The sequence below is a fragment of the Homo sapiens genome, chromosome 9 (genome assembly GCF_000001405.40).
Source record: "Homo sapiens chromosome 9, GRCh38.p14 Primary Assembly".
In the NCBI taxonomy this organism is placed as follows: Eukaryota; Metazoa; Chordata; class Mammalia; order Primates; family Hominidae; genus Homo; species Homo sapiens.
The window spans coordinates 39,437,861-39,509,949 of NC_000009.12; the positions used below are offsets into that span (position 1 = coordinate 39,437,861).

At 38.5% G+C, this 72,089-nt stretch overlaps 2 pseudogenes across 1 annotated transcript, besides 1 other annotated feature; one reads left to right on the forward strand and one right to left on the reverse strand.

The window, feature by feature from the left end:
- Positions 1-5,954: 5,954 nt before the first annotated feature.
- Positions 5,955-26,666, reverse strand: ZNF658B (zinc finger protein 658B (pseudogene); annotated as a pseudogene). Its single transcript, NR_003528.3, has 5 exons — positions 26,559-26,666; positions 23,817-23,875; positions 19,020-19,146; positions 18,649-18,744; positions 5,955-9,592 (listed from the first exon to the last, which is right to left on the reverse strand). The product of NR_003528.3 is annotated as a zinc finger protein 658B (pseudogene) (transcript).
- Positions 26,823-26,872: an enhancer, noted in NCBI's record as "active region_28419". NCBI's record gives its function as "activates an Ori minimal core promoter by ATAC-STARR-seq in GM12878 lymphoblastoid cells {active_cell/tissue: GM12878}" and the evidence as "EXISTENCE:reporter gene assay evidence [ECO:0000049][PMID:35858748]".
- SKP1P3 (S-phase kinase associated protein 1 pseudogene 3) lies at positions 47,532-48,243 on the forward strand (annotated as a pseudogene).

Below are 72,089 nucleotides of genomic sequence, written 5' to 3' on the forward strand. Positions count from 1 at the left end.
GAGAGGTAAGCTGAGAAGTTCAGAGACTACTGCCCTCACCAGCACCTTCCACCCACAAAAACAGCAGTGTCACTTTGAGAAAAATGGGCCACTGTCTCCAGCCCCAGCTCTAGAGAAGTGGCAAAGAGATTTTTTTCCTGGGGGAGAGGTTATAAAAACAGAGAGCTCTGATGCTCTTCCCAAAGGTTCTGACTTTATTTAAAACAGAGTTGGAGGAGTTCCACTCTAAGGGAACTCTTGAAAACAATGGAGATTTTGTTGGTAAGAAATTAAGAGGAGGCTTGCAGCTCCATGATAATAAGCCAAACTATAGGCCAGCTAGTTAGGAAGACCAGGTAAAGAGCCAGTCACAAAGACCCCTCCTGGGGTCAGAACAAACTTCAAAATCTACCCCTGAAAAGGAACCCAAATTTAATTGGATTAAACATGGGGAACTTTTGGCCCAGGATACTGTCATGCACAAGAAAGAAATCAGCTGGAAATTAGTGAACATTAACAGCTGGGTATGACCAACAGAGTCAGACAGCTTAACAGAGAGAACAGGAAAAGAGACATCCTACATGAGTTCTGCTAAAACTACTGTCATCCCAAGGTGACTGTGCCAGTGCCCAAAGCTGTGCCCTCTGAGGAGTGACATTAGAGGCTTGCTACTGTTGGGGAATAGATTTCACCAAAATAGTCCATCCAAGTCACTCAATAACCAAGCAAACAACAAAACAACCAAGCCCCGTGGTCAGGGGAATTAGTATCCAGAGTTGCTAAAATGTATTATTTAAAATATCCAATTTTCAACAAAAAAATTGTAAGACATGCAAGAAAATAGAAAAGTATTACCTATAGGTAGGAAAAGAGAAGCAGGTAATATAAACTGCTTATGAGAAGGCCCAGATGTGGGATTTGGCAGACAAAGACTTCAAAGCAGTTATAAATTTTGTTCAGAGAACTAATGGTTACCAGAGACTAGGAAGTGTAGTGGGAGGGTGGGGTGAGGGTTGGGATGGTTAATGAGTACAAAAAAAAAAATAGTTAGAAAGAATAAATAAGACCTACTATTTGGTAGCACAACAGAGTGAGTACAGTCAATAATAACTTAAAATAGCATATTTTAAAATAACCCATTTCCCATTTGCCCCAAGAATACTGCACTGGCAGTGAGCTGCAACTTTCTTTTTTCCTAAATGCAAAATGGGTTAAAGAGTGTAACTGGATTGTTTGTAACTCAAAGGATAAATGCTTGAGAGGATAGATACCTCATTCTCCATGATGTGCTTATTTCACATTGCATGCCTGTATCCAAACATCTCATGCACCCCATAAATATACACACCTACTAGGTGCCCACAAAAATTAAAAATTTAAAAATGTTCAGAGAACTAAAGGTAACCAGGTTTGAAGAGGTATAGAAAGATACGATGACAATGGCTTATTAAAAAGAGGATATCAATAAAGAGAATTATAAAAAGAATCAAAAATTTTTGAGTTGAAATATACATTAACTGAATCAAAGTTTCACTTAAGTGGCTCAACAGTAGATTTGAACTGGCAGAAGAAAGAATCAGAAAACTTAAAAGATAAGTGGATAGAAAGTATGCAATCCAACAAACAGAAATGAAGAGGACCTCAGAAGAAGGTGGGACACCATTAAACACACCAATATATGCATGAAAAGACTACCAGAAGGACAAGAGAGAGCAAAAAGCAGAAAAATGTATTTAAAGATATAATATCTGAAAACGTCCCAAATTTGAGAATAAACATTAAACATCTACAAAATTCAACAAACCCCAAGTAGGATATACACAAAATGCTTCACACCAAGACACATCATAGTAAAAATGTTGAATGCTATATAGAGAAAATTTTGAAAGAAGTAAGAGAAAAACGGCTCATCGCATATAAGACAACTCCAGCAAGAGTAACACCTAAATTTTCATTGGAGGTTCTAGTAACTAACTGTTAAGTATTGCTTACTCTTGGTATAGTTAAATGAGTATTGATTGTTCTGAATGAAGTTAATTGGATATTGACAGAACTTGATACATTTTCTGGGGTTAGCTTCAAGTAGCCAATGACTGAATGCTTCTAATATTATCAAAGGACCAGTACAAAATATTCTGTATCAGTTTATCCTGTTTGTTACATTTCTTCAGATGAAGTTACTCACTTGACTGCCCATGCAGTGCAATGCTGTGGAAAGAAATATTGTATTCCATATTAACCTCAAAGTAATGGTTTGATAAACAATTGAAATGAGTAATTAAAATATTTGCTTAAAAATATGAGATCTGACAAAGGATTGGAGAGCCGAGAGCTGATCTACGAATCTCCAGTACGGTTTTTCAACTCACCGTGAGAGGACTAAGGATGGGTCTTGGTTGGATAAATGGGTATGTTTTTGTGGTGGCATTGGAGAAGGTAGAAAATAAAAGGGAATTTATATACAACTCTTCTCTACTTCACAACAATTTTGTTGTTTCCAATGCTGGATCTGGAAGTCCCTATAATGGGGCTAAAATTAAGGTCCAAGTGTCTGGTAATATTACAAAACCAGACAGTATGCCTATTACTTTGACTAATGACAAGAATTCCAAAGAGATTAATGGGGTGGATGATACTCTGTCTGCATCTCGGCAAGTTGGGACTGCCTATGCAAATGCTGTGCTGCCTATTGGGCGGAGTAGCCATTATTTCTCTGCACTTATCCAATCCATCCCCATATGTGTGCGAATGGACAAATGAAGAAGTCCTGGCATGTCTCATCTTGCTACTGTCACTATAGCCAAATGAGTTACTGACTTCAGGAGGAAAGGTTTGTTTTAAAATTAATGATAAATGAGAGAAAAGTGAATCAGGCTGAGTGAAGAGAGCCAGCAAGTGTGTCTTACAAAAGGGAAAAATCAAAGATAATTTTGATGTCCTAAGAGAGGTTTACAACAAGTGAATAACATGCTCTCTTAGCTTTGACTCAGATGTCCTCTGGGGCAAAAGACTGCCAAAACTTCTTCCACTTTAAAAAAATGAAGAAGCTGTAAAATGACCAATCTAATAAATATACTTCCACTATTGATCTATGTCCTTCTAATCAATAAACAGATTGGAGCTCAGGCAATGACTCTGTGAAACAATACTAATGTGGCTGTCTCATATGGTTCTTGTTTCACAGAGAATTCAATTAGTATAAATGTATACTAATAGAAGTATAAATCTCAATTGATGTATATCATACAATACAGATAGCTGAAGATCAGGGAGAAGAAAAATGTATAAAATATGTGGCACTTCCTGTTGGCATTACAGGATGGTTTAAATTCACGACCCCTCAGGGGTGATTACAATTCTTTCAAACCTGTATGTGCGTTTTGATCACCAATTGATTATATGCTGTTGAAAGCCAAATGATTCCATCAAACTAAGAGTGATTGTTTTGTTGTAAAAGGCTCTGACCAAAAATTATGGGGTAGAGTGGAATGCTGTAAAAGGTAAGCCCAGCAGACCTGGAATTAGTGTGAACTGCAGAGTTTGCTTATCACTGATCATTGGTCAAGGAATAAAACATACTGATTAATAGTGCTGCTTTTCATCCATGAGTCCAAGATGTTTGGGAGCAGGTTTTAACAGTGCATCAGTAGTGTTTACCGTTAACAGTGAGACTGATTTATGCCTGGTCTCATTGGAACCTTCAGAGTCCTCTGCTGTTGGGGCTTGTTGCCTAGCAAGAATATGCCTATGTGTCCAGCAGAGTATAAGAGACACCAGCAGAGAATCCATTTTGGGGTTTCTGATGTGTTTTGTGCACATGTTGAATCCTTATGTGATAGTGAAATTGTGTCCATATAACACTTGCACAAGGAAAAATGGAGTTTGTGCATGGCCCTTACCCAGACCCCTTGCTGTGAGGCAGCCTTTGGCTGTGATGTAAATACTGACTTTAATGGTATTGCTATGTTGTACCCTTTCCCTTAATAAATGGTAGATATTTAAGCACTGTCATTTTGGGCCTTGTGAGCCTTCCTTAGCAATTGACTGTTGTTTAATTGCCACTGTTAAAGTACCACATTTTTTTGTAATGTGGCAGTTCTGTAGTTTTAGGCCTTGTGGCCATTTCTCAAGGTGTCACTTGCTTCACTGCCTAGGGAGTTACCTGTCCATAACTGACAGAGAAAACGTAGCTTCTGAGGCCTTCACTTTAGCGTATCCTTTTCTGAGCCCAAACATGATCATGAAGTAGAAAAGCACAATAAGGAAAAACTAGTGAAATCTGAAAAAAAAAGTGTCTAGTTAATAATGTTATCAATGTTTCTTAGTTATAAAAACATACCATAGTAATATGCTAATAGGGAAAACTGGGTGAGGAGTATATACAAACTATCATTGTAATTTTTCTGTAAATACATTCTCAAATAATTCTTTTAAAAAAGAGTACTCCTTTTCATCTATACTTTTCTGAAAATTAAGCATGCAGAAAGGCATGCTTTTTGACCCTCAATTCCCTTGGGCACTGTGCAGTAAGCTCAAGTAGCATCATGGTATCAGAGACTAAGGAGAATAAAAAAGAAGGAAACATATTTCCATAACAGATGGCACCTTTCTGCCAGGAGCGGTAAGTACCTGAGGAAGGTAAGCAGCGCCAGGGCCAGTCCCACACCAACTCCTTCATCATTCCTTTTTCCTCATGAGCTGCCCAAAGTAGCCCCTCAGTGTCTGATGTGCCAGCCCTGGAGGTGCTGATATGGTCCTCGTCTAAAGGTGGGCTCTTCTTTCATGGCTCATCTTTGCAGTGATGCTACTCAATTAACTGTTAACAACAGTGTCAAGGAAATACCTGTCCTCTAACTAATTCTAAAGATGCCATCATTCTCCCTCACACTATCCTTGCCCACAATATAACAAGGGATGGGAATTAGAGACATTTTTCTTGGGTCAACTGATTTATTGTCCTCATGCTTAACCTATCAGATCAAACTTGCAGAAAGCAAGATGCTCAGGGCTGGGGAAAATTGTTACTGGTCTAGGTTTTAAAAATGATTTTGTCTACTTTCTTTTCTGTGCTCATCAAACCGTAGGCTAAAATAATGGCACATTAACTAAATGCTTTCTTGGCTAAGATTATGCCACATTATATTGTTTTACCAAAAGTGAGTCTGCTTTCTCGTACCAGGACTGTACTTCTGGGACAAAGTAGTCCTTTTCATTCCAATTCCAAAACCTGCTGTCTTAGTTTGGTAGAAATACCAAACTGGTATTTCTGGTTTGTGATGCAGTGTGAGGAGGCATCATGATGTTGGAGGAAAATATTCCAAACAGGATGCTGAGGCTATATGCATACAATGGAGGAGAGGAGACCAGTTGCTTTATAATCATCCTGTGCAAAATGAGTAAGTGGAGTGGGATAAAATTAAAATAAAGGCAAACAAAAAGTATATAAGAATCACCCTGTCCTCCCTGGCGCCCCCCTCCAAACACACAAACACACAAGGTGACTGGGGAAATCTCAGCTATCTCCAAGGTCCTAGAAGAATAGGCAAGACTAGTTTTAGGACAAGACTAATTAATATCCAGACATAGCAGGCAGGCCAAAATCTAACAGCATTGAGGGAAGCCAACAGAGGACACAGTCACTCAGAAAAGGAAGTGGACATGCCCAGTGCAGGTTTGGCTGTTAGCACCCACTAGAACTCACCAGTGAGTTACAACGTTTATATACAGACTAAAAGATCTTCCACAGAGCTCAAACTATTCACATTTATTCATATTCTCCACAGAATTCAAATTATTCCATTTTTAACTTCACATTCTACAGTGAGTTTTTCTATAGGTAAATATTTTCTTATATATGTTCTATAAAATTTTTGATATTACAAAACAGAAGCTTGGTACATCAGTTCTAGGTGAATATTTTATCTCCAATTCTAAAACTGACATATTTCCTCAGAAAAAAATACCTAGGAAAAATGTCATTTATTCAAAATATGAAATTTTATTATAATTGATGTTTAATGCAATTCACTTTACGAAGGTTTTTGTGGTTTTCCCTAAAATTTCTGTTTTAATGAAGGCTCCTGATCATCCTGGATGTCAACAAGTTTTCTTCTTCATGTGACGTCTCTGATGCACAATAAACTGATTAGTTTTTCTAAAACTGATTATATTCATAGGGTTTCATCTCACTCTAACATAAAGTTTAAGCTAAACTACGTCCATTTAACTAATAAGCCAAATTTGTAAGAGCTTAACAGACTATAAACTTAACTCTTGCTTTAAAGCAACAAAAACAAAACCCTGATGAAGACCTGGAAGTGAATTGTTCGTTTTTCAGACTCTAGCTTCCTTGACCTTGTGCTTTATGGTTTTGAACACACAGGACCCAAGTTTGCTGCAGAAATAACCTCCAAATCCATATTATGAACCAGGAAGACTGTGAGGGTTTTTCTTTTTTTTTTTTAAGGGCCAAGAGTAAATGTAATATATATCATTAGCACCATATCCCATGGTCAGCCCCACCTGAATAAACGGCATATTGGGATTTTTCCACAAACTATGAGCCTAATGAAAAAGGAAATGGATAAGGGAAACAAGTTCCCAGCCTATGTCACATGAGTTTCTGCACTACGTGTTATGTGGTAAGGTATGCATTCCCTCAGGACTTCCCAAATCCATTACATGCTAGGGTTTTCTCTCTGGTATGCATTCTGGTGTGATGTACCCTAAGAGCTGCCTTACGGACAAAAGTTTTCCCACATTCATCACATTCATAGGGTTTCTCCCCTGTGTGAATTCTCTGGTGTACTCTGAGAGTTGAATTTTGGGCAAAAGCTTTCCCGCATTCATTACACTCATAGGGTTTCTCCCCTGTGTGAATTCTCTGGTGTGCACTAAGGTGTGATTTCTGGGAGAACGTTTTCCCACAATCATTACATTCATAGGATTTCTCCCCTGTGTGAATTCTTTGATGTACTCTGAGGGTTGAATTATGGGCAAATGGCTTCCCACATACATTACATTCATAGGGTTTCTCCCCCGTATGAACTCTCTGATGTGCACTAACATATGACTTCTCAGAGAAGGTTTTCCCACATTCACTGCATTCATAGGGCTTCTCCCCTGAGCGAGTTCTAAGATGTGCTCTGAGATGTGATGTCTTGGAGAAAGTCTTCCCACAGTCATTACATTCATAGGGTTTCTCCCCTGTGTGAATTCTGTGATGTGCCCTGAGGGCTGAATTATCAGCAAACGTTTTCCCACATTCATTACACTCATAGGGTTTTTCCCCAGTATGAATTCTCTGATGTGCACAGAGGTGTGTTCTTTGGGAGAAAGTTTTCCCACATTCGTTACATTCATAGGGTTTCTCCCCTGTGTGAATTCTTTGATGCACTATGAGGGCTGCCTTATAGACAAAAGTTTTCCCACATACGTTACATTCATACGGTTTTTCCCCTGTGTGAATTCTCTCATGTCCACTGAGGTATGATTTCTGGGAGAAAGTTTTCCCACACTTGCTACATTCATAGGGTTTCTCCCCTGTGTGAATTCTCCGATGTGTACTGAGGCGTGTCTTCTGGAAAAAAGTTTTTCCACATTCACTACATTCATAGAGTTTCTCCCCTGTGTGGATATTCTGATGTGCTCTAAGGGCTGAATTATGGGCAAATGTTTTCTCACATTCATTACATTTATAGGGTTTCTCCCCCGTGTGAATTCTCTGATGTATTTTGAGGGCTGAATTATGGGCAAAAGTTTTCTCACAGTCACTACATTCATAGGGTTTTCTACCTGTGTGAATTCTCTGATGTGCTCTCAGGGCTGAATTGTAGGTGAAAGATCTCCCACATTCATTACATTCATAGGGTTTCTCCCTTGTGTGAATTCTTTGATGTGCCTTGAGAACAGAAATATGGGCAAAAGACCTTCCACATTCATTACATTCATAAGGTTTCTCCCCCGTGTGAATTCTATGATGTGCTCTGAGGGCTGAATTATGGGCAAAAGTTTTCTCACAGTCACTGCATTCATAGGGCTTCTCACCTGTGTGAATTCTTTGATGTGCTCTCAGGGCTGAGTTATAGGTAAAAGATTTCCCACAGTCATTACATTCATAGGGTTTCTCCCCTGTGTGAACTCTCTGATGTACACTGAGGTGTGTCTTGTGAGAGAAAGTTTTCTCACATTCAACACATTCATAGGGTTTTTCACCTGTGTGAATTCTCTGATGTGCTCTGAGATGTGATGTCTTGGAGAAAGTTTTCCCACATTCAATACATTCATAGGGTTTCTCCCCCATGAGAATTCTCTGATGTCCTTTGAGATGTGATGTCTTCCCATATTCACTGCCACCACAGAGTTCCATCTCTGCATCTGTTTTCTGGTGTCCTATGAGGGGTGACTTGTAAGATCTCCCACAGCCATTGTTATCACAAGGTTTCTCTTTTGTGTGAATTCTCAGATGTTTACTGAGGTTTGAATTCTGACAGAAAGCTTTCCCACATTCATTACATTCATAAAGTTTGAATCCCACATAAGTTCCAGGATGCTGAATAGGATGTGAACTTGAACAAAAGGATTTTGCACATTCCTCATATTGGTAAGTTTTCTCTCCTGAGTGGGGCCTCTCATGCTGAATGAGGTGTGCTTTCCAGTAAAAGGATTTTCTGCATTTCCCATGTTCATCAGAAAGGTAGAATTTCTGATGTGCTGTAAAGTCTGTGTGAATTCTCTGATGTGCTGTAAAGTCTAATTTCTGGTAGAGGGCATCTGTACATTCATTATGTTCACCAAATTTATCTCCAGCTTGTGTTTTCTGATGTACTATATGGGCTGAGCTCTGGCTAAAATTTTCTTCACATTTATTGCTTTCAAAAGCACTCCATCCTGTAATAGTTCTCTGAGATTGAGTGAGGGGTGACTTCCTACTGAAATTAATCCCCCTTTCATTACACTCATAGTGTGTCATAGCCATGTGAACTTTATTGTATTCAACAGCGGTGGTTTTGTCACAGGATGTCCCATATTCATTAAGATCAGAGCATTTCCCCCTTTTGTCAGTTCTCATGTGGTTAAATAAAGTGGTTTTATCAAAGTTTTTTTCTAAATTCATCATCCTTACAGGACTTTTCTCCTGTTAGAAAACTCTGAGGTGTAATACAAATTGTCTTATCATATAAACCTTGTCCAGATCCATCACATTCAAAAGATTCCTCCAAAGTTTGAAATTTCCAATGCTGACCTTTCTTATAACTGAAAGCTTTAGCATTTTCACCATGTTCATAAGATTTCTCTTCAGCATGAGCTTTCTCATGCTTAATATCAAGCTGCAGTTTCTCACACACATTCATGTATTCAGTCTTCTTTCTTGAATATTTTCTTTCACTTATAATTAATTGAGAAGCAACTGGCAAATTCATTCTGTGTGAGTCACATTTACAGGATATTTTTTCTGAAAGCTCTGGAGCTATTTCCAGATTAAATAGTTTTTCTAAAACTTTCTGTCCTTCTTTACTCAATGTTTTGTCAGCATCACTGATGAATATTTCTTGCCACAGAGGTTTTTCTTGTTTTTCCCGGATCCCTTTGATGTGATCAACTTTAAAATATCCTAAAATGAGAAAAATTGAAAATATAGTATAAATCTTACATTTCTCATGGAGAAGAACTTATACTCATATTTTGGTTTTGGTTTTGGTTTTTGAAATAGGGTATTGCTCTGTCACCCAGGCTGGAGTGCAGTGGCATGATCATAGCTCACTGCAGCCTTGAACTCCTAGGCTCAAGTGATCCTCCCACTTCAGCCTCCCTACTAGATGGGACTACAGGGATATGCCACCATGTCCTGTTAATTTTTTTTATATTTAGTGGAGAGAGGGTCTTGCTACATTGCCCAGGCTGATCTTAAACTCCTGAGCTCAAGCGATCCTCCTGCCTTGACCTCCCAAAGTGCTGGGATTACAGGCATGAGCCACTGTGCCCGGCCCCTGTTTTGTTATGTATTTTATTCTATTGTTTCTGGTCATGTTTCCAAATATTAAATACTTCATGCACACAGACAGATTCTCTCCTCATCCATGCTGTTTATAAAACAGGTATTATTTCCGGGGCCAGTCAAGGTGGAGTAGTAACCCCTTTCTTCCCACATCTTCCCTCTTACAATTAAAAATCCCTAGAGAAAAAACAAAACAACAAAAAAAGATTAACAAATATACAAATATACGAATACTACAAAATGGAAAGAAAGTGGACTTCAGGACTTAAGAAATGACACAGTATGGAATTCCAAGGCTATTCTATATCCTAGACTGGGTGCTGAAGAAACCTACAATCCTGCACTGACAGGCACAGACAAAAAGAGCACAAAGAAAAGCCTGCTTCTTCCAGCCAGAGGTCTGAGAAAATGGTGGTCTAACAGAACAGGAAACACTTTTGATGTTTTCTCATGCTCAGGCCAAACCAAAATGATACAATCCTGTGGTTCCATGGAGGCTGAGCAGGGAGCTAATGTTCCCTGCCGTAGATACACAGGATCTGCATGCTCTTATATGTTTTCTTCCATGAGCCATGAAGAATCCTGAGAAAGTTCCATTCTTAGGATATGCTGGGAGACGGTCACAGCAGCCACTACCAAAATTCTGCCTAGAACCAAATTATTATCTAATTTATGGAACAAATGTCTTAATCTGCAAGGGCAAGAATATAATAAGTTGTTTTAGGGCACTGACAGGAACTCATAGCAGCTATGGGAAGGAAACAAGAAAAAAAGAAGCACAGAAGTAAGAGGAGAGGCAGGAATACACAGTAGACCCAATACTCAAGCAGAAGAGATAAGATAAAGTAGCACTTGCAATAACCATGGCTTCAAACCTGAAGACACAATGCATTCAACAGCTGAATTCACATTCTTCTGAAATGCACATGGAACAATCATCAAAACAGACTATATTCTAGACTGTAAGACAAACCTTCAGAAATATAGAAGAAATAAATTATACAGAGGATGATCTTGGGCCACAGAGAAATTATACCAGAAATCAGTAAACACAAATTTATCTGGAGAAATACAAAAGAACTGTAAGTTATACATTCCTAATTAACCCATGGGTGAAAGAATTCTCAAATGAGATATTTTGAAGTGAATGTAAACAAAACAACTTAGAATACAGAAATTTGTGGATGCAGCTAAGGCAGTACACATAGATAAATTTGGGGCTTAAATTTTTTTGGCCAGATGCGGTGGCTCACGCCTGTAATCCCATCACTTTGAGAGGCTGAGGTGTGTGGATCACAAGGTCAGGAGTTTGAGACCAGCCTGACCAACATGGTGAAACCCCTTCTCTACTAAAAATACAAAAGTTAGCCGAGTGTGGTGGTGCACACCTGTAATCCCAGCTACTCAGGAGGCTGGGGCAGGAGAATTGCTTGAACTCGGGATGTGGAGGTGCAGTGAGCCACGGTACTCCAGCCTGGGTGACAGAGTGAGACTCTGTCTTTAAAAAAATTATATTTGAAAAGAAAGATCTCCAGTCAGATGCTTGTTTCCCCCTTAGGAAACTAGATAAAGACAGGACATTAAGTTGAAAGAAAGTAGAAGGATGACAAAAAAGTCAAACCAAAAGCTTAATTTTTTAAAAAGTTTTTTTAATGATAAAAACCATCAGAGAGAAAAAAAGAGAAGACACAAATTACCAATACCAAAAATTCAAGAGAGGACTAACTACTAACAGACATTCAAGAGATAATAAAACAACATTAACAATAACTCTGTCTTAGTTCGGGCTACTACAACAAATTACCATAGACTAAATGGCTTAAAGAATAAACATTTATTTTTCCCAGTGCAGGAGACTGGAAGTCTGAGATTAGGGTGCCAACATGACTGTGTTCTTGTGAAGACCTCTTCTGGTTTACAGACCACTCACTTCTTGTTATATCCTTACATGGTGAAAAGTGAAGTAGCTAGCTCTGACACCGTTTTGTAACAGCATTCTAGTCTCTCTCTCTTTTTTTTTTTTAACTATAAAAGCAAACTAACTTTATTTGGACAATCTAAGTGGAAAGAAGAGGCAGGTGAATGTGTATTGTAACCACAGGGAATATATTCTATGTCAAATGTTAAAACATAATGGCAGAATAATCTAAAAGACATTTTTTTCTAAAGGAGCTGTCGGTGAAAAGGATATTTACGACAACATATTAACTTACTTCATTATGATGGAGGATATGTTAACTGAATGTCTAATTTACTCAAATTTTAACTATGTTTGCATATGTAAATAAGGCTTAAGAATGTAATGAAATCTTCCTCTATATATGTGTATGTGTGTGTGTGTGTGTGTGTGTGTGTGCAATTCCAAAGAACAACTTCTGGACCAAATAGTTTTAACTAGTAAATTTTACCAAATATCCAAGGAAGAAATAATACCAATCCTACACAATGTCTTCTAGAAAATAAAAGATGGAATATTTCCCAAATCATTTTATAAGGCCTGCCTCATCCTCATAGCAAGATTAGGCAAATACTATTCAAGAAAAGAAACTTTCAGACCAATATCTCCCATAACATAAATGCAAAAATGTCCCAAAAAGTACACCGAAATATATAAACATAGATAATGTATCAGTGAAATTTACCTCAAAAATGCCAAACAGTTACTACACTGCAATACTATAAAAACTATAGTTTTTATGCTGCATTTCAGGTCAATGTAATCTCCTATCATTAGTCTGAAGAACTAAAATCACACACTACATCAATGCCAAAAATTTTAACAAAATTCAAAATCCATTTGTTAATTTAATAAAAGTAATCTATAAAAAGCCTATCACTAACATTATACTCAAGAGAGACTGAATGTCTTCCCTCTAAGATCAGGAAAAAGACAAAGATGCCCACTACCAGTAGCTTTACACAAGATTGCACTGGAAGGACCAGCCAGTGCAAAAAGGTAAGAATAAAAACACAAAGATACAGAGTAAATTTACACAGAAAATTTAAAATCAAAAAAGTTCCTTGAACTAATAAGTGTTTTTAGCAAGGGCAGAATCTAAGGCCAATATACAAATCTATGCCTACAAACATACAATGATGAATTGGAATTTTAAATCACAGAAACAATATTACAGCACCAAAACAAAATTAAAAACAAAAATTAAAAAAGCCTCGTTATCTGTGTTCTAAAAACTAAAAGACATTGATGAAAGAAATCAAAGAAACAGTAAATAAATCAGTAGGGATATTTTGTGTATGGACTGGAAGACTGTACATTGTTAAGATGTCAATTCTCCTAAGTTCTGCAGATTCAATGCCACTCCAGTTTAAATGCCAACATGTTTCCTTTGTAAAGATTATGAACCTCATTTAAAAATTTATACACAAGATGAAAACTGGAGAAGTACTTGACTTCAAAACTTAATAAGCTAGAGTAATCAAGTTAATGTGGTATTGGCATAAGGAAAGACATGTAGATGAATGAAAAGGAATATAAACTACAAAAATAGACCCCCAAATGTACAGCCATCTGTTTTCTAAGAAAGGTGGAAATGCTGTTCAGTGGAGAAGTAACAGTCTTTTCAAAAAGTGATGCTGGAATAACTGGACTCCCTGTTCCAAAAACATTTAACTTGACACATAACTCATACTTTCTATAGAATTTAACACAAAATGGATTATCAACTAAGTGTAAAAACTGAAGCTGTAAAATTTCTAGAAGAAAATAGGATTCCTAAATCTGTTACTTTGAGTTTCAAGGTTTCTAGATAGAACAACAAAAGCAGGTTCTGTAAAAGAAAACAAGTAAGTTGGACTTTATCAAAATTAATATTCAGTTTTAGTGAGCCTCCTCTAAAGTTATACTAGCGGGAGTGAGGTGCAGCATCACTGCCTGCTACGTGGGGAAGGAAGTCCAGTTCCCCACTGATCTGACGCCCTGGGGGTGGAAGAGGAGGCTTCTACTTTTTTTTTTTTTTTCCTTCCTTTTGAGACAGTTTCTCTCGTCGCCCAGGCTGGAATGGAGTGGCGCAATCTTGGCTCACTGCAACCTCTGCCTCCCGAGTTCAAGCGATTCTCCTGCCTCAGCCTCCTGAGTAGCTGGGATTACAGGCACCTGCCACCACGCCTGGCTAATTTTTGTACTTTTAGTAGAGACGGGGTTTTGCAACGTTGGTCAGGCTGGTCTCGAACTCCTGACCTCAGGTGATCCACCCGCCTCGGCCTCCCAAAATGCTAGGATTACAGGTGTGAGCCACCGTGCCTAGCTGAGGCTTCTACATTAACCCTGGGCATGGGTGAAAGATCAGGAGCCCCACAAGGACTCTGATAACACTAACCACCTTGTATTTTGTCAGGTGCCAAGACCCCTAGTGCATCTTCATTCTTCTTTCCACCCTTCAGTAGTGTGATCTCAGCTCACCATAACCTCCACCTCCCAGATTCAAGCAATTCTCGTGCCTCAGTCTCCCAAGCAGCTGGGATTACAGGCACGAGCCACCATGATTGGCTAATTTTTTTGTATTTTTAGTAGAGACAGGGTTTTGCCATGTTGGCTAGGCTCGTTAAACTCCTGGCCTCAAGTGGTCTGCCTGCCTCGGCCTCCCAAGGTTCTGAGATTACAAGTGTGAGCCACTGTGCCTGGCTAGATATTGCATTCTTTACAAACTGAAGGTTTGTGGCAAACCTGAGTTGGGCAAGTCTGTTGGTGCCATTTTTCCAACAGCAAGTGCTCACTTTGTGTTTGACTCAGCAGTTTTTAGCAAACAAATATTTTAATTAAGGCATGCATACTGTTTTTTAGACATGTTATTGCACATCTAAAAGACTAAAGTATAGTGTAAACATAAAACTTTTATAAGCCCTAGGAAAACAAACATTGTGTGTAACTTGCTTTATTGTGAAATTTGCTTCATTGTAGTGGTCTGGAACAGAAACTGCAATATCTCTGAGGCATGCTTCTATATACAGATATTTAGCTGCACTTAGTGGGTAGAGTAGAAAGGAATACATTTACTCCATCCTTCCCCTGGGTAATGCATTCTGTATTTTATTAAATCCTTCCCTAAGAAGAGTCATTAACCTATTCTATATGATCTTCTAGAATATTTCTACTTTTGTTTTGATAATTAGGTCTTAAGCCAACTGAATTCGACTTTTTGTTTTGTTTTGATCTATATGGATACCTCAAGATCCTTTCCTCATTGTTCTCCAGTGTCATCTATCTAAGATGTCTATCAAGTATATGTTTTTTCTTTTCTCTTTTTTTTTTTTTTTTTTTTGAGATGGGGTCTTGCTCTGTCGCCCAGGCTGGAGTGCAGTGGTGCAATCTCGGCTCAATGCAAGCTCTGCCTCCTGGGTTCACGCCATTCTCCTGCCTCAGCTTCCCAAGTAGCTGGGACTACAGGCACCTGCCATCACGCCTGGCTGATTTTTTTGTATTTTCAGTAGAGACGGGTCTCCATCTCCTGACCTTGTGATCCACCCACCTTGGCCTCCCAAAGTGCTGGGATTACAGGCATGAGCCACCACGCCTGGCCTCATGTTTTTTTCTTTAACTTTCTACTCTGTTTCACTAATTTACTAAATCATCCCACCCCCCAGCTCCATGCTACTTAGCTACACAGCACTTTACATAAAGCCTCAATATCTGGTAGAGCAGCAAATCCTCCTGTATCACTCGTTTTTATGAATGGGATTGTGTTTGGTATAGCGTTACCTCTTTACAGATGTATCCTGACTTGAATTTATTATATAGGTGTTTCCTCTCTTTTTTCTTTGATAGAGTTAGCTGAAGTTTAATTCATTTTATTTTTCTTGTAAGAAACATTCCATTTCTGTTTTCCATTTTATTTTTAATTTTACTTTTAAATTCTTCTGTTTTCACTATTGTATTTTTGATGCTGTTCTTGCTTAATTAATGAGACTACGAACTTCCTTCTGTCCACTACTTTAGCTATACCTGATGGTTTCTAACTTGCAGTTACAATTATTTCATTACAGAAATCAAATCCAAAATTGCATTACACTTTTTTGTATATTGTTTAAAAGAGATACTAAAATTTTTTCAAGTGGATTTTTTTCATTTTATTATTAATTTCTAGATTTATCAAACTAGGTTCAGAGAATACTGTTTGTGTTTATTCTAATTTGTTAGATTTATTGAGGTTTTCTCTTTAGACTAATAGTATACTCTATTTTATCATTATTCAATTAAAACATGAAAGTTTTGTTTTTTGCATTAGCATACATATACACAAATGTATGGTTCACTTTAATACAAATGTAATTTATAGCCTCTCTAGGCATATTTATTTAATGTCCACTGTACCTACTGTTTAATCAGATGAGACATTATGATGTCCTAATTCTAATGAGTTTTAAGTTCTTAGAACTCCATTATTTTATGTTTTAGAAACATTGATATTATATTATTTGGTGCACTCATTCAAATCCTTAAAGGTTTTCATTTCCCTGTGCTCTTGAATGAGAGCTTTTCCTACTTTAATGAATTTCTTGCCTGAATTCAAATCTGAATGATATAGAACATGAAACCTACATTATTTTATCTTTATTGACTCAACAACTTTACTGATTTTTTTTTTTTTTTAATTTTTTGGGACTGAGTCTCGCTCTTTTGCCCAGGCCGGAGTGCAGTGGTGCTATCTCGGCTCACTGCAAGCTCTGCCTCCTGGGTTCACACCATTCTCCTGCCTCAGCCTCCCAAGTAGCTGAGACTACAGGCGCCTGGCTAATTTTCTGTATTTTTAGTAGAGACAGGGTTTCACCGTGTTAGCCAGGATGGTCTCCATCTCCTGACCTCGTGATCCGTCTGCCTTGGCCTCCCAAAGTGCTGGGATTACAGGCATGAGCCACCACGCCTGGCCCAACTTTACTGATCTTTTATAATGATCTTTCTATGTTACTTATTTAGGGATATCCTTTTTAGACAATCAATATGATCCAATAATTTACATTTAGTGACTCAGCAACATACTTGATCTAAATTATGTCACTCTTTATGTGATGCTATTTGTTGGTATGGCTTCAAACAAAAACCTTAATTGTGCTTCACTTCTAATAAGATGATTTTACTTTTTTATTCTAAAAATGACATTGAAAACTATAACTTTTTAAGATTTCTGGAATCATTTATTTGTACAAAGCCTAATAGGCATATAAAAAGATGCCTGATATCATTAGTGACCAGGGAAATTGTTATAGACTTGTTTGTGTCCTTCCCAAATTCTTATCTTGAAGCCCTAACCCCCAGTGTAACTGTATTTGCAGACAAGGCCTTCAAGGAGGCAAAAAGGGTAAAAATGAGGTCACAGGAAAGGACCCTAATCCAGTAGTACTGATATCTTTATAAGAAGCGGAAGAAACACCAGAGTATTCTCTCTCTCCCACTGCATGTGCACAGAGGAAAGGCCACATGAACACACAGCAAGAAAGTGGCTGTCTTCAAGCCAGGAAGAGACGCTTCACCAGAAACCAACTTATTAGTACTTTCATTTTGGACTCCCAGCCTCCAGAATCATGAGAATTTCTGTTGTTTAAACTACCCAGCCTATGGTATTTTATTATGATAGCCCTAGCTGACTAATACAGAAATGTACATCAAAACCACAGTGAGATATCAGTTCACATCCACTGGGGTGGCTAGAATCAAAAAGTCAAACAATAACAAGCATTGGTGAGGATGTGGAGAAATCAGAACCCCCATATGCTGTTGTTAGGAACAGAAAAATGCTGCATTTAGAAAAACCGTCTGGTGGTTCCTCAAACAGATAAAGACACAGATACCATATGACCCAGCAGTTTCACTCCTAGGAATATACACAAGAGAAATAAAACCAATTGTCCATGCAGAAACCTGTAAATAAATGTTTATATTAGCATTATTTGTAGGTGGAATCCCAAATATCTACTGACTGATAAATGGACAAACAGGTGGTACATCCATACAACGGGACATTATTTGGCCATAAAAAGAATGAAACATGTATTTTATATCAGTTGTAAACATTATGCTAGGCAAAATAAACCAATCACAAAAGACCACATATATGATCCAATTTATACAAAATGTCTAAAATAGGCATATTTATAGACACAGAAGTAGACTGTGGTTACCTAGGGCTGCAGAGGGCAGGGGGGATGGGACAGTGATAACTAAAGGGTACACGTATGTTTGAGGTGATGAAAATTAACTGTGGTGATGTCTGCATATACAGTCATCCCCTGGTATCCATGGGGAATTGGTTCCAGGATTCTCTTAAATACCAAAATCCACAAATGCCCAAGTCCTTGATACAAAATGGCATAGTATTTGCATATAACCTATGCACATCCTCTTGCATACTTTAAATCATCACCATATTAATTATGCTACCTAATACAATGTAAATGCCATGTACATAGTTGTTATACTATATTGTTCAGGGAATAGTGACAGGAAAAAAATGTCTATACATGGTGAATGAAAGTGCAATATTTCTTCCCTGAATAGTTTTGATCTGTGGTTGCTTGAAGTCACTGACCTGTACACTTTAAAGGAGTGAATTGTAGGCATGTGAATTATATCTCAATAAAGCTGTTCCAAAAAAACTTTCAAAGGTGCTCTCCCTCTAAAGACTAAGTACCCCCAGGTACTTCTGTTAATGCCCACTCACCTGGGTACCTCTGGTTCAGGAATTCATCTTCTAAAGACCATGGCTCTTCTCCTTTCTCCAACTTGGAGATCACCTTGGGTTTAGTAATGCAATATCCTGTAAACAAAATAATTGACATGGACCAGATTCACAGGCTTTTGGATTTCCAAAGGGAAAAAAAAGATATGGCAGCAAAGCATTAACTGAGGGTGTTCATTTGAAATTTTTAATGGGAAAGTAATGACATGTTGCTTTTGTTTCTGTAAAGGTTTCAACTACTTCAGACCTTTTAATCCAAAGCCCTTTAATCTCTATAAAGGGTCCATGTGTTTTGATAGTTTTTAAAAAGGGACATGTATTCTCGAGAGAGCCCCATGGTAAGCTATGCTCACCCACTGAGACGAGGTGGCTGTAGTTCTCCAGCATCACATCTCTGTACAGCGTCCTCTCGACAGGGCCCAGGTGCTGCCACTCCTCCCGGGTGAATTCTACAGTCACGTCCTGGAATGACACTGATGCCTGTAACAACATTTATCACAACAAATATAACAACGGTTTGTTCAAGGGTTCAGAATTGGGTGACACAGAAAATATCTTTGAGAGCTACTACTAAAATGAATGGTTATAAAGGCCTATTTTAGACCCAAAATTGTCTTAACATATGTAACTCAAAACATTTTTTAACTTGCCATAATTTCTCTATGTATTTATGAATTCTAGGTTTTTGTAAGACAAAAAAAAATCAATGTAAAACAACTTCCTTCCAACCACCTCCTTCCTTCTTCCACATCTCCGCAAATTATCCGGGGTAGTCTCTAGGACATTCACACCCTCCCTGGACATCATCACTGTAAATTCTGGGGGCTAAGGAAGAGATATATGTGAAGTCTGGAGATACCCTGACCAAACTTTATATAGGGTAGAGCAGGTGAAGAGCAGAGAACAGCTACAATAGTTGTAACCAAAGAGACTGGCACAAAAGAACACTTTCTACACTGAGGTCACAGCAATGGATGTAAGAATAGGGATATAATCACAGAAGAGAAGCAACACCCATTTAATACAATACTTTATTGTACAGCTACTCAATCTAGCTGTATGAGAAGCTCCTTTTAAAAAAATTTTGTTTTTAATTGACAGAAAGACAAATATTTCAAATTATAGTCACTTATATGTGGAACCTAAAAAGTTCAAACTCATAGATGTAGACAGTAGAATGGTGGTTACCAGAGGCTGGGGGTGAGGGGTGAGGAATGGGGAAGCATTGGTCCAAGGGCACAGAGTTTCAGTTACATAAGAGGAATAGTTTTTGAGCTATTGCACAGGATGATGACTAGAGTGAAAAATAAAGTAATGTATATTTCAAAATAAGCAGCTGCTTGGTGGTGCCAAAACTGGTATCTGGGAAAGAAGAAAACGTGTTAGAAGATTCAGTGAGAGTTCTGTTCATGTTGATACGTAGCTAGAACTGTTCGTTCAACCAGGATACATATGATTTTAGAACACAGAAGGTAAGATGGGGATGAAGATAAGCATTTAGGATTTACTAGCAATTTAGGTGGTGAGTAAAATTAGCAGAGACAGACAGCTCCTTGAGCACACAGGGATTGAAGAAAGAAAAGAACCAAAAACAACACCTGAGGAACCACAAAGCAGAAAAAGTACAGGCCACAAAGCCAGAGATGTTTTCCAAAAAATAATAACAGAATCAGGAGGGGGCAGAGTCTTAGAAATTGAGAAAAGAGAAAGTTTCCACAACAAGAAGACTTCAAATTCAAATTAGCAAGTGATGACGGTGAAGATACTGAAGATCCAAGAAAATTCCTTCTTCCATAAAAGCAACGAGAAACCGGCAAAAACTGCAGAATCAACTTTTTCAGAACTCTAGAAGCTACCAAAGGCTTACAGCAATCTGCGGAACATTGATATGAGAAAAACAGCTGCATCACAGTAAGAACAATGATCTTGTGTCATTTCAACCTGCCCTATATCCATCCCTCTCACTCCCACTCGGCATTAGCTTTGAGAAACATCTGAAACAACAGGAGAATCCAGCGGCCTGGTATCCACTGGATGAGGCAGACTGGGTCACAGGTTGGCCAAAGCCTCACTCCCAGAAAACCCTCATTATCTGACCTAATCTGTGGTTCCCTGGAAGAGCTGACTTGAAAGGCTGATTGAATTAAGTCAGAGTTCCCCAGTGTGAAAAGCCTTATTCTTGAAGGCATTTGCCAAAAACATTCAAAGGCAATTGTTTAACTCAGCAGCTAACTGAGGCGGTGGATAACACCTGACATAAATAACAGCCTAATTGAAAAGCTTTTTAGAAAGGAAAAACTGGAGAATGGGATGTTCATAAAGCTTTTGAAAAGCTCCTATAGATTCTAGAGACTCTAGGTCACCTACATGCATAGAGCTGAGCATATGCCCAGGGCTGTGATTATGCTCTGGAAAGATGTGAGAAGGCCCTAAACTGTCACCCTGGGTGACCCTAGGGTTTGGGGTGAACTGGAAGTGAAGGAAGTGAAGGTTAACATGGGGTTATAAATTGCCTGGATGTCTGTTGAAGGAATGCCCCAGCACTCATGAGGCTCTTTGGCAAAGACTGAGAGCCTTACTTAAGGTTTCAGGCATTTAAGAAAATTTCTGCAGACTTCTGCGGCCACACATGACAATAAACACAGGCTCTACTGAATCAATTAAAAAGTCACTAGACAAATTTCAACAACAACTCCTGCAAATCAAGAAAGTTTTCTAGAGTTGCCACCGTATTTAAAATGTATAGTTTTCAACAAAAAATGCAAAACAAGAAAAGAAACAACAAGTAAGACCCATATGCAGGAAAAAAGTACAATCAATAGAAACTACTCACGAGGAAGCAGGCATTGGACTTAAACAGACGATGACTTTAAATCAACTATGTTACATATGGTCAAAGACTTAGAGGAAATGATATGTAAGGACCAAAGGAAAGTATTAGAATAATATCTCACCAGATAAAGGATATAAATAGACAGAAACTATAAAAAGGGACCAAATAGAAACTCTAAAGTTGGAAAGTACAAAACTAAAACAAATATTTTACCAAAAACACCTGTTCAACAGCAGGTCTGAACGGGTAGAATGAAGCAACTGGACAACATGCCCACTGAGATTATGCAGTGAGAAACAGAAGGAAAAATAACAAGAAATGAACAGTTGGACAGCATCAAGCTTATCAACATATGCCAAATAGACTAACAGAATGGAGACAGAAAGGGTCTAAAACAATATCAGAAGTAGTAATGGCCAAAAAACCCCACAAATCTGAAATAAATGATAAATCTACATGCCCAAAATGCTTCACAAACTTTAAGTAGGATAAACTTGGAGAAAGAAATCCACACTCGCTGGGAGCAGTGGCTCACACCTGTAATCTCAACACTTTAGGAGGTAGGCAGATCACTTGAGGCCAAGAGTTCAAGACCAGCCTGGCCAACATGGTAAAACCCCATCTCTACTAAAAATACTAAAATTAACCAGACATGGTGGTGAATGTCTGGAATCCCAGCTACTTAGGAGGCTGAGGCACAAGGATTGCTTGAACCCAGAAGGTGGAGGTTACAATGAGCCGAGATCATGCCACTGCACTCCAGCCTGGGTGACAGAGCGAGAGACTGTCTCTCAAAAAAAAAAAAAAAAAAAAAAGAAAGAAAGAAAAGAAAAAGAGAAAAGAAAAAAGAAAAGAGAAATCCACACCTGGACATGAGAATCAGAGTGTTAAAAAGACAGACAATCGGAAAGCTGTAACAGAGAAACAAGTCATCGTATTACAGGCTGATTTATAATGAGAAACTATGGAGGACAGAGGGCAATGGGATGACATATTCAAAGTGCTGAAACAAAGACTGTCAACCAATAACCTCTATATCCAGGAAAAATAGAGAAACTGGAATTTTCCCAGGTAAACAAAACCTGAGAGAATTCATCACAGGCAAGACTGCCTATAAGAAATAATAAAGGGAGTGGTTCAGCAAAACTATGGAGATAGAGGAGTAGGTTAGTGGTTGTTTGGGGCTCAGAGGGAATCAAATGGTAGTTACAGTGTACACAGCTTCTTTCTAAGGGAATAAAAATGTTCTAAAATTGACTGCAGTGATATTAGCACATTATCTGAGAATGTACTAAAAAAAATCACTGAATTCTACACTTTAAATGGGTACATGGTAAGATACATGAATTGAATCTCAAAAAAAAGCAGTTTTAAAAAAAGAAAAAAACAAGGGAAGACAAAATCATTTGGAGACAACAGAGAAGACTAAAGAGCCAAGGACAGAAACTGAGGCTGAGCCGAGTGACAGGACAAGGAAGGTGGCTCCATGAAGACATCAGCCGGGGAAGGACCAGTGAGGGGCAAGTATCACTAACGGAAATGTTCCAGGACAGAGTGAGACATTGAGGCAAGTGCTGCGGAAAAGCCAAGCAAGTTAAGGAAAAGACCACGTCCACTGGATTTGATTATACTATGGGTAGGGACACTGGAGGTCCCAGGCAAGTGGCAAGAAAAAATCAAGGCATCCCATGGAGAGTTGACGTTAAATGCTAAGTGTGGAAATATCTGAAAGAGAACAATTTTGGACCATCTGCTGAGCAACCTGAATATCATGGGTACTCAAAATATTTATGGAGAGTGATTTTAAAGACATTCAGTTGATTCATCAGAAAAATGTTAAATTCAACCCTTGCACTGGAGTACTTGAAAAATAGTACTGAACGTGTTCAAATTTAGCATTACAATTTCTACTTCTATTGAAGAAGTAATATTCTGTTATTTGGCAATTTATTAACTAAGTCACCTACTTGAAGAACAATAAATACATTTTGTTATCTTTATGTTTATATTCCATGATAAATCAGTTGGCTTTATCTTTCTCATCAATGTAAACCTTTAAGTATTGTCTGTCTGACACTCCACCATGACTGTCAATAACCTCAGAAATAAATCTGAAGCTTAATTTGGTAAATTTGTAACATCGGAGGATCTGCATCTATCCACATGCCACTTTGCTCTGCTATTCATCTGCATTTCTACATCTTCTAGGAATGTGTCTGATCCATCTCTATTTCTACTTTTCCATGTTAATGTACGGACACATAAACCCTTACAAAACCTATTGTAAAATAAACTGGTTTTTAAAAACCTAACTCACCTGAGACATGTTCATTTTCTGCTGCTCCTGGAAGAGTGTAGAGGACTGTGGAGGTTCAGCTGGGGAGGAGGAAAGAGCAGTGGGGTCATGAGAGACCTGGTCTGCCTCTCAGTTCTTACAGAGATGGTCCCTGACATGAGATGGTTCGACTTGATAATGGTTTTACTGCGACATAACCCCACTGTAATCAAGGAGCATGTAATCCTATTCATGTGCCTAAAAAAAAAATCATCGCACTCAGCTGGAGAAAAGGATTCCCAATGCAGAATGTCCCTTTGACTCTTGAAAAGGGACAAGAAAGACCACTCAAAGATAGCCACACCTGAATATGTGCATCTCTGATACGATTATGTGCGCTTAAACTTACATTTTCACTGAGTAAAGTAATACTGTTTTTTGTTGATTTACTAATAATTATGTTGATTTATTAACAATTATGTTCCCTTTTGACTAAGAAAAAAGTAAAAATAAAACAAAGGATTAAGCAAGTTCAGGTACACAGAGATGAAGCTGTTTACCTTCATTAAAGCTAATGTCAAAGAACTATTCAGCCGGGTGTGGTGGATCATGCCTGTAATCCCAGCAGTTTGGGAGGCCGAGGGGGGTGAACTGCTGGAGGCCAAGAGTTCAAGACCAGCCTGGTCAACATGGCGAAATCCTGTCTCTACTAAAAATAGAAAAAAATATAAAATAAATAAATTTTAAAATAATTTTTTTAAAAAAGAACTACTCAGGCTGACTTAATCAAGTTCTTACTGCCTTTACACCCAGAATTAGCACTTCCACGGAAAAAATAAAGATAGGATGTTTTATGCAAGGAATTTCAGGCCCAATATTTTTGGGCTTCCAATATAGGAAATTCTTCCTCTACTACCCGGAAAGAGGCAGCATTAGTATCACTCTAAATGCCACATGTGGTGATGAACACGGTGTGAGAGGGACTCACAATGTGGAAGAAGTGAAGGCAGAAAGGAAACTAGGCTGCCGTTTGGGATCTGGACAGCTGATTACATCTTCCCTGGATATCATGACCTAACCAGCCCTCCAGTAAAGTGTCTTTTTCCACCCAGCTTGATAGTCACTCATCCCTCTCAACCCCTGGGAATTGCCTTCTGCAAGTTAGTCCACAGCAAAGTCACACGGTCTGTGATGGCTTCTGGATGTGGCAACATCACGAAATCTGATGCATATATAAGGAGTCAACAACTGCCTCTGGGGAAGCAATCAGGACCTGCTCCTTTCTAGAATCTTCTGCCTCTGCTCTGACGCTCTAGAAGAGGTCTCCGTCATATGGGCTGTTCTTCTATGGCAGTAGGCCCTAGGACTCCCTCTTGACTGCCTCATAGGAGCTGCTTTGCTCCAGAGGGGCTGGGACTTAGGCCTGAGAAACAAACTCAATTGAAACCTTCACCTAATACCCTAAACCTGACTCTTGAGATTCACTAGAAATGTGCTATCCAGCACTGCAGCCATCAGCCACATAGAACCATTGAACACCTGAAGTTTGGCCAGTGCTACAAGTCGAATATTTAGGAAGTAAAATAAAGCAGTAAAACTGACTTTGTCTGCCTCTTCTTTTTACTGTAGCTACTGAAAAATTCTAAACTTTTTTTTCTTTTTTGAGACAGAGTCTCACTCTGTCACTCAGGCTGGAGTGCAGTGGTGCAATCTCGGCTCACTGCAGCCTCCGCCTCGGGTTCGAGCGATTCTCCTGCCTCAGCCTCCCAAGTAGCTGGGATTACAGGAGTGCACCACCACGCCCGGCTAATTTTTTTATTTTTGTAGAGATGGGCTTTTGCCATGATGGCCAGGCTGGTCTCGAACTCCTGGCCTCAAGTGATCCACTGGCCTAGGCCTCCCAAAGTGCTGGGATTACAGGCATGAGCCACCGCGCCTGGCCAAAAATTCTGATTTATATTTGTGTTTTGCCTTATCTTTCTATTGGACAGCACAGCACCAGAATATCAATCTGTGCCTTTGAGGAGACAGCGGGAACAGTACAAGAGGATTCAGGAGCCTCAGCCTGAATCAGAGACCCGACAAATCGCAGAATGTATCTACCACTTGGTGAGATTCTGTCCACATTTACTTCACAATCATCTACACAGATCTGGTGACAGGCCACTCTGCATAAGCGCTCTGAAGGCTTTAGGCAGGTACTGGCAAGTCTGGGTTTCAGGCAGACAGCATGTTAGAACGAGCAGGACAGGGAGTCCTGCATTTGCATCTCTCAGCATTTGCATCTCACCTCTCTCACCTACTAGTGTGTGCCCTGGGGTACCCATCCCCATGAACTTTCGTCCATTTTTTTAAAATGGCACGTTTATACCAAAGAGGTCGTTGTGAGGGTCAGGTGAAATACCAAACGATGAGAATAAGTGTCTCATAATTGTGAGAGCAGCTTACATTTCACATAGTGACTATTACAGACACTTAACAAAATGCTTTACAGGTGACAACTTATTTAATTTTCAGAATAGGAACACGAGTTGCTAGTAACCTCCTCCTGTTCGCCGTCAACCTCATCCACGCACATTCCTCTTCCCGGCCCGCAACCCCGCGGGGCCCGGCAGCCCCTACACCTGCGGACAGGACTCGGCCTGGGCCCGCGCACTGGGCCGGGGAGGAGAGGGGAGGGCCATCCTGGGGACTCCTGAGACTGCCTGCTGCTGTCCTCCGCACACAAGCCCGCCCGTCCCCAGGTTCCTGGGCCGCGCGGAGCCCTGTCACCGACGCTCTCACCCCAGGTGCGCAGCCTGGGCTCCCGCGCAGACCTAAAGACTCGGACACCGTGTCCCTTTCAGGCCCGGGAGGGCAGACGGCAGGAGGTGGGGCTGGGTTTACACATGCGCAGAGCGAGCCCCGAAGCCCCATTCCCAAAGTGCTGCGCGGTAGGCGCGTTAACATTGAAAACTACAGTTCCCGTAAGCCCGTGCGTCCGAAGGAAGTACTATAATTTTTTCTGCTGCTTTGACCGGCTGGGAGGGACCTTCGGAGCCCAGGGATTTCCCAAATTCCCGGAGGTTGTCAGCATGACCACAAACTGCGAAGCGTGGTTCTTGATGCGATCCTGGTTGGAGAAAAAAGCACCTGAAACAGACATTAACAATTGGGGAAACATGACTATCGACAGGACATTAGAAATATTAAAGAAAATTACCGTTACTTTGAGAATAATAGCTAGACGATGTAGGACATTGTTCTTATATTTAAAAGATATGTACAGAAACATTTACAATTGTATGCTTGTAGTTTAATTGAAATACTTTAAAAATTTCTCAAAACAATGAAAGCAGATATAGTAATAAGTGAAGAATTGTTAAATCTGTATAATACGTGCTTATGATGCTCATTTTACTATTTTCTACCATTCTGAGGGTCTGATTTTTTTTTTTTTTCATACTCAGTAAAAGACGTGTGGGGCAGTGCAGTGCAGGGGGAGTGGAGAGGCTTTACTATCCCTTCGGAAGTATGCCGTTAAATTCAAAGTTGCCAAGGGAAGTAAAAGTACATAAAAATAGCTTTATGAATAAGGTTGTGAAATCGAACAAATACTAGAAAACATAAACGAGTAACATCTGTGATCAGCAGGGTTTATGGGGGTTGGAGGAGGAAGCTAGCTGTTCAAAATACATATGTGATGCGTGAAAACACATGCAACCCAAAATATGAAAATGATTATTACACCAACCTTGCATTTTCATGAGGAAACCTTTTTTGAAACGTGTATACCCATCTGACTGTTTAAAGAATTAGGAATAGATAGGTACTATAACTTTTTTTTAATTTTTAATTGATAGACTTTTCTTATTTTATTTTATTTTATTTTATTTTTTTGAGATGGGTTTTGCTCTGCCGCCCAGGCTGGAGTGCAGTGGCGCTGTCTCGGCCCACTGCAACCTCCGTCTCCGGGCTCAAGCTACTCTCCCACTTCAGCCTCCTGAGTAGCTGAGACTGCAGGTGTGGGCCACCATGCCTGGCTAATTTTTTTTTTTCTTTCGAGACGGATTTTCACTCTTGTTGCCTAGGCTGCAGTGCAATTCTCGGCTCACCACAACCTCCGCCCCCTGGGTTCAAACGATTCCCTGCCTCAGCCTCCCAAGTAGCTGGGATTACAGGCATGTGCCACCACGCCCAGATAATTTTTTGCATTTTTAGTAGAGACAGGGTTTCACCATGTTGGCCAAGCTGGTCTCAAACTCCTGAACTTAGGTAATCCACCTTGCCTCGGCCTCCCAAAGTGCTGGGATTACAGGCGTGGGCCACTGTGCCTGGCCTTTTGTATTTTTTTTTTGTAGAGATGGGGTTTCACTATGTTGCCCAGGCTGGTCTCAAACTACTGGGGTCAAGCGATCTGTCCACCTCAGCCTCCCAAAGTGCTGGGATATTAATAGATGTACAGAGCAGTTTTAGGTATACAGAAATATTGAGCAGAAAGCACAGAGTTCCCATATACCTCCGCTCATCAACCCACACACAGTTTCCCCTATTATTAATATATTGCATTAGTTTAGTACATTTAAAATACATAGTTTATATTAGCTTTCATTCTGTCTGTTCTACAGTTCTGAGTTTTGCCAAATGCATGTCTTTTAGTGCGATTTCCACCAATGCAATGATGTAATATCCACCATTACAGTATCATAAAAAATAGTTTCACTGCCTGATATGGTTTGGATTTGTGTCCCCGCCCAAATCTCATGTCAAATTAAAGGAGGGGCCTGATGGGAGGCGATTGGATCATGGAACAGATTTCCCCCTTGCTGTTCTGGTGATAGTGGATTCTCACAAGATCTGATGGTTTAAAAGTGTGTGGCACTTCCCCCTTCGTTCTCTCTTTTGCTTTGCCATGGTAAAGATGTGATTGCTTCCCCTTCACTTTCTGGCATGATTGTTAGTTTCCTGAGGCCTCCCAGTCATGCTTCCTGGTAAGCCTACAGAACTATGAGTCAATTAAACCTCTTTTCATCATAAATTACCCCATCTCAGGTAGCTGTTTATAGCAGTGTGAGAATGGATTAATACAGAATTTGGAACCAGGAGTGGGGTACTGCTATAAAGATACCTGAAAATGTGGAAGCAACTTTGGAGCATAACTTTTTTTATTTCACATTGTGCCAGCAACATTTGTAGAAAAGGCTATCTTTTCTCCACTGTATTGCCTTTGTTCTTTTGTCAAAGATCAGTTGCTGATACTTGTGTAGGTCTTTTTCTGGGTTCTCTATTTTGTTCCATTGATCTATTAATACTTGTCAGTTATTTCACCAACATGACACTGCCTTGATCACTGTAGCTTTATAGTAATTTTTGAAGCCAGGTGGTATTAGTCTTCTGACTTTTTCTTCAATATTGAGTTGACTATCTGGGTCTTTTGCATTTCCATATAAACTTTAGAATCATTTTGTTGATGTCTACAAAATAACTTGCTGATATTTTATTGAGATTGTGTTGAATCTATTGATCAAGTTGGTAGGAACTAACATCTTAACAATATTGAATCTTCCTATCCATTAACATGGAATATCTCTCCATTTATTTAGTTATTTCTTTCTTTCATCTGAGTTTTGTACTTTTCCTCATATAGATCTTGCATGCATATTGTTAGATTTATACCTAAGTATTTCATTGTTTTAATGATAATATAAATTGTGTGTTTTAAATTTCAAATTCCAATTTTCATTGTTGGCTTATAGGAATGTAATTGACTTTTGTATAATAAGCTTGTATGCTGCAATCTTGCTAATAATCACTTAGTTCCAGATGTTTGTCTGTCAACTCTGGGGTTTCCTACAGGGACAATCATATCATTTGCAAACAAAGATAGTTTTATTTCTTCCTTCCCTATCTGTAGGCTTTTTACTTCATTTTCGTGTTTTGTTCCATTAGCTAGGACTTTCAGTATGATGTTGAATAGGTGTGGTGAGAGGGGACATCCTTCCCTTGATTACTATCTTAGGGGCATTTTCTTTCTCAGCATTTAACTATGATGTCAGCTATGAGTTTTCTGTAAATGTTATTTATCAAGTTGAGGAGCTTCCCTCTATTCCTTGTTTGCTGAGAGTATTTATCATAAATGGGGATTGGATTTTGTCCAATGCATTTTCTGTGTTTATTGATATGATTGTATGATTTTTTTCTTTAACCAGTTGACAAGATGGATTAGATTAATTTATTTTCTTTTTCCTTTTTTTTTTTTTTGAGATGGAGTCTCATTCTGTTAACCAGGCTGGAGTACAGTGGCGTGATCTTGGCTCACTGCAACCTCTGCCTTCCGGGTTCAAGTGATTCGCCTGCCTCAGCCTCCTGAGTAGCTGGGACTACAGATGCACACCACCATGCCCAGCTAATTTTTGTATTTTTAGTAGAGACGGGATTTCACCATGTTGGTCAGGCTGGTCTCAAACTCCTGACCTCGTGATCTGCCTGCCTTGGCCTCCCAAAATGCTGGGATTACAGGTGTGAGCCACCATGCCCAGGCCAGATTAATTGATTTTCTATGTTGAAACAGCTGTGCATACATACCTGAGATAAATCCAAATTATGGTATATAATTCCTTTTAAATATTGTTGAATTCTATTTGCTAATATTTTGTTGAGGGATTTTGCTTCCATATTCATGAGAAACATTGGTCTATTGTTTTCTTATCTTTTAATATGTTTGTCTGATTTTAATCTTAGGCCACTGCTGGCTTATAGAATTAGTTAGAAAGCATCCCCTCTATTTTACTGAAAAGATTGTAGAGAATTTCTGTCTTAATGTTTGGCAGAATTCACCAGTGAAACTATATTGGCTTGGAGCTTTTTATAAAAAGTTATTAATTATTAATTCCATTTCTTTAATAGATATAGGCCTACTGAAGTAGTCTATTTCTTATTTGTGTGAGTTTTGGTATATTTGTCTTCTAAGGAATTGGTCCATTTCATCTATGTTATAGAATTTGTGGGCACAGAGTTGTTCATTGGATGTGAAATTCTAAGTTGACAAATTTTTTTCTGTCAACACTAAAAATTTTTTTTTTTTTTTTTTGAGACAGAATCTTGCTCTGTTGCCCAGGCTGGAGTGCAGTGGCACGATCTTGGCTCACTGCAAGCTCCACCTCCCGGGTTCACACCATTCTCCTGCCTCAGCCTCCCGAGTAGCTGGGACTACAGGCGTCCGCCACCATGCCTGGCTAATTTTTTTTTGTATTTTTAGTAGAGACGGGGTTTCACTGTGTTAGCCAGGATGGTCTCAATCCCCTGACCTCATGATCCACCCACCTTGGCCTCCCAAAGTGCTGGGACTACAGCCGTGATCCACGGCCAACACTAAATATTTCACTCCACTGTCACTCGCCTGCTTTCTGAAGAGAAGTCTGATGTGGTTGCTACTCTGTTTCACAACATGTAACATCCCCTCCCCCGACCCACCTCCTTTCAAGATTTTCTCTTTGTTTTTTATTTTTCTACAGTTTGAATATGATATGTTTAGGTGTATGTTATCTGATATTTATCCTGATAAGTGTTCTCTTAGTTTCCTGGTCTATAGTTTGGTGCCTGTTATTAATTTTCAAAAATTATCAGCCATTATTACTTCAACTATTTCTTATCTTCATTTTTCCTCTCTTTTTGGTATTCCCATTATATGTATGTTACTTTTGTAATTATCTCACCTTCTTGGATATTCTGTTCTGTTTTTAAAAAATCTTTTATCTCTTTGCATTTAACGTTTGGCAGTATATATTGACATATCTTTGAGCTCACAGAGTCTTTCTCAGTTATATGCCATCTACTGATGAGCACATGAAAGCAGTCTTCATTTTTGTTTCATCGTTTTTGAATTGTAACATTTACTTTTGAATCTTTCTTAGAGCTTACATCTCCCTGTTTACATTATCCATCAGTTCTTGCATGGTATTCGCTTTTTCCATTATAGCCCTTAGCATATTAATCAGAGTCATTTTACATTTCAAGTCTGGTAATTCCAAAACCTCTGCCAATTCTGAGTCCAGTTCTGATGCTTGCTTTGTTTCTTCAGATTGTGTTATTTTTGCCTTTTAATGCACTGCAATTTTTATTGGAAGCCGAATACTATGTATCAGATAAAAGGAACTGCAGTAGATAGATCTTTAATGTAAAGTTTAATGTTTATCTGGCTAAGAGTTAAACTGTGTTTCCTGTTTGTGGTAGCTGTGAAGTCAAAAGCAAAAGTTTCCTCTAGTGTCCTTGTTTCTGTCTCCCATCTTGTCTTTGGGTGTTCATAGACTCCAGAAATAGGGTCTGAGCCTGCAGTTCTTTTAACTGTAATTCCAGGCTATCATGCAGGAGCTCTACTGATGCAGTAGTAATGAGTGTGAGGAGGGCAAGCCTTCTATAATCCTCTGATTAGATCCCAGTCTTTTAGTGAACTGAAGTTATGTATTTCTTTTCCTCCGTGTTAAAGTCTGAAGGGGGCTGGGGTTGGGGATTGCCTTCCCCAGGTCACTTAGGTTTTCATAAAAATCCTTTAGGCTGGGTTCTGGTAAAGTAGTTCCCCTGAGTGTGGGCCTTGTTAAGGGGAGCAGAGAGCTCTGAGCACGTCTCAAAAATGGTTACTTTTCCCCTCCACCCTGAGAAAAATCATCAAAGGAATTTTCTCTGATCTCCATACTGAGAACCTGGTAGGGATCTTGCAAGTAAAACTCTGCGAAGTGTTGGGGCTGCCTCCAAGACCAGGTTTCTTCTGAGTTCTTAACTCTAAATTTAGTCCACATTGAGCCTCTAGCAATTTACGAATTACAGTTTAAAATGTTGCTACCCGTACTGCTGTGGACATCTCCCTCTGGGAATCTGCTCCTGGTAAGCTGTGATTCTCTGTATCTGCCTGTCTGTTTCTCCAGTTGTCCTGATAACAGTTTGTCCCATGATCTCAATTCTCTACTCGAGCTAAGAAGAGTTGTTAGTTTTCAGTTTGTTCAACCTTATTATTGCAGAAGATAAGAATAATGACTTCCAAACTCATTGCATGTCAGACCAGAAACCAAAGTCTGTTTATTGTGTTTTGAATTGCATTGCTTTATGCTGTAAGAACAGGTCTTTGTGAAGTTCAGTCAGACTTGCTTCCAGGCTTCTACTTTATTCCATGAAGTATCTTATCAAAGAATTTAAGCTAATTGAGTCTGTGACCATCCATAGTAGCACTACTCACCTCTGTTATTATCTTTCTTTTTTCTCATAGTTCTCTCACTACACAAAGTATCCTAAGTATGTTGACTACAACAAAATGGCAACTTCCTGAGGACAGGGAGCTTGTCTTTGTCTCACTGAGCATATATGTGCTCAAATATTTCTTGAGAAAGGAACAAGGACCTAAATCTGCTAGATACTACCAGGCAGTGGATTTCTGGTAATTAACAAGACATTACCTACCTTCCCCTAGCTTAGCATCTAGAGGTGGAGATGATAAGGACTATGATGAGAGACAACAGAGCAGAAGACAAGGACAGGAATTCTCATAGTTGGCAGGCGCTTCTCTGAAGAGGTAACACTGACACTCACGCTCAAAAGGTGGGAGGGAAGAGATCATGTGCAGAATAGAATGGAGGGTAAGCCCCCACTCAGGAAAACCAGCGCTCACTATGGGAAAGATTTTATCCCATTTGAGGAAGACATAAAAGTCAAGTGCAGACACTTGAAGCCATTAAGAATGTTCCTTTGGCTTTACTCTGAGAAGTGCCTACCACAAGCCAGGCTAGCAAACACCTTCTCTTTTGTCTGAGCTAGACTGTCAAGCAAACCTCAGTGATGAAGAAGGCAAAGTGATATGGGTCCTTTCCTTTTTTTAAAGTAATTATTTCTTATTCAAATCAAGAAGTTAATTTGTGAAAATGTCCGTCACTCCCAGGCCAACTAGACCAAGACAAGAGTAATCAGAGCAATGGAGAGTGCGACTGAGAGAGAATAAGAATGACTATCCCTTTACAAACCCACCAGAATGGCTGCTTACGAATCTGGCTGGCTAGAATAACTATTTTCTTTTTCTTTCTATTTTTTTGAGACAGTCTCGCTCTGTTGCCCGGGCTGGAGTGCAGTGGCATGATCTTGGCTCACTGCAAGCTCCACATCCTGGGTTCACACCATTCTCCTGCCTCAGCCTCCCAAGTAGCTGGGACTACAGGCACCCGCCACCGTGCCCGGCTAATTTTTTGTATTTTTAGTAGAGACGGGGTTTCACCGTGTTAGCCAGGATGGTCTCGATCTCCTGACCTCGTGATCCACCTGCCTCGGTCTCCCAAAGTGCTGGGATTACAGGCATGAGCCACCGCGCCGGGCCTAGAATAACTATTTTCTTGTTATTCTGAAGCTACTTTGGGTTCTTTTCTCAGTTCACAAATATTACACACATTTTTCAAATAGCAGAGATTCTTAAATATTCTGAATTTGAAGCCATATCACCCGACGCTCATTCAAACTGCATGAAACTGATTATCATTAAAAAATCATGACTATTATTAAAAGTGATGCAGTACAAACTGTTTTAGGGTAACAGAGTTAAAGAGGAAAAGGCCTTCTTTGTAGGAAAAAATAGAGTTAATAATTTCACAAGGATTAAAAGACTATCACCACCGTGCAACCTGAAATAATGGTTGTAGGCAATATTCATCAGCGGCTGCTAAATCCATTCATGATAGCTTAGTAAGAATTTCTTGAGATAAAATAACATAAAATTTATCATTAACTAAAGTTTATCATTTTAACCAATTTTAAGTGTACAGTTCAGTGGAATTAAGAATATTCACATGGATGTGCAACCATCCCCACCATCCATCTCCAAAATTTTTTCATCTTCCCTAATTGAAAATCTGTACCCATTAAAAAACATAACTTCCTCTTCCTTCCCCCGCCTACCCCCTGACAACCACCTTTCTAATTTCTGTATCTATGGGTGTGATTACTTTAGATACCCCATATAAGTGAAATCATACAATATCTGTCCTTTATGACTGGATTATTTCATTCCCTTAGCATAATGTCTTCAGAGTTCACTCATGTTATAGCAACTATCAGAATTTCATTCTATTTTAAGGCTGAATATGCACCATTGCATGTATATACCATATTTCATTTATCTATTCATCCATTAATGGACACTTGGGTTACTTCCACATGCTAGCTGTTGTGAATAATGCTGTTAGGAACACGAGAATATAAATATCTGTTCAAGTCCCTGCTTTCAATTTCTTTAGATATATTCCCACAAGTGCCATTTCTGGGTCATATGGTAATTCTCTGTTTAATTTTTGAGAAGCTGCTACGCTGTTTCCCACAGCAGCTATAGCATTCCAGCAATATGCAAGCATTCAAATTTTTCTTCATCCTGACCAACACTTGTTTTTTTTTTTAAATAATAACCATTCTAATCAGTGTGAAGTCGTATCTCGCAATTTTGATTTGTATTTCCCTCATGACTGGTGATGTTGGCTATCTTTTCATGTGTCTGTAAGCCATTTGTATATCTTCTTTGGGGAAATGTCTCTATTCATGTCCTTTGCACATCTTCAAGCTAGATTGTTTCTTTTTGTTGTCACATTGTAGCAATTATTTATATATTCTAGATATTAATCCCTTATCAGATATGTGATTAGCAAACATTTTCTCCCAGTCTGTGTATTACCTTTTCACTCTACTGAGACTGTTTTGATGCACAAAAGTTACTAATTTTGATAAATTCCAATGTATCTATTTTTCTTTTGCTGCCTGTACATTTTATGTCAGATCTAGAGAACCATTGCCAAATCCAGTGTTGTGAAGAGTTTCCTCCATTGTGTTCTAAAGTTGCAGAGTTTTAGCACTTAACGTTTAGGTCTCTGATCCATTTTGAGTTAATTTTTGTATATGGTGTAAGGTAAGGGTCAGCTCATTCATTTGCATATAGATATCTACTTTTCCAGCACCATTTTGCTGCTTCTAGGATAGGTAGATTCATTTTAAATTATCAAATTTGGAAAGTTTCAGTCATTTTCTTTCCCTCCTTTTTTTCTCAGTGTGCATACATTAGTATGTCTGATGATGCCTCACAGGTCTCTCAAGCTCTGTTCATTATTGTTTATTCTTTTTTCTTTCTGTTTCTCCAACTGAAGAATTTCAAATGACTTATCTTCAAGATTGTTAATTCTACCTTCTGCCTGCTCAAATGTATTGTTGAAAGCCTCTGGTGACCTTTTCATCTTGCATATTGTACATTTCATTTCCTAAATTTTTATTTTGTTCCTTTTATGTTTCCACTTCCCTGATGATATTTTCTAGTTTTTATACATTGCATTCTGCTTTCCTTTTGTTACTTTTCCATGGTTTCCTTTAAGATCTTTGAGCATCTATAGGACATTTGATTTAAAGTTTTTGTCTATAAAGTTCAATGTCTGTTCTTGCTCAAGGATACTTTCTCTTTTCTCTTTTCCTGTAAATTAGCCATTTTTTTCTTATGTCTTTGCATGACTTAGAATATTTTGTTGAAAACTGGACATTTTAAATGTTATAATGTGGTCACTCTGAAAATACGTTTTTCTCTTTTAAAGTTCTGTTACTGTTGTTCACCATGGTTTGTAGTTGCTTATTTGTATACTGACTTTTATAAACCAGTTTTTTAAAGACTGTATTCTTTGTTTTTCATGGCACCTGCTATGGTATATGTCTTCCCTCAAAATTCCTATGTTGGAATCCTAACCGCCAAGGTAATGGTGTGAAGAGGTGAGGCCTTGGGAAATGATTAGATCTTGAGAGCTGATACTTCATGATTGGGATTAATGTCCTTATAAAAGAAACTTCAGAGAGTTGAGTAGCCCCTTCCATCATGTAGGGACACGGTGAGAAGGCACTGTCTATGAAAGGGCAGGCTGGCACCTTGATCTTGGACTTTCTAACCTCCAGAACTGTAAGAAATAAATTTCTGCTGTTTATTAACTACCCAGTTTATTGTATTTTGTTACAGAAGCCCAAATGGACTAAGATAGCCTCTGAAGTTTTTGTTCCTTTATCTTGTGGTCAGCTAGTGGTTTGACAGAGATTTCCTTAAACACATGTTTCAGTTGCCTCTGTTTTGGCGTAGCATTTGCTCAGTTGCTGTAAACTGTGACTATTTTTCAGAGTTCTGAGAAAGTTGATTCTGACAGATTTTGCTCTGTTTTTGTGTGTGTGTTTCTGTGGAGGATGAGCCCTGATGCTTTCTACCTTACCATTTTCCCTGGCATCACTCAACAGCTCTAAGAGCTTTCAAGTTTTGACAATTCTTACAGGATATCTTTCCAGTGTTTGTTCTCTGATGTCTAATATTGGAGAGCCATCTCTTTTTCTTAAATATTGATAACACAAGGCCAGTGAATTCATACTCAGGTTATGAGGGCCTGCAGTGCATACTTACAGGGCAGTTTTCTTGAAGAAAATATATTTATGCCCAGATCTCATAGTTTCCTAGAAACATACTTTTGCTCTTTACGGAGCAAGTATACTCCCCAAAGTTGTGAATAAAACTGAAATAAATGGTTTTTTTAATTCTTTACTCTTTTCTAAGATGTTATCAAGTTGATGGTCCTCTAAAAATGATAAAAAAATAAGGTCTCTTAATCTTTTCTTATAAAATAAAACTTATATACACAAGCCTTATTACAGATTAGATATTTTGGTTTCTGGCATATTATCCACAGAATAAAGTGATTCCAAGTGTATATTTTCTATATTTTCTTCATTTGGAAAAGAAATATGTTCAGAAAAATTCTCTTTGGGAAACTGGCATTGAATGTACACAGGTATTTTGGCATTTTAAAATGTGATTTTTCAAAACTCAGTGGGAAAGAGAAATAAAGGGAAGAAATAGTGAATAGAGAACAATAGTCTTTAAGATTAATTCTAGGAATGGAAAATCAGATAACATAGTGAACTAAACAAGACATGTGAAGAGTAAGTAGAATAAAAAGGAAAATCAGTGCACAAAAATTGTCAGGACTTTATCAGAGACAGGGTTTAGATTAGAGAGGGATAACAGGGTCCAGATTCTCCAACTGTCAAGTAAAAATTACATTGGTAGGATACTCATTAGTCCATATACTTCCGGTTGGACTTCTCTCTTTACCATTCCACTCATCATGAAAATAAATTTAGGATGTCAAAAGTTACCTATATTTAAAGAACAGACTTATAACCCAAGCTGTAATATCCCTATCACATCACAGACATAAATGCACAAGCAGAAGTATGAAACTGGTGGGAGTAAAAGTCATTTTCCACTTCTCTGGATTGGGTTCATCACTCTATCTTGGCTCCGTTGTCTATTTATGATATCAGTGTTGTTCAACAGTGATCATCCTCACCACCAAATTACAATTTTCCTCTTTCCCATCTGTTCACTTATTTTTGCCAAAACAGTCATTTCCCTGATGCATCTTCAACTCATTTTCCACCTACTTTTCAAGATATTTAGTTTCTATTGATTCAAAGAGCCTTAGACATACTCCTTAGAGTTTTTAGTTTTGATTTCTTACAAAAATTCTTGTGTGTACTCTACTGTTATCATCCTGCTGCTACCCACATTCCAGGCAACAATGTTAGGCCAGTCCTGTAAAACCTAATATGGCCCCGAAATCACTGCTTAAGATACTAGTAGATAAAAGAATTAAGAGACAACATTCTTAAAACAAAAGTTTTACCTCAATTGCATGGACATTTGGTGTTCACACTACCACTCTACAAATCCATAGTGTGGTCTGCTTTAGTCTAGACAAGCTGTTAATCCCTTTTAAATGTTTTGTTTCCAAAAATAATTTTATACTGAAAGCTTGTCATACGTGTACCCTGCATGCCATCACAACACAAAAAAAAATGCTGGTGCCCTGGATGTGATTGTGGCCGTGAGCAATAAAATCCTTTGTCTTTGACCCAGAAGTCTTGTATCTCCTGCCAGAATCCATGAAACTTGGCAAGCTAACATGTTAGCTTGCAGATAGGGTAAAATGTCATGCCCTTTATAATTCTTGACTAGAATCTTACATAATTTCCATAATTATCTATTTAGTTAGAGCTCTGTGGCCTGATGAGAGTCATGAACCACATGTAACTATTTGCCTTTATTATTTAATATAACAACAAATCAGTTCCTCAGTCACTTTAGCCACATTTAATGTGCCCAATAGCTACTTGTGTCAAGTAACTATTGTGTTGAAAATCCAAGTATAGACCATTCCCATTATTTGGAGCAATTTTAACAGGACAATGTTTGTTTAAACATTATTTAGTAATTCCTATTTCATAACCAATGACAAAATCAGTATGTTTATCTTTCTTTTTTTTGAGATGGAGTCTCACTCTGTCGCCCAGGCTGGCGTGCAGTGGCACAATCTCAGCTCACTGCAAGCTCTGCCTCCTGGGTTCATGCCATTCACCTGCCTCAGCCTCCCGAGTAGCTGGGACTACAGGCGCCCGCAACCACGCCTGGCTAATTTTTTGTATTTTTAGTAGAGACGAGGTTTCACCGGGTTAGCCAGGATGGTTTCAATCTCCTGACCTCGTGATCCACCCGCCTCGGCCTCCCAAAGTGCTGGGATTACAGGCATGAGCCACCATGCCCGGCCTCAGTATGTTTATCTTTCAACTCATTCTTCAACCTCCAATTTTAGTTTCCTTTATTTCTAAGTTTTTATATTTGTAATGTTAATTATAATTTTACTAATTAGTTTGTCAGCTTTAAGTAATATTGCCGGTGCCTAGTTACATTCTGTACCTTACTTTCCACCTTACTCTCCCACATTAGATACATCATTTCTAAATTTCCCAAAGTAAAGTTCTGTAAAAGCAGAGTCTTGAGAGAAATGTTTTCAAGTGCCCACTTCTGATTATCTAGGATTTCCTCCTGGATACTTTTTGACGGTAATCAATGACGCCTGGGGCCTTTCTGTTCACACACTTCCTGTAATAACAATGGAGGCTGAGGGCGGTGGATCACCTGAGGTCAGGAGCTCGAGACAAGCCTGGCCATCATGGCAAAACCCCATCTCTACCAAAAAATACAAAAATTAGCCAGGCATGGTGGTGCATGCCTGTGGTCCCAGCTACTCAGGAGGCTGAGGCAGAAGGATCTCTTCAGCCCAGGGAGGTGGAGGTTGCAGTGAGCCAGGATTGTGCCATTGCACTTCAGCCTGGGCGACAGAGCGAGACTGTCAAAAAAAAAAAAAAAAAAAAGGAACAATGGAGGTTCTCTTTGCTCCAACTTACCTGAAGATCACTTCTTGTTTTGTAGTGCAGTACAATTTAAATGAAAAATAATTTAGAATGTGGGCCAGCCACATGGATTTTAATGCTTCTGAAGGTAGAAGAAAAGACAATTTTAGATTTGGTCAAATGAAATCCTCATATTAACTTCTTTTGGGCAAAACTGACAACAAAACTATTCTTTCCATTACCTAAATGGGATCAATCACTGTAGATGCCCCTGAATCATAAGCCTAAATGACATTAAACTTTAATGAGTCCATTAAACTTTAATAAAAGTTCAAACAATATACTATCTAAAAGAAACTATACTATTTTGACAGAAATACGTTAGAAGTAAAAGAATGCAAAAAATTACAACATGAAAATACTAAACATAATAAAGTTGGAGTCGCTACTTCAATATCAAATAAAATAAAGTTCAGATAAAGCAATATTACCAGGCATGAAGAGAACACTGCTTAACAATAAAGGGGACAATTCAGAAAGAGTACATCGAAATCCTAAATATTTATGCACCAAATTACAGAACTTTAAAATGCCTTAAGCAAATCTGTAGTGCAAAAAGAAAAAATAGCCAAACCCACAATTAAAGGGTAGAGATTTCAACACTCTTTTGTCAACAATTGATAGCAAAAATAAACAGAAATGTGTAAGGGAAGAGCCCCATCATGGGGTGGCTGTTTTTTTTTTTTTACAGTCTCACTCTGTCACCAGGCTGGAGTAAAGTGGCGCGATCTTGGCTCACTGCAACCTCCACCCTCCACCTCCCAGGTTCAAGCAATTCTCCTGCCTCAGTCTCCCGAATAGCTGGGACTACAGGCACCCTCCACCACGCCCAGTTAATTTTTGTATTTTTAGTAGAGACGAGGTTTCGCCATGTTAGCCAGGATGGTGTCCATCTCCCGACCTCGTGATCCGCCCACCTCGGCCTCCCAAAGTGCTAGGATTACAGGCGTAAGCCACATGGTGGCCTTTCTGTATGTATCCCTATAGGACAAGCAACAAAGATTTGAACTGCTGGCCAGGCACGGTGGCTCACACCTGTAATCCCAGCACTTTGGGAGGCCGAGGCAGGCAGATCATGAGGTCAGGAGATCGAGACCATCCTGGCCAACACGGTGAAACCTGTAATCCCAGCACTTTGGACTGCACTCCAGCCTGAATGACAGAGCGAAACTCCGTCTCAAAAAAAAAAAAAAAAATGGAACTGCCTCTAATCTGAGTCTTGCCATAGCAGCTTGCAATTCTCCTGGAACATAAGAAAAAGGCTTGGGAGAAGCTGCCTCAATACCATCACCCATTTGCCTCCCTATCCCTCTTAGGAGGTTGTTATAAGACAGTTGCTTATTACCTGCTGGTATGTGGAATGATGCTTTCTGCTCTACTCCTACCTAGGGTTTAGCTACAGACCATAATGCCCTTTACTGTCATCTAGAATTTGTTCCTCAGGAATGTGGTCTCCCACGAGTTATGTTGCAGTTATCTGACCCTTTTTACATTAGTGGTGCCCTTTTAGGCATGTGGCACAAGGGCTGGGAGCTGTCACCTTTGGCTACTCTTTCTTTCATTGTCTCTGTAATAAACTCCTTGAATCTATAAGCAACTTGGTGTGTCTTTCTAGACCAAATGACTTCGTTGTTGGCCTTGCCTGCTGTGTGTGCCTGACTCCACCCTACATGGGCCAATACAGCTTCAATGTTCCTCTGGAAGATATGGGGCCATGTGGACAAGGTTGGGGATAAGATAGATTCCCTGCACAGGTTCTCACCTACATGGTGGGATAAAAGGGGAGGGTGATACAAGCTCTCCAAACAAAGGATGAAATGGAGCAGTTTAGGAGAGATAAGACTCTCCAAGATTTAGTATTAGATGGGATTGCATGAGACAGATTAGGGGATGACATAAAAATTGCTGAAATCTGGTTGCATATGCTCTCTCCTAAGGGTCAGGCAAATCCTATTCTACCCATTTAGGGCCTGTATGGGTCAAGCTAGAGAATATTAGAAGACTCCCTGGGATCTGATAGCATATGCTGTCTGTTGATACATGTTTGGAGTCAGGCAGCTGGAGATGGGATTGAAACCAGCTACCAACTTGTGCCTTACATTTAAGTGTGTTAAGTATTTCTCTTGACAAAGAAAAGCCTGGATCAGAGGGCTATTCTGGTAAATTCTAACAAACATTTTAAAGAAAGATTTACATCAGACTTTCTCAAACCCTTCCAAAAAGTGGAGGAGGAGAGAACATTCTCTGAAGCCAGCATTACCCAGATACCATTCTTTGAACTCATTCTTTGAAGCCAGCATTACCCAGATACCAAGGCCAGAAAAAGGCAGTATAGAAAAAGAAAACTACAGACCAATATCCCTTAGGAATATTGTCACAAAATCCTCAAGAAAATACTAGCAAACTGATGGCCAGGTGCAGTGGCTCACGCCTGTAATCCCAGTACTTTGGGAGGCCGAGATGGGTGGATCACGAGGTCAGGAGTTCAAGACCAGCCTGGCCAATATGGTGAAACCCTGTCTCTACTAAAAATATAAAAAGTTAGCTGGGTGTGGTGGCACAGGCCTGTAGTCCCAGCTACTTGGGAGGCTGAGGCAGGAGAATTGCTTGAACCCAGGAGGCAGAGGTTGCAGTGAGCTGAGATCATGCCACTGCACTCAAGCCTGGGCAACAGAGTGAGACTCTGTTTCAAAAAAAGAAAAAAAAAAAAAAAAAGAAAATACTAGCAAGCTGAATTAAAAGAAGGAAGGAAAAAAAACATATTACCATCCCAATTGATTCAGGAAAAGCATTTGAAAAAAATCAACATCCTCTCATAATTAGAAAAGAAAAAACTCAATAAACTACAAGTAGAAGGAAACTTTTTCAACATAATAAACACTATATATGTAAGAAAACTCCCTGCTACCATCATACTTGATGCTAATAGACTGAACTTTTTTTTTTCTTAGGATCTTGAACAAGATAAAGAGGCCCACTCCTACCACTTCAATTAACATAACTCTGGGTGTTCTGTCCAAAGTAAATGAACAAGAAAAAAATTTAAAAAGGACTTGAAATTAGAAAGTAAGAAGTAATGTTATGTCTGGTCACTAAGGTGATCTTTATGTAGAAAACCCTAAGGATTCCACAAAAACAAACAAGGAAAAAGTATTAGATCTAACAAACACATTCAGCAAAGTTACAGGTAAAAAATCAATCAGCAAATCCAGTTGTGTTGCTATACATTAACAATGAACAACCTGCAAAGGTAATAAGAAAAACATTCCCACTTACAATAGCATCACAGAAAATACCTAGGAATAAACGTGATCACGGAAGTGAAAGACTTGTACACTGAAAACTACAAAATATTGCTGAAAGCAATTAAAGAAGATATTAAGCAGATGGAAAGACATCCCATGCTCATGGTTAAAAGACAAAAAACCCTTTTTAAGATTCATATGGAATCTCAAGGGAACCTGAATAGCCAAAATAATCTTTTTGTTTGTTTGTTTGTTTGTTTTGTTTTGTTTTTATTATACTTTAAGTTTTAGGGTACATGTGCACATTGTGCAGGTTAGTTACATATGTATACATGAGCCATGCTGGTGCGCTGCACCCACTAACTCGTCATCTAGCATTAGGTATATCTCCCAATGCTATCCCTCCCCCCTCCCCCCACCCCACCACAGTCCCCAGAGTGTGATATTCCCCTTCCTGTGTCCATGTGATCTCATTGTTCAACTCCCACCTATGAGTGAGAATATGCAAAATAATCTTAAAAAAGAGAAACAACGTTGGAGTTCTCACACTTCTTGATTTTAAAACTTACCACAAAGCTATGGTAATGAAATATTGTGGTACTGCCATAAGGATAGACACAAAGATGAATGCAATGGAATACAGCACTTAGAAATAAACCCTCACATACATGATCAAATGAGTTTCAATAAAGGTGCTGAGACTATTCAGCGAGGCAAGGACTGTCTTTTCAACTAACGGTGTGGAAAATCGGGATATTCACATGCACATGAATGAATTAGACCTTTGCCTTATATCACATACAAAAATTAAGTCAAAATGGATTAAAGACATAAATTTAGGAGCTAAAACTATACAGTTCTTAGAAGAAACTATTGGAAAATCTTCATGACATTAGATTTGTCAGTGTTCTCAGATATGACACCAAAATAGGCAACAAAAGGAAAAATGTAGAGAAATTGGACTCATCAAAATTAAAAAATTTCTGCATCAAAGGATACTACTAGCAAGAGAGTAAAGGCTGGGCATGGTGGCTCATGCCTGTAATCCCAACACTTTGGGAGGCCAAGGCGGGTGGATCACGAGGTCAGGAGATCGAGACCATCCTGACTAACACAGTGAAACCCCGTCTCTACTAAAAATACAAAAAATTAGCCAGGCGTGGTCGTGGGCACCTGTAGTCCCAGCTACTTGGGAGGCTGAGGCAGGAGAATGGCGTGTACCCAGGAGGGGGAGCTTGCAGTGAGCGGAGATCGCACCACTGCACTCCAGCCTGGGGGACAGAACGAGACTCTGTCACAAAAAAAAAAAAAAAAAGTAAAAACACAACTCACAGAAATACTTACAAAGCATATATCTGATAGGAGTTTAATATCCAGAATAGATAAACAACTTCTGCAATTCAAAACAGCAATAAAACTAACTGAATTTTTTTATTGACAAAATACTTGAATCAACGTCTCTCCAAAAATGTATAAATAGCCTATAAGCACATGAAAAGAAGCTCAGCATACCTGGTCACTAGGGAATTGCAAAGCCAAACCACAATTAGAAACCAATTCATACCCATTTAGGATGGTCGTTATTGGAAAAAAATGGAAAATACCAAGTGTTGGTGAGAAGTTGGAACCCTTGTGCAACTGTTGGAGGGAATGTAAATGATGCATCCTCTGTGAAAGACAGTTTGGTGGTTCCTCAAAAAATTAGAATTACCATATGATCCAATAATTCCACTTCTAGATACAGACCCCAAAGAAAGACCCAACCAGATACTTGTATACCATCGTGCACAACAGCATCAATCACAAAAAACAAAAGGTGGAAGCAACCCAAGTGTGTGGACAGATGAACGGATAAACAAAATGCAGCATGTACACACCGTGGAATATTATTCAGCTTTAAAAAGAGAATGAAATACCTGGTGCTTGCTACAACATGAATGAACCTTGAAACATTACGCTAAGTGAAATAAGGCAGAGGCAAAGTGACAGATATTTTATGATTCCACATATATGAAGTGCCTAGAATAGGTAAATTCACAGAAGCAGAAAGTAGAACGCAGATTACCATGATCTATGCGTCTGCACCCCACCCACCACCAGAGATCTCTACGTGCTTTCACTTGGGTAATACCAATGACAAGAGGAGGAATGTAAAGAGTCTTTTATCCTGTCTCTGAAGCCCTATAAGAGGGAAGTCTCAACTTCCATGCTGGGAGTATGGGATATGGGGACTTTGACTACACAGTTTCTGTTTGGGATTATCCACAATTTCTGGTAATAGATAGCAGTGATGCTTGTGTAACACTGTGCACATGCTTAAAGTCACTTAATTACACACTTTAAAATGGTTAAAGTGGCAAATTTTATGTTATGCATATTTCACCACAGAAAAAATAAATAAATACATAAATAAATAAATGAACTTTGGAAAAAACAAACAAACCAACCTGGCCTGCATCCAGTCTTTCTTTTCCATAGCATCTATGCAGACTGCCCGAATCTTCACGCTTTCTTTACTGGGGGGCAGGGGTTGCAGTCTTGCTCTGTCATCCAGGCTGGAGTGCAGTGGCATGATCTTGGCTCACTGCAACCTCTGCTTCCAGGGTTCAAGCAATTCTCCTGCCTCACCCTCCAGAGTAGCTGGGATTACAGGCGCCTGCCATCACACCCGGCTCATTTTTGTATTTTTAGTAGGGATGGGGGTTTCACCATGTTGGCCAGGCTGGTCTCGAACTCCTGACCTCAAGTGATCCCTCCACCTCGGCCTTCCAAAGTGCTGGCATTACAGGTGTGAGCCACTGTACCCTGTCTGATTTTTCATGCTTTCTTTTGCCCATTTTCAAGCTATTTTCCTCCCAGAGACTGCAAGATAGAGTTCACTTAAACTCTGAAGACATCTTTAACAGATGAGCAAAGTTCCCCTTCATGCTAGGTAACCCTTTGATCTTCAAGGTACTCATGGTTAAAAGAGCATATACATTTCAGAACTAAAATAAGATGAAAACTACTGATTATTTGTTTAACCTTAGCACTAAAAATAGACCTCTGATGTTAGAGACTTCACAATATGATTTCTTCATTAATCTGGATATATGTGTGCATGTGTCTCTGCGTGTGTATCTCAACTTATTTTAGCTTTAAAAAAAATTCAAAATCCCCTTTACCATGAAAACAAGGTTATGCTTTCATTTTCATAAAGCCTCTTAAGGTCTAAGCAGAATATTGCATATTTGTAATTTAAAATATTGTCATTAAAAAGTGCATTTGGTGAGACCTAGAAAATGGTCACTTAAAACCAAAAGTAAATACAATGCTTTGTTGATAGGTAGGAGCTGCTTCCTCTTTCTATCTGCCTCCCGCCATGCCCCTTCTCCCAACAACCCCTTAGCTTCTAGCTAAATAGAAAGGATGTTCTAGCAGCTACTGAGTAGCACCTGAAGTGCCTGTATGAAGTGCTTGGTCTGTGTTTCTGTTAAAAAAATGTCTAACAGAGGTTTAGGTAAAATTTATCCTAAAGGAATAAGAAGGTAAATTATTTTGTGAATGAGGCTCTGAGCTGACTCACTGTATGCATTGTTGTAAAAATGTGTAACTGGAATAACATGTTGCTTGTTTGAACTGTAAGTGCTTACAAAGTATTTTTTAAAATCTAACTTTGAAATGTTTTACTGTGTAAGTGATGTCTTGTTAGTTGGCAAGTTAAAAATCTTTTTCAGGGTCCTTGGCTACACATCAGCAGGAATAACTGATAAGTCCCCAAAATTCGAGAGTGTTGCTTAGATTTTTCTTGTAACATTTCTTGAAACAATGTAGGTAGAATCACATCACTGAATCCCCCTGGCAAAGAAAAAACTGTTGCCTTTTACAAAGAACAGTATATTCCTGATCTAGAAGTTGCAGCTTTTGGAAAAGTTGCCCCATTTGTGGCCGGGCACCTTGGCTCACGCCCGTAATCCCAGCACTTTGGGAGGCGGAGGCGGGCTGATCACGAGGTCAGGAGATTGAGATCATCCTGGCTAACACAGTGAAACCCCGTTTCTACTAAAAATACAAAAAATTAGCTGGGCGTGGTGGTGGGCGCCTGTAGTCCCAGCTACTCGGGAGGCTGAGGCAGGAGAATGGCATGAACCTGAGAGGCGGAGCTTGCAGTGAGCCGAGATCGCGCCACTGCACCCCACCCTGGGCTGCAGAGTGAGACTCCATCTCAAAACAAAAAACAAAAAACAAAAAGTTGCCCCATTCGTGATGCAGAGTTCTGATGGAGAGATATTTGAAGTTGATTTGGAAATTGAGAAATAATCTGTGATTATCAAAACCATGTTGGAAGATTTTGAGTGGATGATGAATGATGAAGGATATGATGACCTAGTTCCTCTACCAAATATTAATGCAGCAGTATTTAAAAAGGTCATTCAGTGGTGCACTCACCACAAGGACGACCCTCCTCCTCCCCAGGGTGATGAGAACAAAGAAAGGGGAACAGACCATACTCCTGTCTGGGATCAGGAATTCCTTAAAGTTGACCAAGGAGCACTTTTTAAACTTATTCTGGCTGCAGACTACTTAGACATCAAGTTTCCTTGATGTTACATACAGCACTCTTGCCAATATGATCAAGGGGAAAGCTCCTAAGGAAACTGACAAGTCCTTCAATATCAAAATGACTTTATGGAAGAGAAGGAAGCTGAGGTGCACTAAGAGAACTGTGGTGTGATGAGAGGCAAAATGTGTCTGACACTGTAACACTATAAAGACAGCTCCAAACACTAGTTGTACTGCTGTGTTTACAGTTTCTAATGTTAGACAAATGCAGCAGCAAATCAATTCTGTTAGCAGAATACTGTCATCATTGCATGAGCAATCTGAGTAGTTTCCAAGTGTATGGCTAAGTTTCTTCTGGTATGATTGAAAGTTTCTTTTTTTTTCCTCTTAATAAAACTAAACTGTGGGTTCTCTATTTAAAAAAAAAAAGAAAAGAAAAGAAAAATTAAAACACTCCCAGTTTGTAGATGACATGATTTTCTGAGTAGAACTAGTTAAGTGAATTCAGCAAGTTTTTAGGATATAAGATCAACACACAAAAACATACTAACGACAGACATGTGGAGATGGACTTTAAAACACAATATGATTTAAAATTATCTCATAGAAAAGGAAATATTTAGGTACGAAATTATGTACAAATTTTAACAAAATACATAAAAGATCTGTATCCTAAAATTTAGAAAATGCTGATGAAAAGAATCAAAGGAGACCTAAATAAATGGATATATATCATGTTCATGAATTGGAAATTTCAACATATTAAAGATGTCAGTACTTCAAAAGTTGACCTACAGATTTAGTACAATTTTTACGAAAGTCCCAACAAAATGTTTTGTAGACATAAACAAGTTTATTCTAAAACGTATATGGAAAGGCACAGGACCAAAAATAGTGAAAACAATTTTCAAAAGAGTAAAGTGAGAGGAATCCCTGTGCCTGGTGTTGCTATATGTCTACAGAAAACAATGCAATGTATTGCTGGCAGAGGCAGAGACGCCTAGAACCCAGGAACAGAGTAGCAAATCCAAAAACAGACCCACACAATTATGCCCAATGAATCTGTAAAAACAATTACATGGAGGAAGGGTAACCTTTCAATAAATTGTGTTGGGACAATTATTATGCATCCATGGATAAAATAATGAACTTTACATTTAACCTCACATCTTACCAAAAATGAACTAAAAATGGATCACAAATTCTCCCCGGCTGGACTGCAGTGGCGCCATCTCGTCTCACTGCCACCTCCGCCTCCGGGTTCAAGCAATTATCCTGCCTCAGCCTCCCGAGCAGATGGGATTACAGGCGCCCACCACCACGCCCGGCTCATCTTTGCATCTTTACTAGAGACGGAGTTTCACCTTGTTGGCCAGGCTGGTCGCGGTAATTCCTGACCTCAGGTGATCCGCCCTCCTCAGCCTTCCTAAATGCTAGGACTACAGGTGTGAGCCACCGCACCTGGCCTAAAACTATAAATATTTTAGAAAAATAAACATAGGAGAAAGTCTTCAGGACTTAAGACTACGTGGTGTTTATAAAATAGACGGTGCTTTCATAAAATTATGTGTTTTTTTTAAATAAAACTAAACACGTATCTATCATACAGCCCAGCAATAAAAGTTTTAGGCATTACAGTATTACAGAGAAATGGAACATTTCTGTTCACATGAAAACATGTGTACGGTTGTTCATAGTGGCTTTATTTGTATTAACCAAAAGCTGGAAATAACCCAAATGTTTTCCTATAGTGAATGGTTAAACAAACTGTGGTAAGTTCATAGAATTATCTTTCCTTTGAGATGCCATTCCTGAAACTATAAAAACTTTTCTGGAAAACCTAAGCAATGAATTTATCGCTGTTTCGTTTGTATCGCCTATTTAAGGAAGTAAAATGAACGATAATTTTTGCCCTCCTTTACCTATGGTCATGTGATAAGCCCTTAATAGAAGTCAGCTTTTGCCAGCGGTGCCCAGTGGCTCACGCCTGTCATCCCATTTAGGAGGCCGAGGTGGGCGGATCACCTGAGATCGGGAGTTAGAGACCAGCCTGACCAACGCGGAGAACCCTGTCTCTACTAAAAATAGAAAATTAGCTGGGCGTGGTGGCGCATGCCTGTAATCCCAGCTACTCGGGAGGCTGAGGCAAGAGAATCGCTTCAATCCGGGTGGTGGAGGTTGCTGTGAGCGGAGATCGCGCCATTGCACTCCAGCCTGGGTGACAGAACTGGACTCTGTCTCAAAAAAAAGTCAGCTTTTATTATGAGGGGCTCTCCATCTCCAGATGCCTGTAAGGAAAGGAGTGAGCTAAGCATCTGGAACACCGTGGGGGTTTTGGACTGAGTGCCTACGGTGTATTGGGCCCTGTGTAGGAGTTTCATATATATTATTTTATAACACTATGGCTAGCTCTTACTACCCAAATTTTACAAGTTAGGAAACTAAGGATTAGCATTACTTACTCAAACAAACAGTGGGTGAGTGGGGAAATTGGAATTCATATCCAGATGTCTCTGAGTACAGAAACCATATTCTCTATACCACACTTTTTTGTCCCTTCATAACTTCCATCTGTGTGAGTGGCCAGGAGTAACGGATTATGCAACTGCCTGAAGCGCTCTGGTCTTGTGTCCAATGCACAGGATGCGGAACATTCGTTTAAAATCTTCCTGCCCATTCCACGGCTGAGTCTCATCTCTAGCCAGCAGAAACCCATTTTTAGTGGCTGGTAAGCCACTAAATTTACTCTTTGTCCCCAAAATGACCATCATTGCATATTTAAGTACATTTTATTTCTAGATGCCTGATTCATTTCAAGTCTATGTAAATTGTTAGTTTCTTATGAACAATTAAATTTAAAGTATACATATGTCAACAACTTTTCTGTTAGTGAAACTGTGAGATCCTGTCACTCAGTGTGACATCGCTGAAAATTAAGGGATTCGCAATCTTTGCTGACTTGTGTTCCAAGTCTGGATCAACTATTTGCTGTATGACGTTGGCAATATTATTTAACCTCTAATAGAGTTCATCTGTTTATCTATTAAAACAGTGAAATGATATTTATCTGAAAGAATCCAGTATATTAATTTAGAGGTACACCCATTAACAAACACATTACTTTATGTAAATTGGTAATCTATATCTGCTTCTGCTTATTCATTACTTTAAATAACTACAAAGAAAATATTCAGACCCAGGGACATAAAATAAGCACTCAAATAACGTCTGTTGAAAAAAATGAATGTCACTTTTGTCAAATTATTTCTAAAAAAAAAAAAAGTAACTTATTTAGAAAATCTCAAATCTACATTAAGGACCTTGTATTTTAGCATTGTCACCACTTTTACTGAGAGGTCAGTAGGGACTATTCCTGATTCTGGAAGGCAGAACATAGATAAGGAGACCCACAAAATTGGAGTCTGATCTGGGTCACATTTTCAACATTTAAAATTACCGTGTGACTTTGGTGAGTCATTTGAATTCTCCATTCCTGTTCTCTATCTATAAATAGAAATAATAAAGACATTTATTCTTAAATTAAGTTTCAATTTTTCATCTATAAAATCAAGTGCTAAATATACACATTTAGCAATTATAATGCTATACAGAGATGTTTCTGTAATTTCTATTCTTCTTCCAACTTTGCACCATTTTGCAAACATCCTCATGTTAAAGGTTGCAGTTTCTTCCAGTTTCTTACTACCATGATGTGCTCATAAATGCTTGAAATCCCATTTGAACAGGATTCAGGACAGCGTAAGGTGTTAATCTGACCATTTGTTTTTAAGAGTCTATCCTGTTTAAAGCCATGAGATACATTTCTAAGTGTTCTGAACTACATCATTTAAATCTTCTCATATCCTGTTTTTAAAAAAGTGGTAATCTTGGGTGAAGCCACTTGATCAATAATTTTTTAAGGTCCTTAATTTTCTCAACTCCAGGACATTTTCCTATCCATTGGACCACTTGAATTTCATCTTTATGTTTTGTAGGTGTTTTTGGTAATTTCCTTTTTACTGCATTCCATGACTTTTAATGTTTCCATTTAGGGAATTGTTCTCAAAGAATTTGAGTTGAAACTCATACTACATATTTATAAAATGTATAAATTATTTACAGCTTAGCATTAAAAAAATCAAATATGTCCAATTCAAGTAGCTGGTACAGAATCACTTATTTTCTTAAATATGATACGTTACAATTATATCATGTTTTAAATCTCTAACAAACCTGACTCCATAATATTTGGCTACAAGTGTATATAATACAAATGCTTATATGATGGCTGAGAAAACAAAAATTTTCATTCTTACACTTTTTAAATTGTTATTTTGTCTTCTTTTAATGGATACTTGGTACAGTTTCACCTGGATGCTCTCTATATTCAGGGGAATTGCAGAGTTACAGGGATACTGTACTATGTGGAATTGCCCCATCAATTAAATGCAGGATCATGACAATGAGCAAGTAAGGAGGATTTGATGCCACTCCTTTACAAGAACGCCTTGCTAGGGTTTGGCTGTGTCCCCATTCAAATCTCATCTTGAATTGTAGCTCCCATAATTCCCACATATTGTGGGAGGGACTCAGTGGGAGATAATTGAATCATGGGGGTGGTTTCCCCCATACTGTTCTTGTGGTAGTGAATAAGTCTCACAAGATCTGATAGTTTTATAAGGGGAAACCCCTTTCACTTGGTTCTCTTTCTCTCCGCCTGGGAAAAGCATCCCTTGCTCTTCCACCATAATTCTGAGGCCTCCTCAGCCACGTAGAACTGTGGGTCAATTAAACCTCTTTCCTTTATAAATTACCCAGTCTCGGGTATGTCTTTATGAGCAGTCTGAAAACAGACTAATATACTCCTCCATGGGAAGAAAAGGTTTGAGGGTCTTTGGAGAACAGAGTATGAGAGGAGGATGCCCAGTAAGGGGGTACCAGTGCCTGCATCTGGAGGCAAATCTCACAGGCATTTATCACAGTCAGACATTAAATTATGTTGTATTATTTTAAATGTAAGCAGTTGACAATTACGCCAAACTAGAAGCTACTGCTTCTTTTAGAAGTAGGTAATAAAATAATTAACTCTGAAGTAATGTACTGTTCAGAAGCAGAGCAGATATACATAAACCTAAACACTAAGAGCTGGGTCTCCAATACTAAAAGAACGCTACTTTGGCACTCCCTGATAGAGGGAGCGCTATTAATAATGTGGAAACGTTTTTGCTAAAAGAGAAGGATTAACATTCATGCCAGCATCCAAATTGTTCTTCTTAAGATATTGTATATTTATATTATAAAATATGTCCTGTTTCTGATTTTATTAATTTATTTCATTCATTAAAGATATATCAGCAAGTGGCAGATTAGGAAGCTCCAGGGCCATATTTTCCCATAAAAATGTCAAATAAAAAATATATAGACCAAAGTCACTTTGTAAGAACTCCTAAAATTAGCTAAGAAACAAAGCAAATGCCTAACTGAACAAAAGGCCACATTGGAAGCAGTATGAAATTTCATGGCATTTTTCTTGCCCTTAACCCACCTCCTCTTCAACATAGTGTGATGTGATCAGGAGGAATTTGTCCAATCCAAGTTCCAGCCTCAAGCTGGAAGAGGAAGAGAGGAGCTTATCTGGAGATTGACTGGAAGACTATTTCTATCTTACCTGATTTAAAAAGCTGATGGAAGTGGTGGCATAGTTTGAATAGCCATTCAAATGACCTTGAATAGGTTCAAGGTCATTTAAAACAGACAGGCACCATGGTGACTAAGAGCCACAAGCGGTCAGAAGACCCCCGGTGGCACAGATTATAGACAAAGGAAAACAATAAAAATTCCCTGACCTCTAAGAAGCAGCAGCAATATGCCTCTTGGGGAAATTAAGACATTTAAAGCAGCCTTGTATATGGGGAACTGGAACAAAAGCATACACACAAGGCAAGGAAAGACACATCTCCAGTAAAAGTATGAAAGGAGCTTGTACCTTTATGCCAGGATGATTAGTAAAGGTCTTCCCCTGCATAGAGCCAGTCCACAAAAAGCTAGGAGACAAGGCTACTTTTTTCAAATGCTCAATTTTCAACAAAAGATCACAAGACACACAAAGGAACAGGAAAACGTAGCCCCTTCAAAGGAACAAAATAAATCTCCAGTAACTGATCTTAAAGAACAGCAGAGCTTGGGCTTATTTGATAAAGATATTCAAACAATAAAGATGTCTAAAGTATGCTAAATGAGCTGAAGGAGAACATGAACAGACATACAAGCAAACTCAGGAAGATATTTTATGAATGACATGAGAATATTAACAAAGAGATAATTTTAAAATCACAGAAAACAAACAAACATTCTGAACCTGAGAAACAGAGTAACTTAGTTGAAAAATTTACTATAGGGAGACTTGATCAGGCAGAAGAAAGAATCAGTAAACTTAAAGATATTTGTCATTGTTGAATCTGAGGAGCAAAAAGAAAAAAGAATGAGTAAAAGTGAACAGAGTTTAAGGGACATATGGGACATTGTCGAGTGAACCATATACATTATGGAATTACCATAAGAAGAAGAGACAAAGAGACAGGGAGCTTATCTGAAGAAACAATGGATGAAAAGTTCCCAAGTATGAGGAAAGAAATGAATACACAGGCTGGGCGCAGTGGTTCATGCCTGTAATCCCAGCACTTTGGGAGGCCAAGGCAGGTGGATCACCTGAGGTCAGGAGTTCGAGATCAGCCTGGCCAACATGGTGAAACCCTGCCTCTACTAAAAATACAAAAAAAGGTTAGCCGTGTGTGGTGGTGTGTGCCTGTAGTCCCAGCTACTCGAGAGGCTGAAGCACAAGAATCATTTGAACCTAGCAGTCAGGAGTTGCAGTGAGTCGAGATCACACCATTGCACTCCAGCCTAGGTGACAGGGTGAGACTATCTCAAAAAAAAAAATGAATATACAAATACAAGAAGCTCAGTGAATTTTAAATCGGATGGATCCACAAAGATCCACACTAAGACATATTATAATCAAATTGTCAAAAGTCAAAGAGAATCTTGAAAGTAGCAAGAGATAGGTGACTTAGTATGTACAAGAAAATCTATAATATTAACAGTGAATTTCTTATCGGAAAATTTGCAGGCCAAAAGGCAGTGGGATGACATATTTAACTGATTTTTTTTAAACTCCTGTCAACTGAGAATACTATATTCAGTAAATTTGTTTTTCAAAAAAATGAAGAGAAGTAAGACATTTCTACAAAAAAACTGAGGAGTTTGTTACTGTTGGGAAAGGCAGTCTTGTGCATGCAATCTTTTGACCCTCACTTGGCCATGTGACAATGGGCCTAAGGTCTGGACAACTTCTTTATCACGAGAATAAAGAACCTTCATATCCTGTACTGGGATTATCACTTGTGTGGGAATATTTTAGCCTGTTTCAGACTCAATGTGTATTCCTTCGTTCAGCTTAAAATTGCACATATTATGGCACCTAGCCAAACCTGATACTACATTTGCCCCCTGCAGGGAGGGGAAGGGTTCTTCTGTAGCACAAGAGAGGTATGTACCGCCAAATTGTCCTGTGTCAGCTGCTGGGCAGGACCTACTGGCCATGGGAGACCCATGACCACTAGTGGAGCTGGTCGTGCTCTGCCTCTACTCTGTGTAAGTAAAGCATTAATCTATTCAGCAATTGGCTGTACTGTGTTTTCCTTGGCAACTCCAATACCAAGATGCAGTAGGCAGAAGTATCAGGGTTTTCACTCCTGGTGATAGACAACTGATTTCACTTGCTTGATAGTAACCACTACACCATTCCTATTAGAAATGTTAAAGAAAGTCCTTCAACTTGCAACAAAGGACACTAGGCAGTAACTTCAAGCCCTATAAAAATTTAAAGTTCTTTGGTAAAGATAAATGTATGGACAAATATTTAAAAATTGTGTTATTATAATTTTCATTTGTAATGCCACTTTTAATTATTTAATAGGATTTAAAGTTTAAAAAGCATAAGTATAAATCTATATTAATGGGTACACAATATAGAAAGATACTTTGTGACATAACATAAAGTGGGAGTGTGAAGACAGTTATAAAGGAGTAGAGTTTTTGTATGTGATTGAAGTTGCTATCAGTTTAAAATTGATTTTTCTAACTTAACTGTTTTATGTAATCCCCATGGTAACACAAAAGATATATCTAGAGAATGTACACAAAGAGAAATAAGAAGAAAATCAAATAAATGTCACTGAAAACTCAACTGAACATAAAGGAAGGCAGTAAGTGAGGAAATAAGGGGAAAAAACCTATAAGACATAGAGAAAAATTAGCAAAATGGCAATAGTAAATCTCTAATCATAATATATATTTTGGCAGAATGGATAAAAACACAAGATGCAACTATATACTGTCTACACAAGACTTGTTATAAATCCGAGGACACGCACTGGGGAAGGGAAAGAATGGAAAAAAGATAATTCACGCAAATATTAAAAGAAGAGCAGCAAGTGGCTATATCGATATTGGATAAAAGAGATGTTAAGTTGAAAGCTGTCACAAGAGAGAAAGAGGGACACTATATAATGACAAAAGGGTCAATTCACCAAGAAGATATAACATTTATAAATATATATATATTTATATATATATACACAGTAAGCATCAGAGCTCCTAAATTTATGAAACAAATGTTGACATAATTGAAAGGAGGAAAATACTGATGTACAAGAATTATAGGGACTTTAATGTCACATTTCAATAATTGATTAAACATCCAGAGAAACGATCAGTAAAGAAACAGAGGACTTGAAAAACATTATAGACCAATTGAAACTGACAGACATATACAAAACACTTCACCCAACAACAATAGAATACACATTTTTTTCTCAAGTATACATGGAGCATAATTCAGGGTAGACCATAGGCTAAGCCCCCAAAAAAGTCTTAATACAGTTAAAAGATTAAAATCATCACGGTACCTTTTTTTATTATGATGGAATGAAACTAGAAATCAATAGCAGGAGGAAAACTAGAAAGTCTACAAATATGTGGAAATTAAACAACAAACCCTTAAGTAACCAATGGGTCAAAGAAAAAAATACAAGGAAAATTAGAAAATATACTGAGAGAAATAAAAATGTAAACACAGTTTATTGAAACTTGTGAGATGCTGAAAAAGTAATAGTAAGAAGGAATTTTATAGCTGTAGATGTTTATACTATAAAAGAACTAAATCAACAACCTACCTTTATTCCTTAAGGAAATAGAAAAAGAAGAAACTTCACACATCTGGCACACAAAAAGATACAATAAAGATTACAGCAGAGATAAACGAAATTGAGACTAGAAAAACAATAGAGAAATTAGTGAAACATAGGGTTGACTATGTAAAACATGAACAGAATTGTCAAGCCTTTAGCTAGAACAACTGTGAAAAAGGAGGAAGCTCAGGGGCCGAAGCGCAGTGGCTCACGCCTGTAATCCCAGCACTTAGGGAGGCCAAGGCTGGCGGATCACGAGGTCAGGAGATCGAGACCATCCTGGCTAACACGGTGAAACCCGGTCTCTACTAAAAACACAAAAATTTAGCCGGGTGTGGTGTGGGGCGCCTGTAGTCCCAGCTACTCGGGAGGCTGAGGTAGGAGAATGGCGTGAACCCGGGAGGCGGAGCTTGCAGTGAGCCGAGATCGCGCCACCGCACTCCAGCCTTGCTGACAGAGCGAGACTCTGTCTCAAAAAAAAAAAAAAAAAAAAAAGCCCCCAGTTTACATCACACTCAGTGTTGAAAGACTGAAAGGGTTTTCTCTAAGATCAAGAACAAGGCAAGGATGTCCACGTTTGCCAGTCTATTCAACATAGCACTTAAAGTCCTAACCAGAAAAATTAGGCAAGAAGAGGAAATTTAAAAAGATATCCAAAATGGAAAGGGGAAAATTAAATCATCCCTCTTCTCAGATTATATGATCATACATGTAGAGAACCCTAAAAATATCACAAAAACCTATTAGAAGTACAGTTTACCCAGAATTCTACTACTCCTTACCAAGGAGCATCTATTCTTATACTGATGTATGACATACTTTCAAACTTTCTCAATATCAAAGAGATTGTCTCACCAGCAGCTAAGGCTGTATTGTACTGATCTGTAATATTTGTTATTTCAAGCTGGAAGATATTATCTGAGAGTTTGACATATATTTGATCTTAAAGAATCTCACAGAAAAAGGCTTCTCTTATACTGTCAAATTTTGAAGTAGGAAAAAGACTTTCGAGATTGCTAAAAAAATAACCTGTAACATACCTAAAATGCTTTGTATCCTGATAATCCCAGAATTCAGGTAAAATGTTGATTTGATGTTCACAAAGGGAGTAATATTTTAGTTACTTAAATACTAACATGGGTATAATTTAAATTACTCTGGTTAAGGATAGTACAAGACTCTGTGACTGTAAACACTTCACCTGAGCCAAGTTTGAATTATTTAATGTGTTATGTCATTTATTTATTTTCCACAAAGAAATGTCCTTCCCCCTCAGGCTGAAAAAAAAAAAAGTCTAGAATATGAAGGAGAACCATGGGAAGAGAAAGGAGGCAAAGAACTACAAAGACAGATCTCACAAAATGGAAATGAAATGTATTGGAATTAAGAAGGAACACCTTCCTTTTAGTAATATCATAGTACAGCCAACGTAAAACAAGAACATATTATTGTACCCAAAGTCAATGGACTGTGTAATGTCCAGGACAATCCATGACTCATCACATCCCACAGCCATGTTAACAGATGCCAACAGGCTCAGCGGTGCCCCCAGAGCTACGCCTGCTAGACGACACAGCTTAAATAAAGTGAAATACAATAATCTATGACAAAGTGGAAAAAAACAAGGAAGTGGAAAAAATAAGAATGTTCTTTGCTGATCCACATGTTCCATGAGAAATCTTATCAAGGATCTTATAAAAGTGATAAAATCATAGATGAGAAAGACAGTTGCAGAGGTCAAATTGCAATTTCACATTTTGTTTAATTTGTTGAAAGTATTTGGTAAACAATCTGTGTACTCAAGAATAATTCAAAATGTTGCCACCATGTTTTACAAATTATTTTTAAGGATAAGCCATCTTTTCTTCTAATGAAATTAAACAACAGTTATTAATAGTTTGGCATTTCTATAATGGTTTTATCTTTGTTGATTGTAAAGTGAGTCCTCACAACATAAACCAAAATGCCAGCATTTCACGAGTGCAACATAGCAGAACTTTTTTTTTTTTTTCGACATGGAGTTTCACTCTGGTTTCCTAGGCTGGAGTGCAATGGCGTGATCTCAGCTCACTGCAACCTCCGCCTCCCGGGTTCAAGCGATTCTCCTGTCTCAGCCTCCCTAGTAGCTGGGATTACAGGCATGCACCACCATGCCTGGCTAATTTTGTATTTTTAGTAGAGATGGGGTTTCTCCATTTTGGTCAGGCTGGTCTCTAACTCCTGGCCTCAGGTGATCCACCCTCCTTGGCCTCCCAAAGTGCTGGGATTACAGGCATAAGCCACCGCGCCCGGCCAAAACACAGCAGAACTTCTATTGCTTTACGGGGAAGGGACTTCCATAATTAACATGGACTGAAAAAATGAATTTAAAATAAGTGTGAAAGGGGGCATCTGACATGTGCAATGATCATTAATCTCATTGCGGGACCTTTAAAATCCACCTACATGTGTGAGGGAAGTGTTTGTCTCTATATTTTTGTTCCTCTAAGTAGGTCTGAATCCCATTAGGGTGAGGCACCTGGGGAAGCACCTAGGAATAGTGATTCCTGACATGTTTCTCACAATTTAATACTTCATAATTTAGAAAGTTTTCCCATACATTCTCTAATTTGAGTTTCACAGAGATCCTGTGGAAGAACTCTGGGCAGATAGAAGTCCAGAAGAGAAACAACAGCTCAGGAATGTCACATCATTGGTCCAGGAGCTGTTTCCTTATTTCCTCTGAACCTAATTTTACTGAGAATATTTTTTTTCCTTAGAAAAAATTCTAAAGACCTCATTTTTTTTTTTTTTTTTTTTTTTAGATGGAGTTTCACTCTTGTTGCCCAGGCTGGAGTGCAATGGTGCAATCTCAGCTCACTGCAACCTTACCTCCCGGGTTCAAGCAATTCTCCTGCCTCAGTCTCCCGAGTAGCTAGGATTACAGGCATGTGCCACCACACCCAGCTAATTGTGTATTTTTAGTAGAGATGGGGTTTCTGCATGTTGGTCAGGCTGGTCTTGAACTCTTGGCCTCAGGTGATCCATCTGCCTCAGCCTCCCAAAGTGCTGGGATTACAGGCGTAAGCCACTGTGCCCAGTCTGCAACATATTTTTAATTTCTGAAAATTATACTTTGAAAATAAATATTCTAGTAATAAAAATAGGTAACTCAAGGGACACAGAGATTCGCTTTTGGTCAGAGAAACCATACTTCCCTTTACTGGAAGACTGATTTTTTTTTTTTTAACTACTGAACTATGACAGGAATGTTTTGAACTGGAGCACTAACTATGGGCTACTTGTGTATCTAGGCCCTTCCTCAATAAATTTACAATCTATAAAAGAAGAAGAAAACCAGATAATACAACTTGTAAGTAGTACTGTGAGAGATTTTTAGAGAAAAACGTGCTGGCATATAAAAGGGTCATGAGGCTCTATTGACTCAAACTTGTTCAAGAAGTAAACAAAAGCCTAAAAGCCTAATGATAACAAAAATGTGCATTTATAAGTATGCAGTTTTAAAAAGAACGCTACATTGATTTTCTGCCACCACTCTCTAAGACTCCCTTCTGTAGGTTGCTATGCTGGGCTTTATGACAGCTCTAACACCTGCTCCTCCCCAGTTCTCCTTTGCCTAATTTCTGATGTAGGTGTTCATAAAAATCCTACCCCAATCTTCTTTGCTTCTCATTTCCATCCTCTACTTGGCAATTCTATCCATTTTACCAGGTTTAAGTAACTATCACTGCTATGTGTTCATGCTCAATTTATCTTCTTAGCTCCAGAATAGAAGCTACTGTGGATTATTTATATGTGGGTATCTTTGTGTGTGTGTGTGTGTGTGTGTGTGTGTGTGTGTGTGTGTGTGTGTGTGTGATGGAGTCTCACTCTGTCACCCAGGCTGGAGTGCAATGACGTGATCTTGGCTCAGTGCAACCTCCACCTCATGATTTTAAGCGATTCTCCTGCCTCAGCCTCTTGAGTAGCTGGGATTACAGGTGCCTGCCACCGTGCCTGGCTAATTTTCATATTTTTAGTAGAGATGGGGGGGTCTCACCATGTTGGCCAAGCTGGTCTCGAACTCCTGACCTCAAATGATCCATCCACCTTGGCCTCCCAAAGTGCTTGGATTACAAGCATCAGCCACCTCACTCGCCTATATGTGGGTATCTTACAGATTACCTCAAGCTCAACAAGCACAAAACTCTTCTAGGCAGCAAATCTCTAAAACCTGCTCCTCTCCTACTCATAATTGCCCCATTATCACTCAGGCTTGAAGCCCTGGAATTGTCTTTATTTTTCAAACATCCTCTTCTTTGATTCTCTTTCTATATGCATTTAGATCTCCTCTTTCAAGTTGCCAAAGGTACCTTTATATTATATCATGTAAATATTTTTGATATTTTACTCTTCTAAATGATTAAGTTGTTTGGTAAAGAACAAACATCCATACTCTTCAATCTTCTATCCTTAGCTTTCATGATTGGAGCCAATTCTATGATTTCTTATTCATCCAATCTGTACTTCCAACGCTTCCCCGGCACATCCTGCTGAAATCTCTATGTCAGCCTATCATATAGGATAACAGTCCTGTGTTCTTATTATAAAATACAGAATGTGGGGGATTTAAAGAAGACCATCTTTTACCTCCTGTGAAAGTTAAAGGGAGCACAGTCTACAAGGCCACTCTCACTTCTAACACCAGTTGCAAGTTCAAGGGATTCCCAAAACTACTTTCAGGTTTGGTAATTCACTAGAAGGGCTCACAGAACTCACTGAAAGGTGTTAGACTCATGGTTATGATTTATTACAGTGAAAGAATACAGATTAATATCAGTCAAGAAAAGGGAAGCATAGAGAAAAGCCCAAGACAGTACCAAATGTGAAGCTTCCTATTGTTCTCTCCCTGTGGAATCAGGACAGCATTTCCTGGCATCAATGTGTGACATTGCTTAGGTAGTACTGCCAAGCAGGGATGCTCACCTGAGCCTTGATGTCCAGAGTCTTATCCATTACTAGATAGTTGACTGTGCATGTGGCTGTCTTAAGTTTTCAGACCTATAGGACATGTAGCCTGTGACTCAAAGCTCCAACCCCACTTTAAATCACATTGTTAATATCTTGCTGGCTCAAGGTCCCCAGGAAAGCAAAGATGTTCCTATCAGGCATGATGTTCCAAGAGCTAGAGATTACCTCCAAGAAGCCAAGGGTAAAACCCAGACCTTTCTTTAGGCAAGACTAGCCTGGGCAACATAGGCCCCATTTCTACAAAAAAAAAAACGTTATCTCATGGTGGCACATGCCTATTGTCCCAGCTATTCAGGAGGTTGAGGCGAGAGGGTCCCTTGAGTCCAGGAGATTGAGGCTGCAGAGAGCTCTGATCATGCTGCTACACTCCAGCCTGGGTGACAGAGTGAGAACTTGTCAAAAAAAAAAAAAAATCTTTACTATGGACCCTCCTACTTTCTTAGGTTTTCAAGATGTGTATGTAGATAAAATGGATTTGTAACTGGGCTGAAAAACCTGTCTTTGAATCTGGAAACACCTGGATGTCTGGTTTTTTTACCCTTGGCTAAGCTAGGGTCAGTAAGATTTATGTAATTCTGTTTATGTTCTGACCCGGAGACTTTAATACTTACTTTCTTTACTAATGGTTTGCCACTGACATAACCAGGTGAAAAGCGTGGCTTGCTTATATGACTACAGGGACTTATAACACCCCTATAAGGGCTTCTCTGAACTCCCACAAAGCCAAAATTCCTGGTCCAGATCTTAGAGGTTCAAATTAGAGACACAGCCTGGTCCCGTGTATGAAAAGAAGGTGGCCCTGGAGAGTTGGGATGTCAAAATGTCTCTTGTACTCCCAATGTTTGCTTGCTTTTTCCTTCTCTTGCTGTATCACATAATTTGCATTTTTGTCAAAAAAAAAAAGTACACTTTGTGTAATCTGATGAATCCTTTCAAATATATGAACTGTGGGAAAAAAATATACCAGAGTTTATTACACTTGCAGAAATTTTACTAAGGATTAGAAAAATTTCAAATATCATAACCTGAACCAAGAATTTCATATGTAATTAACACCACTATCTCCTTCATAGTTCAGAAAAGTGATAAGATGAAATTCAATAAATAAGTCTGGGGTTTCAGTAAATATAATGTCAACCACTTTCTTACTATTGAATAACAGTTTAAATTTTAGTTACTTTTATGATTTTAAGGTACTTCATTAATTTAACTACTAAAAATATTTGTTAGATTGCACACTAAGTTTCAGACTCTCAAAAATGATGAAAATTAATAAAAACTATATTATAAAGAAGTAGTTGACCACAGCAGAGACAGAGGTATAGAAAGAAAACTGAGCAAGTCTGGTCAGAGGTAGGCCTGGCACAAGGACCTGGAGAAGGCAGTGTCACCGAGAGCCGGTGGAGGAAATGAGGCTCCATAAACAGAACTTTGGTTGTGATCTCTGGTTTTCTAGCCAAACTGTCTTGTAATTTTTCTCTCAGATTCCTCAAAGAAATGGGCAGCAATTGTAAAGTGACAGTAATGATTCAGCTAATTACCAGACAAAAACAAATGATGACTTAAAAGCACCATCTCTCAACAAGTATAATTTAGGCCTTCTATGGTCATGGATTAAAATACTTAATATTGTTGACATGTCAATACTCCTCAAAGTAATCTATAGATTTAAGCAATCCCGATAAAAATCCTAATGTCTTTTTTTTTACAGAAATAGAAAAGTCCATTCTAAAATTCATGTGAAATTTCAAGGACCCAAAATAGCTAAGACAATCTTGAAGAAAAAGTTAAAGGACTCACACTTTCCTGACTTTATAATATGTTATAAAACTACAGTAATCAAAACCAATATATTTCTGGCATAAAGACAGGTATATAGACCAATGTGATAAAACAGAGGGCCTGGAAAGAAACAATCAAATATTTGGTGATGTCAGATAAGGATAACAAAATCACTCGATGGGGAAAGGGCAGTCTCTTTAAAAACGGTGTTGGAAAAACTGAATATCTGCATGCAAATGAGTAAAGGTAGGGGCTTATCTTACACCATATACAAAAGTTAACTCAGATGGATTAAAAGCCTAACTGTAGGATGCAAATCTATACAACTCCCAGAAGGAAACATGGAAGAAAACTTCACAATATTAGATTCGGCAATGATTTCTTGGATATGCCTCCAAAATCACAAGCAACAAAAGCGAAAATAGACAAATGAGATTACATCAAACTTAAAAGGTTTTCTGTACCAATGGCACAATCAACAGAATATAAAAGTAACTTATGACATGGGAGAGAAGATTTGCATTATATATATATATATATATATATATATATATATGGGTTAATATTCAGACAATCTAAAGAACTACAATTAAACAAGAAAAAAAATCAAATAACCTCATTAAAAAATGGAGAAAGGGGCTTCAGGAGACATTTCTCCTAAGATGATATACAAATGGCCAACAAGCATATAAAAAGATGCTCAATATCACTAATCATTAGAGGAATGCAAATAAAACCAATGTAAATAAAATGATAACTGCTATGGAAAACAGTATGCCAGTTCCTCAAAAAATTCAAGACAGAACTACCATATGATCTAACAATCCCACTTCTTATGGTTAATTTTATATGTCAGCTACACTGTGCTATGGAGTACTCAGATATCTGGTTAAATATTTCTAGATGTGTCCATGAGGATGTTTCTGGATGAAATTAACATTTGAATTGATAAACTGAGTAAATCAGATTGCCATTTGCAACGTGTGTGGGCCTCATGCATTCTATGAAGGCCAGAATAGAATAAGAAGCTGACCAAAAAAGAATTTCTTCTTTCTTCCTGTCTTTGAGCTGACACGTTGGTCTTCTCCTGCCTTTAGATTGAAATTTATGCCACTGGGTCTCCTGGGTCTGAAGCCTTGAAACTTAGACCATAACCATACCATCATCTCTCCTGGGTCTCCAGATTGTCGACTTTAGATCTTCAGCTTCTCAGCCTCCATAGCACATAAGCCAATTCCTTATATTAACTGGATAACCTAGATTAGTACAGTATATAACCAAAGGTACTGAACACAGGATCTCAAAGAGATATTTGCACACTGATTTCATAGCAGTACTATTTTCAATAACCAAGAGTCGGAGGCAACCCAAATATCCATCAATGAAAGAATGAGATAAGCAAAATGAGGTCTATTCATAATAAAATATTATTCCACTCTAAAAAAATGAAGTACTGATATATGCTATAACATGGATGAACTTTAAAAACATTAGGCTAAGTGAAAGAAGCGAGACACAAAAGGTCACATATTGTTTGATCTGATTTATACGAAACACCCAGAAAAGGTAAGTCTATGGAAATGGAGAACAGACTAGTGGTTGCCAGGAGCTGGGCAAGGGAGAAATAGGGAGTAACTGCTTAAAGGACATGTGGTTTCCTTTAGGGTTGATGAAAATAACTTGGCACTAGCTGGAAGTGATAGCTGCACAGCAATGTTAACGTGCTAAATGCCACTGAATTATACACTTAAAATGGTGAATGGTTAATTTTATGTTACACGAATTTTACATCATTATAAAAATTTGACCCAAAAAGTATGATTTGAATACTCTTGATTTACAATAATTTATTATTAAATCCTTACATATGGGTCTTCCAGGTTAAGGTTGAGTTCCAGATAATAAATTTAGTAAAATGGCCCTACAACTGTAAATATGCTGCATTTCAAATTGCATGCATATGCAATTTTGCAAAATAGATAGGCTTTTAAATGTTTGATAAGCACATTCCAAAAAGGCAAAGTCAGTAAAAAAGTAAAGCTCTCAAAATTAGGATTTGACTACTTTGTTTTCAAAAATATTGCATTAATATTTAACCTAAAATTGTAATTTCTAAATATCATTCGATAAAAAACCAGATTACTAAAATCTGAAATATAATCCAAAGAAGAAAGTGCTAATAAAATTAAACTATTTTTTCTGTGTTTTTTGAGACAAAATTAAACTATTTTTTCTTCCCAATTATCTCCTATAGAAAACTCTTTTCTCCAAGATTATTTACACAAAAGACTGAGAAAACAAGATTATACACACACACACACACACACACGGGTGCATGCACACAGTTTACAGTAAACTACACTGACTCTCCACTTGGTCAAAACAATAGTCTGTTCTTGGAATTATTCTGTCTCTAATCTTAATCATTCATTGAACTTTCTCAGTTACATGTCCTATAAGGTTATAACCATCATATTCTACTCTAAGGGTGCCAAGTTAGTAAACAGGGGTGGCAATGAGATTCACAGTATGGTCCAAAGAGATTTGATACGGTCTAATTGGACATAGGTATTTGTTTTGCCCTCTTTTTCTCTCTTGCCAGAAAATGTTCAAATTAACTCTCATGGCCTGCCAAAACACTACTTTATTAATGACTTGGTAGAGCAATATACTTTCCTCATTGAAAGTTTGTAGAGCGGTATACTCCTTGCTGTCAGTGAAACATTCAAATAGAAAGTCCAATGAATTAAATAATAGATGTGATAGTTTTATTAACATTTAACTTTGTCAAAAGGATCATTGAGAAGACAGTCTTTTTTCTTGCAAACAGAAAAGCGGTAGAAAGACTAAACACGACTTTTTATTATTTCTCCTTATATTTCTCCAGCATTGGAATCCTGATCTACTTAGTAATGCTTTCTCAAAACACTAGCTACCGTTTATGTTGGTAGAACCAGAAAAATGCCCTAATGTGTCCATAGAAAAGAATTAATTTTGGCCAGGCGCCGTGGCTCACGCCTGTAATCCCAGTGCTTTGGGAGGCTGAGGCTGGCGGATCACGACGAGGTCAGGAGATGGAGACCATCCTGGCTAACACGGTGAAACCCTGTCTCTACTAAAAATACAAAAAATTAGCCGGGTGTGGTGGCAGCGCCTGTAGTCCCAGCTACTCCGGAGGCTGAGGCAGGAGAATGGCGTGAACCCTGGAGGCGGAGCTTGCAGTGAGCCGAGATCGCGCCACTACACTCCAGCCTGGGCGACAGAGAGACACTCCGTCTCAAAAAACAAACAAACAACAACAACAACAATAAAAAAAGAATTGAGCACTTTATGAAATACTTTTTATATTATACTATTTCTTCCTTTGAGAAATACCATTATTAGTGCACAACCGATCACCATAGCTTAAAATCAGATTACAAAATACAAGGAAAATACTTACAATAGGAAAGTTCACCCCTAAGCATTTCTTTATGACACTTTTAGCCATATGAACTCACCACTATTTATTAGAATGCAATATCTCAAAATAGAATATGGTATAAAACTGATTTTTTCAAATAAATACATAATAAAAATTATTAAAATATATAATTTATAAAATCTAAATGTTTACTGATACATGTTGTATTTAATGTTAATATATCCAAAAAGTTTAGGCTCAAACTTCATAATAGTGACCCTTTTTTCTCAGCTTCCCCCCCCAAAAAAATTATTAACCTTTGTGTATTTCTCTACTTTGTTCACAGATACAAAGGCCAGCCAGATGGAGCTGGTCAATGTTCCCAGATCTTAAGTGCAGTGACTCAAATCTAATAAAAAGGCATTTGGAATACAGCATTGATAAAGTTGTATGACTGTACAGGGAAACATTCTGCTTGTAGCCATGAGATATGAACTTCTGTTTACTACTTCTTCTAATAGTTACTAGAAATATGAGAGCCAATAGACCCTTTATTTTTATTTCACCCTTTCCTCTGAGTTGTATTAAATGACATTTCGAATGTCAAATGAATCTGATATCTACAGTCAAACATAACAGCATCAATGGTAAATGTGGCCAAGGAGTCAGATATGTCAATTCTGCGTGAATTAATCTGTTTGTGCAAATGATACTTATCATTACCTATGATCAGCACTTTTAGCTTTATCATATCATAATTTACCCAATATGTATAGGTGTCAACATGTGTGAAGATAGGCACCAGATAAGCAAGACTCATTAAGATGTTGCCATAGATTAATCCTACAGAGTAGAAGCATTTGGCTGCTCTGATTTTTAAGATCCCTGCTTTAGAGCCTAGAAAATATCATGAAAATGAATTAATCATTTTTCTTTTCAGTATCGTCAACAACCTCTAGTATTGGAGATGTTATAGGAAATGACTACCTGCTTGTAATTCCATTTTTAGTCAAAACTAATACAGAAGTATTTGCTAGATTTGGAAATACCCAAATGTAAGTCAGTGGCCTAATCTCTAACGGGTTTAATAGCCTATTTTAGATGAGATCTTTTCCAGTAAGTGTTGTCTTCCAGATTTTCATGTCCTCTCGCTAATGTTTTCCAAGGTGGAATTTGGGCATATGAGGGCTCATGTAAATTCATGGCATTGGGTGGGTGGAGAGAGTTTCTTGGGACATATGAGTATCTGTGTTGGTCTCCACTGGTCAGGTCCTTCAGTCCTTAGATCCTTAGATGACATCACTAAGGTATAGTTAATCTATACTTAATCACAGGTGTTTTTTTTAACACCACTTCCAAAGTCTGTGGTTGCTACGTCCCACTGGCCATTCAGTTGGCATAGGCCATATTCCCAGAAACAAGTACATCGCCCTTTGCTGATGGGTGCCACATCATTTCTGCTGATGCTATAGGCACTCCAAACTCTGATTGTAAGGCCTACCTGATTGCTGGCATTGAGTAGCATTGCTGCCCTTGACTACAGACTCAATTAACTTCCTGATCATTTCCTCTGTTAATTTGTACCCAGATTCTCAGCTAATATATGTGTTGTCTTGAAAGACATGTGAAAAACTCTGTGCCAGAGGGAAAAGAAGAGCTCTGGATGGTCTCACTCTGGTAATCAAATGCTTCCACTTCCACTCACAAGTCATTGGGCAGAATTAGTTACATAGTTCCACCCTACCTCAAGTGGACAGGAATTACAATCATGCTGTGTACCTGAAAGGGAAAAGAACTGGAAACATTTGTTGAACAGGCTGCCACAAGTACCCTGCCAAGTGATCTCCCTTCAAAAACTCAAGTAGGAAGCTAAATTAAAGTCATCATCTCTTCTTCACTTGTTCCTCAGTGTAACTAAGAAGACTTGACTTCTGGGACTTTAGCTCTGATAGAGGAGTTTAGATATGTGTCTCACCTCCTGAACTTTCTGCCTTCATCCCCTTTTCATTCTCATAATCTGTCATGACCAGAAAAAGGGGACGCCTTTTCTGGGCTGATGTGGAACTACATGGCCTCTTATTCTCCTCTTTTTGGATTGGTATTGCAATAAGGTAAAATGATGGCTAGGGAACATGATTTACTAAGAAGAAGAATATTAAACATATTTACTATTTTCAAATATGATCCTGTTACATCTGAGTTTATACTCCATACAGCATTTTATGTACAATATTTCCTACAATATTGTCACAAACATTACAAACCTAACAATAAGCTTTTATTCACTTTGTTTAACTTATTATTTGCTGATGATGCTTTACTCACTCCCTCTGGGAAGGTCTGCCTTCTTTCCCAATCGTATGTGGACATCTTTACAAGGCAATTCGAGTTCTTAAATGTTTGTATATCAAATTCTGTTTCTTTTGAAAATAATTTTATGTCTTAGGTGATATGTGAATAGATTTATAAAGTTATTAATTCAATAGCCCATAATGAACCTTTGGGACATACACCATGACATATTTGTTCAACAATTTTAAATTATTTCTTAATATTATAGATTATCGTGATGAAGCATATTAATCCTACAGTCTTTTCATCTCCCTGTAGTCTTCAATTCAGCATTAATGGAGAGATTTTCAAGCACCACAGGACTTGATGCAGCTAACTTGAAGATAAGCTTTTGGGGAGTTTCCTGTTATCTTTGCACAGTGGCCTTTGTGAGTAGGCCCTTTCCATGTTGTTAGATTCTCTCTAAGAAACACATGTATTAGAAACACTATAACTGTCTCTACTATGAAGATCTAATGCCACTCCTTTGCTCATAATGTATGTGCTCAACTAAAAATGTTTCTTTGACAATGCACTAAGATTCTTCTAAAGCCTATAGAACATATTATCATTGCATCTATGTAAGAATACCATTCAAAGGAGCAATGAAACAAAAAGTTGATTCTTTGAAAAGAGAAACAAAATTGATAAACTGCTAGCAACCAAGAAAAGAGAAGAGACAAAATCAGAAATGAAAAGAAGACTTACAAGTGATACCACAGAAAACCAAAATTTCATCTGTGACTATTATGAACAACTACATGCTCACAAACCAAAAAAATCCCGAGGAAATGGCTAAATTCCTGGAAACATACAACCTCCTAAGATTGAAGAAGGAAGAAACTGAAAACCTGAATAGACCAATAATGAGTAGCAGGATTGAATCAGTAATAAATACATTTCCCATGAAAAAAAAAAGTCCAGGACCTGATGGATTCATAGCTGAATTCCATAAAATGAACAAAGAAGAACTAATACCAATCTTCCTGAAACTGTTCCAAATAATCTGGGAGGAGGGACTTCTTCATTCCTCATGTAACAAGGCCAGTATCACTCTGATACTAAAACCAGACAAAGACAAAACAAAACAAAAAAAGAAAACTACATGCCAATATCTCTGATAAACATAGACGCAAATATCCTCAACAAAATACTAGCAAATGGAATTCAAGAGCACATCAAAAAGGTAATACACCATGATCAAGTGGGTTGTACATAAGGAATGGAAGGATAGTTCAACATATGCAAATTAATAAATGTGATACATCACGAAAATAGAATGAAGGATTAAAAACCTCAATAGATGCAGAAAAATCACTTGACATCCTTTTCAATAAACGGTGCTGGGAAATTAGATAGCCATATGCAGGAAAATAAAACAGAACCTGAGAGGTGAAGCCAGCTGGACTTCCTGGGTCGAGTGAGGATTTGGAGAACTTTTCTGTCTTAAAAGAGGATCGTAAATCAGCGCTCTGTAGCTAGCAAGAGGATTGTAAAATGCACCAATCAACGCTCTGTAAAATGCACCAATCAGTGCTCTGTAAAACGCACCAATCAGCAGTAGCTAAAAGTAGCCAATCACAGGGAGGATTGAAAAAAGGGCACTCTGATAGGACAAAAACCAAACATGGGCAGGGACAAATAAGGGAATAAAAGCTGGCCACCTCAGCTGGCAGTGGCAATCTGCTTGGGTTACCTTCTATGCGTGGAAGCTGTGTTCTTTCGCTTTTCACAGTGAATCTTGCTGCTGCTCACTCTTTGGGTCCGTGCCACCTTTAAAAGCTGTAACACTCACCGTGAAAGTCTGTGACTTCATTCTTGAAGTCAGTGAGACCACCAACCCACTGGCAGGAACCAAATCTGGACACAGACCCTTATCTCTCACCATATGCAAAAATCAACTTAAGATGTATTAAAGACTTAAATGTAAGACCCAAAGCTATCAAAATACTAAAAACCTTGAGAAAATTCTTCTGGACATTGGTCTAGGCAAAGAATTTATGACTTAAGACCTAAAAGGACAGGGAATAAAACCAAAATTAGACAAATGGGACAATTAAACTAAAAAGCTTCTGCACAGCAAAAGAAATAACCAGGTGTGTAAACAGGCAATAAGAGAATAGGAGAAAATATTTGAAAACTATTTATCCCATAGGGGACTAATATCCAGAATATAGAAGAAGCTCAAACGACTCCCTCAACAAACAACAACAACAAAAAGCGCAAACAAGGCCAGGCATGGTGGCTCACGTTTATAATCCCAGCACTTTCAGAGGCCAGGACGACTGGACCACTTAAGGAGTTTGAGACCCGCCTGGCCAACATAGCGATAGCCCGTCTCTACTAAAACTACAAAAATTAGCCGGGCATGGTGGTGGGAACATGTAATCCCAGCTATTCGGGAGGCTGAGAGGCAAGAATCCCTTGAATCTGGGAGGTGAAGGTTGCAGTGAGCCAAAGTTGCACCATTGCACTCCACATTGCA